The sequence below is a fragment of the Asparagus officinalis genome, chromosome 5, assembly GCF_001876935.1.
Source record: "Asparagus officinalis chromosome 5, Aspof.V1, whole genome shotgun sequence".
Lineage (NCBI taxonomy): Eukaryota > Viridiplantae > Streptophyta > Magnoliopsida > Asparagales > Asparagaceae > Asparagus > Asparagus officinalis.
In genome coordinates this window covers 65,570,176-65,642,264 of record NC_033798.1, presented here as the reverse complement: position 1 = coordinate 65,642,264, position 72,089 = coordinate 65,570,176, and the positions used below count along the sequence as shown (strand labels likewise).

General features: G+C 41.1%; 1 protein-coding gene across 1 annotated transcript; it reads right to left on the bottom strand.

Moving 5' to 3' along the window:
• Positions 16,240-32,301, bottom strand: LOC109841945 (diacylglycerol O-acyltransferase 2D-like). Its single transcript, XM_020410867.1, has 10 exons — positions 31,915-32,301; positions 29,091-29,266; positions 28,931-29,005; positions 28,748-28,833; positions 28,003-28,109; positions 27,743-27,898; positions 18,315-18,401; positions 17,546-17,666; positions 17,335-17,417; positions 16,240-16,632 (listed from the first exon to the last, which is right to left on the bottom strand). The coding sequence occupies exons 1-10, from the start codon at positions 32,299-32,301 to the stop codon at positions 16,531-16,533; spliced, it is 1,380 nt and encodes a 459-aa protein (XP_020266456.1). The 3' UTR covers positions 16,240-16,530.

Here is a 72,089-nt window from a genome sequence, read left to right as displayed (position 1 = left end):
GGGCCTACGCAGGAGAGATTGATGAAGCTGAAAAATAAAGCTGCGAAGATCTTGAGCAATTCTGAAGAATCCATCCAAGCTGACCTGCAAGCAGAACTTGAGCAGAGTTATACAGATAGGCTTTCTAAGTTAGAATCTTGTATTCTTAATCGCCGACTGACTTCGGGCTGATGAGCTTCTTTTTTCTTTGTATGCTCTGACTTAATCTATTGATAGAGACACAGTATTTGATTTTATTATGATATTTCTTTTTTTTTTCTTTTTTTTTTTTTGATTGTGAACTTAATTGACATAATGCTTACAGGATTTTTGGCAAACCCTCAGCCTTCAACGGATTTGATATGCCTTTACCGATTACCGTTTGAATCGGGCTAGCATGTGAATTTTAAACCCGTCTCACATGTAACGTTGTGCTAAGAGGATTACTTCTCTCAGACTTTATGCTATGATTTTGAATACATAGACTTCACCATTTCTTATGGGAAAAGGTACCCAGCAACACGTGTTAGGCGATGACTTATCTTTTCTTAGGTTTCAGGATAAAATTCTCAGACTTAAACTCTGGTATCTTTTTCAATCGGTAAAAGACTAAACCGGCAATGTGTGTTAGACATAGACTTTAGGATTTTTGGCAAACCCCCAGCCTTCAACGGGTTTGGTGTGCCTTTACCAATTACCGTTTGAATCGGGCTAGCATGCGGATTATTTTAGTCCGTTCTGCATGTAACATTGTGCTAAGAGAATTACTTCTCTTAGACTTAATGCTATGATTTTGAATACATAGACTTTACCATTTCTTATGGGGAAAGGTACCCAGCAACGCGTGTTAGGCGTTGACTCATCCCTACTTAGGATTCGGGATAAAAGTCCCTAGAATTATACTCTGGTGTCTTTTTCAATCGGTGAAAGACTAAACCGGTAACGCGTGTTAGGCGTAGGCTTATCTCTATTTAGGAGTTTGAGATAAAATTCCCCGTGCACAAAGTGCACGGATTGGAAGTTGGGAATTGTGTCTTTTCTCAGAGTAAAGACGGACTGGAAACATGGAAGAGGAAAAATTTTATATTCTATCTCCCAGTACCTGAAGAGAGAGAATTTTATATTCTATCTTCAGTAGGAAAGGAAAGTCAAGGTGGGATTGCCACCCCCAGAATCCGAAGAGATGAAACTAAGAGTGGGATCTCCACTCCGAGAATCGGAAAGATTCAAACGACCGTAACTTTTATAGGATTGGCCATTTGATCCAAAAAGAATCTCTCATTTATTGAGGAGAAAGCCCAATTTCGACCCTAACTTTTATAGGTTTGGTGGAAAAAGGAACAAAGGCAGATTTTCGTTTATCAAAAAGGAATGACTCGGTCTTAGTCCTAACTATTTATAAGCTTGACTAAGTGAGATTGGGAACAATCCTAACTTTCATAGGTTTGATTGTTCGAGTTGAAAGTGGACCTCTCGTTCATGGAAGGAATCGAGAGAGGAATTTGGCTTTGGCCCTAACTTTTATAGGTTTGACCTGAAAGCAAAGAGAGTGGAATACAGGTAGCAATGAAAATGCCAACTCGCATTATCACTCAAAGGAGGACTTTAATGCTAGGTGATTAGGACCTAACATGTTGAGTCTGAGAATTGCCAATAACTGGCGGATAGAAATTTTGGTGGATCCTCCGTCGATTAACTTGATCAGCGGATGGTTTGGTGAGGAAAGATTAACCTGTCAAAGGATTGAATCTCGTCTCACAAAAATAACTCATGAGAGTTAGAGAATTTGACAATAATAAGAAGAAACATTCCAACATTCAAAGTTCGAACGTGGATTTCTTATTCATCACTTCTACAGTGACTGGGTTATCCCTAAGAATACCACATGTAGTATTCTTCCGGGAACTTCCCGATACATTAGTTATCCTGAAGATACTAAGGATAGTATTTTTTCAGAAACTTGTCGTTTATCGGTATCATAAACCGGTCGCCGTCCTTAGTGACTAGGCGATATGCGCCACTCGAGTAGACTGTCTCTACTACGAATGGTCCCTCCCATTTGGGTTCAAATTTGTATTTCTTCTTGGAGTTAAGGATCATAGGTCACCTCTCAGCTAAAACTAAATCCCCTTCTTTGAAACTCCGTTGTCGAACCTTTTTGTCGAATGCTCGAGAGATTCTGGCTTGGTAGAATTCGATATGCTGTTGAACTTCTAAACGCTTCTCATCTAGCCTTTCAAGTTCTTCAAGGCGCTTCTGATGTTGCTCTTCGGTCGTCATTTGAGTCGCGAGGGCGATTCGAAGTGACGGGATTTGAATCTCCAATGGAAGAACGGCTTCACATCTGTATACCAGTGAATATGGGGTCGCTCCCGTTGGTATGCGCACCGTAGTACGGTAGGCCCATAGAGCCGCGCCAAGCTTGTCATCCCAGTCTCGTTTATTAGTTTTTATGAGTTTTGACAAAAGCTTTATGATAGTCTTATTGAAGGCTTTAGCCAATCCATTCGCTGTGGGATTGTAAGCTGTCGACGAGATATCTTGAATTTTAAACTTTTCGCAAAACCTGATGAATGCATTGCTGACGAATTGAGGACCGTTGTCATGTATGATTCGTCTTGGGACACTATGCCGGTAGATGATATGGTGTTTGATGAATGCAATGACATTGCTCGTTTTAACTTCCCTGAGCGGAACCGCTTCAACCCATTTGGAGAAGTAGTCGGTAATTGCTAGGATGAACCGGTCACCTTTGACTGACGGGGGATTTATAGGACCAACTATATCCATTCCCCAGGTCTCAAACGGCCATGACGTAACTGAAGGATGCAGATGCTCCAGAGGTTGGTGCATATAATTCACATGTATTTGACATGCATTACACTTTCGGGCATACGCCACTGCATCACTCATCATAAAAGACCAAAAGTATCTCATTCTTCTGATGCGGTCATAAAACTTGGGGCCGGGTTGGTGCGTGCCACACTCTCCTTCGTGTGCCTCTTTAAGGACTTCTTCAGCTTCTTTAGTCGATAAGCAACGTGCTAGCAATCCATCATACCCCCTGCGGTATAGCGTTCGATTCTTCGTATTATAGTAGAATCTCGGCGCTCTTCGTCGGATTGAATCTCTTTCTTTCACATCTTCTGGAAGGATTCCATGCAAGATGTAATCGATGATGGGGAAACGCCAATCTCGGGGCTCAAACTCGACTTGAGTTGAATGTGTTTCCTTAATATCTTCTTCTTCGCTATCTTCATCATAGATCGGCACTAAGAGTTGGTGAGTCCTTACTGTAACAAACTGTTCTATTTCAGGAGGCTGCGCCAGGGATACGGCTAATGCCGCTAACGCGTCTGCATAGGTATTCTGCAACCGTGGAATATGTTCGATAAAGAATCCTTTGAATGATTCCGCCATCTCCACTGCCATCTTATGGTATGGTATTAAATCCTAACTTCGGACCTCGTACTCTCCCTGAACTTGTTTAACTATCAGTTGAGAATCACCGAAGGCTTCAAGATACTCAACCTCCAGTTCTTTGGCAAAACTGAGTCCTATGAGTAATGCATTATATTCGGCTATGTTATTTGAGCACGGTTCGGTCAACGAGTAAGCTCGAGGCATCACGTGTTTTCCTGGGGAAACTAAGACGACTCCAACTCCGGAAGAAATCTTAGAACCTCCAGGAGCACTCGCTACATTTGTTGCTCGTGAAGCGCCGTCGAAGTACAAACGCCATACTTGCTGGTGCGAAGTTACGTTGACTTCGTGGGTTTCATCGGGTAAGTCGTCATATATCTCGGTGGTATCCGTAGTTGGATTAGCTGCCAGGAGATCGCAGATGGCATGTCCTTTTACTGACTTCTGTTGTTTAAAATGTAAGTCGTATTGGGACAAGAGTAAGGCCCATTTTGCTAATCGCCAATTCATGAAGGCTGGTTGAGTCATGAATACTCGGACTGGATTAACTTTAGAGATGACATAAATGGTCTGCCCGACCAGATAATGCATCATGGGATATCGACATTCAGCTCCTATCATGGTTCGGCTTAAATAATATACCGCCTGCTCATGACCGTTATCATCATCTTGTGCAAGTAATGCACTTAATGAGTGGCTCGTCGCCTTGACATAAATCAAGAACGGTTTGCCTGATTTTGGTGCGACGAGTACGGGAGGTTTTGAGAGATATTCTTTAATACTCTCGAATGCCTTTTGACACGCGTCGTCCCATACGAATGACACACCTTTCTTTGTGAGCTTGGAGAATAGTTGGTATTTTCCTGAGAGGTTCGAGATGAACCGACGGATATAAGCTAACCGCCCTTGCAATCCTCTGAGCTCCTTGAGGTTTCTCGGAGGTTGCAATTCATTAATTGCATTTACTTTATCAGGGTCAATGTGAATACCTTTGGTGGTGATGACAAATCCCAAGAATTTACCACTGGACATTCCGAGGAAAGACTTGGTAGGATTCATTTTCAACTGATGGGTTCGCATCAAGTCGAACATGGTCTTCAAGTCTTTAATATGATCTTTCTTATCACGACTTTTCACGACCAAATCGTCCACGTAGCATTCGACAGTCTTTCGGAGATGCTCCTGAAAAATCTTCGACATGGTTCTCTGATACGTGGCACCTGCATTCTTTAAGCCGAAGGGCATGACCGTGTAGCAGAAAATGCCGAGGGGTATTCTAAATGCGGTATGCTTTTTATCATCTGGATGCATCTTTATTTGATTATAACCAGAGAAACCATCCATGAAAAACATCCTCTCGAACCCGCACGTATTGTCGATGATGACATCCGTGATGGGAAGGGGGAAAATCATCTTTTGGGCAGGCAGCGTTGAGGTCTCTAAAGTCGATACAAACCCTGATTTTTCCGTTCTTCTTAAGTACCGGGATAATATTGGCAAGCCACTCTGGATGTTGCTCTTCCCTAATGAAGCCCGAGTCAATAAGCTTTTTAACTTCGGCCTCGATTGCCTCCATCATCTGTGGACGAAACTGTCTTTGTTGTTGTTTAATAGGTTTGACATCCGGCTTAATATTAAGACGATGCACCGCTACATTCGGGTCGAGTCCTGGCATATCTTCATAATTCCAGGCGAACACGTCGATGTACTCCCTGATAAAAGAGATTAACTCTTCTTTCTCTTCTGGTGGGAGGTTGTCACTAATGAATATCGGCTTCGGATTTTCCTCGCTTCCCATATTCACTTGGACCACTTGATCCTCGGTAGGAGGTTCTCTTTGTTCAAACCTATCGCCGTACTGCATGTTTAGGTGATGAACCCAAGGATCTTCCCAAGTCGGCATCTGATCGTCTTCCTCTATTGTGGCAGGATCGACCGTAGCCATGTTTGACATCAACTTTTTGAACATTTCACCGATACTAGTGTCGGAATCCCAAGCTGAAGACTCAGAAGAATACCCGTTTTTAGCTTTGTTAGCAATTTGATCAATGACCTGCCAGCAACATTCATCATCGGATGAGGAGACATAACCTAAACCTCTTTTATGGTGATAATAATCATCGGGTTTTCCTTTTGGTACATAGGCCATTCGAGGCGAAACTCGCGGACCTCGACCAAAGCAAAGACCTTCTCCGAGTGTGAAGTCATATCCATACTTCTCCATTAGATCGCGCGCTTTTGTGTTATACCTGAATAGGTGAGGAGCAGGTTTATCATCATCATCTTCCTCTTCCAAGAAGTGGTCGAGTATCGGAGATTCTCTTCCTTTACCATAGACGACTTCCTTTCCACCCCCTGTCCCTGCGGGGATGACAAGTGTCATTCCGCATGGATCTTGTACCTACTTTTTCATCATGCAAAATGATTGAAGTGGCATATACAAGTCAGGGTTGTCATACAATTCTTTGGTGATATTATCAAGACACATCGAGTACTCTAAATCATCGTTTATTGATAGTTCTTCAGCAAGCTGCCAATTACAACTACTTTCCGATGATTCTTCATCGTCAAGATTGATTACAATGGGTACAATGTCATTAAGTACAAAACCACCATCATAATCAAACCCAGCTTCGGTATCAGCTTCATCTCCGCTGTCCGTTCCTTGGGCCGATGGTTCAGTATCGGATTCGGCGCCGTATAGAAGGGAATCGGTGAAATAGTTCTCCAATCCCTTAAACAGTTGCTTATCCGCGACCACCGTCTTGACCTCATTATTTGTGTCCACATACTTAAGGCACTGATGAAGAGTTGACGGGACTATAAGATTACCGTGGATCCAAGGTCGACCCAACAGTAAGTTATAGGATGTTTCTGCGTCAATCACGTAACAAGTGACTTCTGACTTTAAATCCCCGATCTGGCATTTTACCCGAATCTTCCCTAAGGGTTTGGACCCGCTGGTGTTGAATCCGTAGATTGTGGTGCCTGTGGATGCTAGCTTGCTAGCTGGTATTCCGAGATTATGCATCAATCGGAATAGCATGATACTCACAACGGAACCTGGATCAACTTAGATCCGGTTGACAACACTGGAGCCAATGTACCCTGTGAAGTACAAGGGCCGATCATGTTTCGAGTTCTTTGTCTACATGTCTTCTTTGGTGAAGGAAATGCAGGGGAAATGGTGCGCCGTGAGATTGCAGTGTTGAACTGACGGCTCCGGTTCTTCAGAAGACGGCTTGATTCGAGTTAAGAAAGCTTCAGAGTTGCTCAAGGCTTCCTGCAACGCTTTCCTTGTGTCCTTTGAAAGACGCAATAATTCGTATAGGGTTATCCTAGCTGGTATATTAGCTAACTGCGCCATGATGTCAAAATGGGGCTGAGAGCTTGAATTTCTCGGTTTGTCTTTCCCAATCGGATGATTGAATCAAGACTGCCTCGGGTTTTGGACTTCCTGATGTAGAGGCTCTTTCCCTTTCTCCTTTTGCTGGACTTTCTCCGTAGCTACAGGTGTTGGGGGAGTTGCGACAATTCCCAGTTCTGCTAATGTCTTGGAGGGAACGGTTTTGGTTACCCCCTGCTTAGCCAGTTGCTCAGAAACATCCGGATATTTGTAGTGATATTCATTCCCGCTCCGGGTTACAAAGGCCTCCTGTTCATCTTCAGAAAGCGGGAAGGCTGGAATTTCATCGTCGTCTTCTCCTGGAATAGCAAAAGCTCCATAACAAGACTTACCTTTTCCTTTTGACCTTTTCTTGGAAGAGGCTCCAGTCCATTGTTCATCTCCAATCAAATCTGGATGAACCCAAAGAATCTCACCATTCGGGGCTGTGTGTGGTACAAGTCCTTTTTGGCGCTGTTTGTGAGGATCATCGTTCATGGTCTTCACTGCTGCGTTTATTAACGGCTCATACTAGAACCAGTTCAAGGGAACAGAACCGAAGCTAATCGATACTGCATTTGCACCCACCTTCTTCTCCTTAGGTTGCTTCATAGTAATGACCCCGACGTCGATTAGGGCTTGGATCTTATCTTTAAGGGCATAGCACGCCTTGGTAGGATGGTGCACCGCTCTATGAAATGCGTAGTATTTTGGATCGCTAATTCTTTTAGCATCTTCTTGATCCTGGACCGGAGGCAATTTGATTTTGTTGTTCTCTATAAGGTATTTGAAAATACCGAGAACTTCATCCTCTTTGAACGAATAGACCTTTGGGAATTTCAGCTCCGAGGCCTTTTGCTTCTGGGGTTGTTGTTGCCACCTTGACTGTTGAGGCGCCTTCTGCTGCTACTGTTGTGGTTGTGCTTGTACTTCGAACGTTTGGTTCGCGTCCACCGTATTCGCCTGTGCTTTTCCTTTACCTTTAGGGGCAAAGTTCTGTTGTGGAGCGTTATTTGCCGTCTGACCTCTTTCTGCCTTCTTCCTTTTAAGGAATCGCTCGGCTCGTTGTCCTCGCACTTTTAAGTCCTTCCAGGTCTTTGGTGGTGCCATTCCCATAGCTTCGAGGATGTCCAATGAAAGATTATTGTGACAAGTCTCAAGGATGAAGTCTTCATTGACCGGATCCCTGCAATTCATCGCTTTGTTCCGGAATCTCTTCACGAAGTTTTCGACCGTCTCACCATTTTTCTGCTTCTCGTCAAATAGTGTGCCGATTGAAATCTCGGTGTCGTCGTCGAAGAAGTTTGTCAGAAACATGTCCTCCATGTCATCCCAACTGCTGATACTCCCCGGCTTGAGGCGACGATACCAATCGAAGACTGCTTCGCGAAGAGTGCCAACGAATGACCGCACCATTAAGGGTTTATTCCCGGAGATTATCCCTAAATGGGACTTAAAGTATATCAAGTGTTGGGTTGGGGAACCCTTCCCATCAAATGGCATAAAATTGATCAAGTTGAATTTCGCCGGGTATGGAATTGATTCTCATTCCCTTGGATATGGACATGGTATCCCAGACCTTTTCACTTCTTGAGCACTCATCAATGCTTTAATCTTGCTCTCCAAGTCCCTCATTTTCTCATCTTCACTCGTATCGGTCTTCGAGTGATTTTGGGGAGAAGTAACGTGATCTTCCTTCGCATTATTATCATCCGAGGAGCCACCCCCGTTATTGTTGTTGACGGGAGGGGTGTTCATGTTGACATTATCCTCTTCCCGTTCATTATCATCTTGATTCGGATTATTGCGACGACTAGACTCCCCTTGGTGAGTTGTTAGCGCCGCGATTTGTTGGTCATGCATTTCTCTCATCTGCTGCATGGCCATCTCTATTTCAAACTTGAAATTTTCCTTCTGCTTAGTCAGAGCATCTTCGAGCAACTTACCCACCTGTTCGGTGCTAATCATAAGCGACTCGTAGGGTTGTCCTGCACTCGATGCGGTGTCATCGGAAGCCATTGCTGAGCATGCATCCAAGTCGGCATCCGAGCAAACCTCCAAAGTTTCATCTTCTGAAGGAAGTCCCTTCTGTATTCTTTGGTAGTTCTTTCGTCTACTGGTCCCTGATCGCAATCGAGTCATACGTTGGGATACCTCGGTGAACTGATCCGGACTAAAGCGTCACGTCGATTTACCTCTCCCAGTCATATTAACTGACACTTCTAGAAATTCATCATCTTGGCGAACAGGTTTCCTCCTACGGAAACGCCTTGACTTGGTCTCGGACATTCTGGTAGAAATTCTTTCGAACACCGAAACTCTCCTTGGGGTTTTAGAACAGCAGCATTCTGATAATACCGCCTTGATTATGTTGGCACACGGACAACGAGAATCCGTGTCTTGAATGTTTCTCTTTCGAGACTTATCTGTACCCCCGGCCCTATAGTACAACTCATCAGTTTGGTAACTGGAGCAACCCATAGAGTATTGGCACGACTTCCCAGGTATAACACTATCGTCATCAGACGAATATGTTTCCCTCTAGGGATATGACGCTTTATTGGCGTCTTCAAAAGTTGCTCGTCCAAGTTTACGCTTTTGCAAGCGTGAAAGCCTAACGGGCTCTTGAACTTCAACCCGCAATCCAATGCGGTCGGTAACAGGGGCTTTCCCTTCGTTATCTTTCTTAGGGGGATTGGTACGACCCCCAGTCTGGTTTGTTGCTTGGGGACCTTTCAATGGTCCCAATCGCTCCTTGACAGGTGCTTTACCTCGATCTTCTGGTAAAGGACCGAGGCGACCTTTCAAAGGAACTCTGGATCTTGCGGGATCCACGTTCTTACCTGGCTCCGTAGGAGGTGCGGGGGCAGGGGAAACAGGATCTGGATTTGAAGTAGGCTGGACGGTAACTCCGTCCACTTTTGTCTTAGGTGCTGGTTTTGTCTTTGGCACCCAAACCTGCTTATGTCTAGGCGGCTTTTTGACCGTCTCTTCTTTCTGCATCTCTTCCGCTTTCTATAGAAGGACTCGGGCATGCGCGAGCAATGCGCGTCGTTTCTTGATTCGCTCCTCGAGAGTGGAGCGATTCTTCTTGACGCAGACCCATTCGTTTGCCTCCGCCTTAGAGGAGAGACTGGCGGTTCGCCGTTGCTGTTCTTGGCGCTGCCTTGATTTCAGGTCCTCAGTATAGCGGACTCCATCCATCGACTCCGCAGCCTTGGCCAATTGTCGAGCAAGGCGTTGACGACATCTTTGGTGCGCCCTCTTTGATAAAGCTGGAGCACTTCAACAGCTACCTTCACGGCGGAGGGGAGGTCTGGATCTGCAGCTTTGACCTCTTTGGATGCTGTAGGGACGCCACGGGGCACGGGTGCAGCAGCGGCGAGGGGATCTTGGGTCTTCAATCCTGAGGTCCCGCGAGCGTTCTTGGAAGAGGAGGTCTTCCTGCGCCTGTTTGGAGAGGCGGATCTGGAGGAGGAGGAAGAGAGGTACTCTTTAAACTTTTGTTGATCGAATTCGTATTCGATCTCTTCATTCACCCGGATCTTGAATGTCGGTTGCGTCACTTGTTGATCGAATTCGTATTCGATCTCTTCATTCACCCGGATCTTGAATGTCGGTTGCGTCACGACAGCTTCGGCAGCGAGGCTGTTGGCTCCCACTGTGGTCGCCAGTTTGTTTTCGGTAAAAGTTGCCTTCGTTGTTGAATTCATTATAATCTGGATTGCTTACAAAGAATTCAAAATATTCAATAAAAAAGAATAACAAAAATTAAAGATTACAACTTTTCAAAAATAACGCAAGATCCGTTCGTCGTTTCTTGCTTGCGTGTTTCTTTAGCCGGTGACGGGGACGTAGATATCCGTGGACTACCTGGCAATCAGATCAGGTCCAGAACTTCGTCGATCCGCGAAAGAATCTAGAAGCAGAAGCGCTTATCTCGACAACAGCGAGATAATTGCTCTTCTTAGAATTACCACAACGGGATAATACTAAGGATCGGATGCGGGTGATGCAGATCTGATGACTCTCGATCTCTTGCGTTGAAGAACTCGATCACTCTTCAATTCGGTAGGGCTTCGCCAATTCTCTAAAACTTCAGATCTGAAAAGGTGAGGATCCGGGGCTGTATTTATAGGCTCCAGGAGGTTTCGGGCGGTTAAAACCGCATAACGGACTTTTTCTACGTTGGAAACACTTCAGGGTGTCTCAACCTGAGCCAAGACACCCTAGGGTGTCTCGGCTTTGGCCGAGACACCCAAGGGTGTCTCGGCCATCAGCCGGACACCTTAGGGTGTCTCGTTGGTCGCAGACACACCGTAGTGCCTATTTGTCTGTTTCACTGTAGATTCTTCGTCTGAACTCGGATTTGAGTGGTTCGAAATGCGTTGGAAAGCGACGAGGATTTCTATCAGCTCCGATGGTTGATCATCTTCGTTATTCCGAAATTCTGTTAGTTCACGTAGTTCGTCGATTCACTTTAAGCGTTCACCGACAATCAACGAACTCCTGTGAACCGGATAGTGACGTTCATCGTCGTTCCTTAACACTGAGCTGTTCGTGGAGACCTATAGGCAATTTCGATGCCTACAACTACCAAGTTGCTTGAAGCAACTTGGTACCAAGTTTCTCCCATCTTTCTCTCTGCTTCTCTCTCTCTCTATATATATATATATATATATATATATATATATATATATTATATATATATATATATAATATATATATATATAATCCTAGATTCAAGAGTGGGTTACAATATGATCATTCATTGAAAGGTAGAAAAAAGTAACAACAATATTATTTTATTATTGAACGTGCATGGCGTGCGTCATATATATCACTACAGTTTCTCTCTTTTGATTGGAAAGTTCTCTTTCAGTTGACAGCAAGACTACATGTCCCTCTGAGGAGTGACCTATAGATTCAACTTTATTTATTTTTTGAATGGGAACGTATAAAGAATCACCCACGTTTGGGATTTTGATGAAATCGTTTCTCTTTTGTATCTTATTAGTACAGTACACGTGCTTTTGAACTAGTATATATTTATTTTATTTTATGTTTTACAATTTTTTTGTTGGCTGTAAAATGATGATAAAATCATGTATAAAGTTTGAATGATTAACTATTATAGTTTGGATAATTATTATAATTTATTCATAATTTATTCAAATAATTATCATATATTAAATAATTTCTTCTCTTTTAAATATAATAATATTATACTTGGCATACTTATAATATTATTAGTAACTATATTTTAATTTAATAATTAGTTTATTATACTATCAGTGTATAATTTACGAAATCACATAATTATTAAATTATAGTAAAATATATTAATTTAAAAAATACTATTAAAATTATTATACTATTAAATAATATTAAAATTATAATAAATACAAATTATTTTTTATACTATTATCATACTTTTAAAAGACTAATAAGATGAAAGGTAATATGTAGTCCTCCACAAGAGATGAAACCGAAAGGTACAAGGCATAAACCTAATGAATTTTTCTTATTTTTAATTTTTTCTAGATTTTTAAATATTATGTGAAGATAAATTTTAAATTTTCTATGGAAACAACATACTTAAATAATAAAATAATAATGTGACAAAATGTTTCAAAAAAGTGAGGAAATGCATAATTAATAAGAGGTTATATATAATTAGTGAATGATTAATTACAACTAACGACATATATTTGAGATTTTTCAAACCTAAAATGGTAAAAATAGAAATCAAAAGTTTTGACAAGGCAATCCTCTTTTGTATGTAGTATAGATTGTATGTATTAATTTGTATTGATGCATTAAATTGTTGGGCTATTGTCACGAACGGAAAGAATTTGGATACTCTTTCCGGATTTGGATCCTCGCCAATAAATAAATAATAGAAAATTTGTTACTTTTAATTCCAATCATTTATTGTCTAATAATAATTGTGATACATTATAAATCTAATACTCGATCGCTATATTATTATGTATTGCACTCAGTCATAATTTACACTTCAAAAAAATCATATCCACCTACTAGATAACCAATGGTTATGATTAAATAGTTCCTCTACTAATTTTTTGATAGTGGAAAGGATCAAAAATAGTAATGGAGAGACTATTGTTAATTTTTATCATAGCCAGCGTATAATTTTCTTTAGGGTTTTTTTCCATTCATGATTATGAACTAGTTTTATGCCCGTGCGATGCACGGATTTGTTTAATATACAAAAATTGATATAGCAAACAAATACAAATAGTTCAAACGAAGCGTTCAAACAGTTTACGAAGCATCTTGTTTGGAAAATTGAAAAGGCAGGGAGAGTTAGTTCAAGTTCAAACAGTTTACGAAGCATCTTGTTTGGAAAATTGAAAAGGCAGGGAGAGTTAGTTCAAATCTCAAGGAGAACTTTTTATTTTTTATTTGCAGGGAGAGTTAGTTCAAATCTCAAGGAGAACTTTTTATTTTTTATTTTTTATTTCAAATTTAATATGGTGAACTTTTGTAGAAACTTGACAAGTGGCACTTGCAAGAAGATAGCAATTGATATGTTTGCCAAGTGTTTTTTAAAATGGTATGAGCTATTTTTGCCAAGTGGCATTTTTGCCAAGTGGCGAATTGAAAGGTAACAACTTTTAGTAATAGTATATAGATATTAAAAAGAAAATAAAGAATAAAGGAGACGTACCTGACTAATTAGAAACCAACACAAATAAAACAAAAGGCTGCAGGACCTGCAGATAGAAATTAATAGGAGACTAGTAAGATAAGAATTTTTGGAAAAAAAATCATTCTAGTAGTTGCACAGACATTCATCAATTTTAGGTTATGAACTTTAGTAGGTCAATGCACTAAATGAGGACATAGAGTGAAGAGAATTTATTCCTCCCTATTTTATGTATAAATCCCTATATGTTGATGTAGACTTTGCGCGAGCTACTACTCCTAAAAGAAGACAAAAACAACAGGAGCAATCACAACTTCCTCTTGCTCAAATAAAGTTCAAGAAACTCCATACTTTACTGGGCCTGATTGGTTCTTTTTGTAAAACACCTAGATGTTGGTTTATCTAGAAAACTAACGACCCAACTAGGACATTATATCTACAGTAAATACCCACAAAAATCAGCCGTTTTGAAGGTAATTGGACAGAGCTTGTCAACTAGGACTTTAGTGGTTGCATCACCATCCTACTTGCCCAAACAAACAAGGTAATTGCCTCGGAAGCTTGATGCAGTCTGACAGCTACAGTGACTTTCAAGCGAAAAATGACCAAGGGGCCGTTTGGTTCCTGTTTTTTGAGTGGTAAAAGTGGGGAAAGCTGTCAAAAATGTCAGCTTTTTGGCAGCTTTCCCCCAAAATCACCTCTTAAAAAGTTGATTTTGGGGGAAAGCTGTCAAAAAGCTGACATTTTTGACAGCTTTCTCCTTTTTCACCACACAAAAAAACATATCCAAATAGCCCCCAACCGTATCAAATCTTGTTTCTAAAGGTCACCACAGCCAGCTAAGAGGGTTGATACGTAAGAATAGACTTCCATTCATAGAGCATCATGCCATGGAGAGAGAACTTTTAATCCTCAACCTTATGATCTCTTTATACGGTTATACCCCCCCAAAAGTATCAAACAATTATACCAAGACCCAGAACAGCTAGCTCATATTTATTTTACTTATCCGAACGTTCACTTTTTCGTTGATCTCTACGTCTATCTACCCAAGTCCGTGTCCCTTTTGGTGGAACTCTCCAGGGGGTCAAAATAAGTCGACGGCCGTCATCGTGTAAAAACGCGTGGAAAGGGTAAATTTCACAAAACCCCTTTAGGATAATCCCTTTAAGTTTTCCGTATAACCCCTTGGAACTTTTTCTATTGAACCACGCTCTATGGAATTTATTCACTTTAGTTTACCGAAGTAGGTTTCACATGTCAACCACGTGACTGAAAAGGAAGAAGACTACTTTTAGCACTCAAAATAATCACCAATGGGCTTAGGGGGGTAGAACAAATTCAAGGGGGCTTATGTGAAAACCACTCAAAGTTATGGCCATGTACCTAAGTTATCTCAGAACAACCAAATTTGAAGGGGGTTTTGTGAAAAGTGCTCCGTAAGAATTACCGGCATCCTCCAATGCATAACGGGATATGCACTATAAATAAGTAATCAGTATAAATCTCAAATGAAAAGCCAATACTAGAAAAAAGATACTTGATAATTGATGTGAAAGAGTAGTCGACCATCTGGTCCCGAAAAACAAATAAACTCCCTTTTATCTTTTTACCCCGTCTCCTCCTATTTACTTCTCTCTTTTATCTAGTTTATCACACTTCCTTTAAAAGTATAAATTCGAAAAAAAATCTTTCTATGATCAATATTATCCTTAGTTTTTTTTAAATATTATATTGTTATTATAATCTATTTGAGTTAGTAACTAAATGATTTTTTCTATTCGTAATGAGAGTTAACGTGTTATTGAATAAAAGAGGCGTTTCATATAATTCAAATCTTTTACTTATTTCAGTTCGTAAAGAAATCTAAAAAACATATGCTAGTCAGCACCTAAAAGTTTATGGACTTTGTAAAAAATATTCTCCAAATTTTCTAAATTGCAAAAACACCCCTATAAATTCAAAATTTTATTAAAACATCTTCAAAATTATAAATTTTACTTATTTCAATTCAGTGAGAAGTGTAAAAAACATATGCTAGCTAGAAACTAAAAGTTTTTTTATTTTGAAGAAAATATCTTGTAAATTTTAAAAATTACAAAAATACCCCTAAAATTCAAAATTTATAAAAAAAAAGTTAAAAATTTCAAACCATGAACACACTAAAAACCTACAAATAACACAAACCACCCTAAAAAATTTATGAAATTTGTAATACACACTGAACTTTTTACAAATTACAAAATAAAACCCTCAAAATTGTTCAATTTACAAAAATCCTAATAATTTCCAACCTATTTACTTCTCTCTCTTCTATCTAGCTTATTATAGTAATAAATCTCCCGGACATCTTGCCCTGTTTCACAAAATTATTACGTAAATAAATAAAAATTGTTGTCGATCGATTTCTATTAATCTATTTTGGAAGATTAATTAGAATCCAGTACCCATGTTCTCTATATATTTGCAGGACTACTTACATTACGGCACCAGGAGAGTCCACGAATCTTCTCTGTGAAAAAGGAGTATATGTCATAGGCCTCAATAGGCACATATGCATTGCTTGACCGAGCAGCCAACAGTGATGGTGAGCTCTGCTGTCTTGCTTGTTGCCTGCATATGAAGACGGGCGGTTCTGAACCTTACAATGAACAAACTGGGGGGGTAAAGTAGGAATTTCACCCCCACGCCCCACCTAGTGGCCTGAGAGCCGGTTCTGATAGGGCACGCAGTGCTACCAGCCCATGGAAAATGCTAATTTGAGTTACGAAAGTGAAAATAAGGGAACTAAAAGAGTATGCCTGTGACAAACAATTTTTTTTTGATATATACACTTCGACATCTGCTCTGCTAATGAGACATATACTATAATCTTCAAGTTCTTGGAGTTACCAATACAACCACAACAAATAAACACTGGCTATGTTGAATTGGAGAGGATACAGAAACTAACAATGATTTGGTAAGAACATCAATTTTCTTCCAATGCTGCTTTGGCTGTTCTGTTCCTATTTGGATAGGTTACGAATTCGGTACTAGCAAGACGAACAAATTTAATGTTTGATGGGGATCATAGAACTCTTAGCTGAAGATCAGGATATCCAACTCTGCCTTTGTACTTGTCAAAGAGATCTTGCAGTGCCATAACAAATTGTGCATGGACTTCATTGATCTGATCAAATCAGGAAGAACCACATATTAAGATACAAATCAGATGGATAGATGTAGGTGCTTCAGCTTTATAGTATTATTATTATTATTAGATTTCCTGTTAAATGCATGTGGTACCACGAAAAGACTCAGCTAAGCAACTCGACCATTAGGTCCGTGGTTCAAAACTCCAAGAATGGAAGCATCAGGGAAAACTTGACTATCTGTAATGTCTCCTCAAACCTGAGACTCGACCCGATTCTAGAGTACATCCTACAAAACTGTTGAATTATGCATAATTTTCTCCTCTGTGAATTTTAAAAATTAAAGGATGTTGGTTATATTCTAACCTTTATTTAAGTGAATAAGTTGGTTCCTTGTTTGCTCAATGATACAAGAAAAACTTGATATTATCCCTTTTATTGTCTTCGTTATGATTACAATTAAAAGAAGTCATAGATACCCCCACTTAAGCTGCAATGTTCCCCTCAATCTAAATTTTCAATTTTGACATCATGTAGGACAATCGAGTATGCATCACAAGTCCACACAGCAGCATAAGCATAATATCACTAACTATATGGAACAATATTCACCAGAGACAAACTTTCAGTGTGTGTTATTGCAGAGGTAACATGGTATAATGATTTCAGACCAACTAGAAAGGTTTAAATTTTCAAAAACATTTTGCTAAACAAACAAAAATAACGCAGAGGTTATGTACCTCATCCATTGTGGGCAGAGGATTTTTCTTGAGCTCAATAGGTCTTCCAATCACAACGTGCATCGGTTGTCGAAAACCCATATCTTAAATCGAGCAATTCAATTATACGAAAAAATGGGGGGTGGGGGGAGGGGGGGAGAAAGAAAAGGAAAAACAATATGCAACACTAAATGAAACAATATGCAACAAAAAATGATAAAAAAAAAAGAACAGAACCAGGTTTCATCAATATACCCATATCTTCCCCAAAAGATTATAGGTGTGAACTTGAGTGATCTAGCAATCTGAAAAAATAATTTTCCACCAGGCTTCCACCACTTGTAAACACAACTCTGCAGGACAACCATAGGAAGATATAAATGAAGCAGTATATCCAGTATTATCCCTGATTTGAGAGTGCAATGGTAGCCATTAATTTATTTCTCTCTGAGAAGATTAATTGAAGAGGCGTAACTTTATGAACCATGAACCAAAGAAGATTTGCAATAGTATTAACTGTATTTGTTTTCCCCCCTTTTCTTTTTCTTTTTCTTTTTCTTTTCTTATTTTTTCCTTTTTATCTATGGTGTTTCCAGATATGGTCACTTAGATCTTTAATATTTGTTAAGTTAGTCCTTCAAATCATTGAAATTGCTATGTAGTCCCCCAATTCATAAACATTAGTCTAAAGTAGTCCCTTTGTTGGTTTTTCCATCCAACTCTGGGTGGGTTAGTGATTAACCCAACATGATAGGTTACCATTTCATGTCAACCCTCCCTCCCTCTCAAAATGGGGTTAGGGGAACTATCTCTTACGAAAAAAGTTGACTGTTGTAGGGGATAAGAAGAGGGTTTCAGTTTGGATTACAAACAGGTTAGGGTTAAGTTATTTACATAAGAGGACTAAACAGCAATTATATATTTGGAGGACTAATTTGAAATATGAAAGATTTTAAGGGACCGATATCAGAAAAACCAAACATACAAACATAATACATCACCTGACCAAAGCAAAAGGCTGGAACAAGAGGTGCCCCCATCTCTATGGCTATCCGTATAAAGCCCTTTCTTGATTTGAGGAATGCAACCTAAGCGCAAACAAAACCCACAAATTTCAGAACTTAAAGTGTTTGCAGATGGAGAAATAAGTGTCTTCTGTTGCAGTGTCACTTTAGCATATACTAAGGCTCGAACAAGAAGAATCTTCAGAAAGCTAGTAAAGCCAGAATACAAGGTGTCGACAAACCAACCCCCATTTACTCATCTATGTGTCTGTGTATTTAAATATGTATACGACTTTATATTTTTACGCCCAATGTTAAATTTTATTACTTCTGCATGAGTTTCCTCATATATAATCTATATTAGAATGCTCACAATTCCTTTGCAGATATTCAAAGATATCTATATCCATTTCTGAGAAATTTCTTGAGAAAGAATAATTGTGTCCTATAAGTTCCCCAAACATCTTGTAGCCATGCTAAGTAATTAAAATTTCCCACTTCACTCAGGAGAGTAGATGTAAGTTATTTGCTCATGTCGCCCCTCTGATGCATAAGTCTCTTGTAATGGTGGTTAGTTTGGCATGTTTCGCTGTGATTAGGTTAAAGACCGATAATAATGCTTCCCAATCCAATTTCACTCTACCAGCCATCTTTGAATGTGTGCTCTCACAATATCAAGTTTATGAAGAAACTATGATTGTCTGATTTGCACAGCTGCGGTTCTTGCCTTTATTGTTTTGCTGGCGTTCTTCATGTGTCCTATATCAACTTAGCATGCTCTGATCTCCTTCAAGATTACACCTTGAGGGAGTCATATCCAGGCTTCTTTGTGACTATGACCTCAGGTTAGTTTTTTCACCTCTTAATGGTGCTTCTCACCCAAGAGATCACTCGGAAATTCCCAATTTATGTGGGACCTAGTATATTAGGGTCATCAGCGATTGACCAACCATAAAAAACTCTTGGGGTCTAAATATTGTACTTAAGTGAAGCCACATTCTCAGACCCAGTGTCAATAGTTTCTCCACAGTATTAACATTGTGGCAAACATAAGAAAATCCCATCCAGAGTAGAATTTCAAACATTTTATTTTTCTAGCTTACGAGGTGACATTAAGTTGCCATTCGGATATTCTATTAGTTATGAGTTTATTGCTAAACATTTTTTTAGGTGTAAATTGGAATAGAGCAAATTTAGTCGTGTTTAAGATGGTAACAGTGTATCCATTCTATACAAGAGAATAGCCAGCAAAACATCATGCGAAAGAACATCATATCTATACATGATGTTTTTGTCACCTTACCAGACGAAAAATATGCAAAAGAACCTCATAAATAATTCTAAAATTACTTCACTCCCTATTGACTATTAGACCCATAAATTAAATACGAGTTTTTATCGAAGATAAAGGTGCAACCTTTAGGGTTTACTGCGAAAACCTTTCAGCGAAGAACAAACAAAAGCAAAACAAACTAGCATGTAGTCACAAAACGATGAGATTTTTGTGGTTCCAAAAAGTGCTTACATCCACAGGAGGGGAGGAGAGTTCGTTTAACTTTATCAAAGAATATTACAAGATCACACAAACCCTCTCTTGCAAATCCTCGCAGGACATTGATTTTTCTTCTTCTCTCTACCTTAGCCTCTCTCAAAAACATAAATGTGACGGCATTTCTTTTAGCATGAAACCCATATCTCAGAAAACACCCTTCAAATAGGGTAGAACTCACGGGCGTAACAAAGACTTCGAAAGCCAATCAGAATAGGACAAACTATACAGGCATTCACCCAAGTAGTCCGACTGGTAGTCGGACTATCGAACCTCACTGATGATGGACTGACCTGTCCAATTGTCGTGGGTTCACTAGCAATGGATCGGCCAGTCCGGCCACCAGAACTTTCGGATCGGTTGATCCGACCGCTCTCCCACACTATCGCTGGCAGCTTTTGTTTCCGCCAATGCTTCCACTCAATTACAAAGCCACTTCAACAATCTCCACCACCATAAGTACCTGTATACCTTCACAATCTCCACTTCAAGCTGTGTACCTTCCTGAAATCCATGAGTATCTACATATCCGTCACGTTCTGCACTTGAAGTCTCATACTATCGTGATCACCCGAGTCCGCGTGCTGCTCTTACGAGTGAGTACCTAAATGAAGTCTAAGAATGTCTTGAACTTGTTCGTAGAGACAGGATTCATCATGATGTCCACTAGATCTTCCATTACATCAATTTTCACCATCTTGGTATATTTCCTTGCCTCCCATTTCCTGATTTTGCGATACATTATCTCAATGTGCTTCGACTTTCGACAAAACCCTTGATCCTTCAGTAAGTGCACTGTGCATGATGTTTTGCCTATCACAAAGTAACTCCATGATAACATGCTTGAACCAAAAATCCAAACCACTCCCTTCAATTATAAGGCCTCCTTAGATGCTTTAACGGACACCATGTATTCCGCTTCCGTCGTTGAAAGTGCAATATGTATCTATAGCTGTGACTTTTAACTACCTGACCCATCTCCAACTATGAATACAAAGCCCATAGTCAACTTCTGATGATTGAGTCACCTACATAGAAATCCAAAACACTCCCTTCAACCATAGGGCCTCCTTAGATGCTTTATCAGTCGCCATCTATTCTGCTTTCGTCGTTGAAAGTGCAATAGGTGCCTATAGTTATGACTTCTAACTAGCTGACCCATCTCCAACTATGAATACAAAGCATATAGTCAACTTCTGATGATTGAGGTCACCTACATAGTCTGAATCTAAGGAAACCTTCAACTCATAGCTTCCCTTACACCTTCTGGAGTAATAGCCCATGCAATGTTATACCTTTTGGATACTGTAGTGTGCACTTCACCACCTTCTAATGAAGCTTGTCTAGATTCGACATATATCTACTCACGAAATTAACCGCATATATTGAGTCTAGCCTTATGCACACTATAACTTAGATGAGTGATCCTACTATGATTGCATATGGCACCCGGGTCATCTGTTCCTTTTCCTCATCTATATTTGGGCACATCTGTGAAGACAATCTAAATTGACCTGCAATAGGGATGCTCACCTGTTTCGCCTTCTCTCTATTGAATCGTTTATTCACCTTTCAACATATCTCCATTATGATAACCATAGTTTTCATGTCTCAGTAGATCTCCATTTTGATGATCTTCTTGGCTTTGCCGAAGTCTTTCTTGTTGAACTCCTTGCTCACTGAGTCTTCAACTTTCGTATCTCTTGCTTACTCCTTGCCGCAATCAACATGTCGTCCACATTTAACACCAAATATATAAATTCTACCTCACCATATTGTATAAAGAATATACAGCTACCACACTCACACCTGGTGTATTCTGTCACTATCATGGACGAATCAAACCGCTAGTATCACTATCTCAGAGACTACTTCAACCTGTAGAGTGACTTCTTAAAAACACACATAGTCCTCTTTTTCTTCCTCTATAAATCCTTCAGGCTTTCATGTAGATGACCTCAAATTCTCCATGTAAAAATATTGTTTTCACATCAAGCTACTCCAACTCTATCTTATGCTATGCTATCGTCACCAACACCCTAATTGACGTATATTTGATCACCAGAGAAAACATCTCATTGTAGTCAATCTCCTTCTTCTGACCATATCCTTTTGCCATGAGGTGAACCTTGTACTTCTCATTCTCTTTCCTTTAGAACACGCACTTGCATCCCATAGCTTGCCTTTTCATCAATAGCTTGACTAGATCGCACGTCCATTCTTTGAACTAACTCCATCTCCTCTATCATGACAATCAACCACCGTGCTTCTTTATAAGTGCCCAAATCATCGCTCTTCACAGAGAAAATGCTATCTAACCATCTTCAAAACCATACCTGACCAATGCTTTGTGGATCCCTCTACGTTAGCCCTGTGCTATAGAATGCTCCTGCTAGAGTTAAGTCTCCTCATCACCATCTATGATTATTTTCTCATCCACATCCGCATCTTCCTCCTAAGGTGCATCTCCTATGTAAATGTCCTTTCACATGTATGTAGCCTTCCTTTTGTGGTTCCCATCCATTATCACCTAACATGGACTCTGTACTAAAAGTAATATCCCTATTAACAAATATAGTGTTGCTTTTGAAATCTCATAGCTTGAATGCCTTGACACCCTTTTGCAACCCGCTAAAGAAGCATTTTCTTGACTTTGTACCCAATTTGTTTCTTATGTCTCTATCTACTAGAGCGTAGCCAAAGCACCCAAACACTCCCGAGGAATCATATCTAACTGGATCTTTCATCCAAACTTTTGAAATTTGAAGATCGATGGCGATCGATGGTGAACGACTGGCCAAATAGCATGCATGATTCACCACTTCTGCCCAAAAGCCATTCAACAATATAGATTGCAGTCTCATGCTTTTGGCTCTCTCTCATAATGTCTAATTTATGCACTTTGCTACTCCATTCTTATCTAGATGCCCTAGCACTGTTAGCTAATTGTATGCCTTGCTCAAAGCAAAATTGTTTGAAAATCCTTAAGGTGTATTCACTTCTATTATCTGTTCTCGAGTACTTGATATGTTGTCCCATTTTTTTCTCTATGGCCGCTTTCAACTTCTTAAACTTTTGGAATACCTAAGACTTATGGGTTAGAAAATAAACTCATACATTTTGTTAGAAGTCGTCGATTAACATGAAGAAATATTCTACGTTACCTTTAAACTTTGTTTATGAAGCTCGCCATTCATCTGAATGAATGTAGTCCAAAACACCTTTTGTCGTGTGCACTGTTGTAGTGAAGCTCACTTTATGTTGCTTTCCCACTGCACGAAACTTGCAGAAGCAAAGCTTGCACTCCTTAACACCTTTTTACCTTCTTCTCACTCAACACTTGAAAATCCCTTTCACTCATATGTCCTAAACGTATGTACCAAAGCTTTAAGGTATTCTCCACCTGTTTCTTTGTTGTCATGATTGAAGCAACACTGGTCACCGTGCTTTTGATCAGCCAGCGCAAGTGCACCCTTCTCTTGCCTATGAGATAAATTAGTATGCCCTCATCGCCTTAAGAGTTGTGCGCTCACCTACGAACTTGCATACCGCACTCAGCATCCCATCATCCATCTTCAACTTGATGATACTAACACCAAATGTCTTGCATGTGAGTTGTTACACATAACAACTGTCACACCATTGTAATCTTCATGTGTCGAACCAATCTCTTTGTGGATACATAGGATATGGGCGTGCCAAATCAAGAATCAATGCATCTGAGTAAGAGTCCTTCCAAGTAGATGTAATCAATACATCACAATCTTTATTGTTTTCCTTCACTTCTGAAGCAACACTAGCTTGATCTGCTTGCTTTCACCATTGCTCGACGATTTTTACTTTCTTTCTAACCATTGCTTGTAGTTACTACAACCTTTCTTTATATATCCCATCGTTTTACAAAAGAAACAACTTCTGTCATCCTGATTGGAAGCACTTACTTTGGATTTGGATCTGTTTCTGCCTCGAGTATTGCCTCCATTATTCCTTAGCGATCAACTTGGGAGAAGTGCTTAGAAGAGTGACCATCACCTTCTTTATATTGAGTGTCTCTTCCATACATGATCGTTACTACCAAGCAATGATGGAGCTACATAGTATCCAATGGTGTCGTAGGACACCGCCGTATTTTATACTTTATGAGTATTTTTATTTACTTTTACTTGTAAACATTACATATGACATCACTGAAATTAGGGTAGGACACCACTAAAGAGGATAAAAATATAAAATAAATAATATGGATCTCAAACTAACCATGATATGTTACATGAGGATACCACCAAGACAATACTGGCTCCATTGCCACCAACTGCTCATACAAATCCATGAACGATGCGAGAAGGATAAGTGTTTTATCCTCTTTCTCTACATTTATTTCCAGGAATAAAATATCCCCTACAAGCTTGTCAAAAGTGTGCAACTGACTTAGAAGTGGTGTACCTTCCTTCAGCCAAAGTTTGCAGAATTGCTTCTTGATATCAACGAACTTTTTGTTATATAAATACTTTGATGCTTTCTCAATACTTCTTCTGCTGTCATCTCTGACATCACGTTGTGCATTATCTGATCCACCAAGTTCATCTTGATGGTGCCCAAAGTCTGGGGATTGAGATCATCCCATTCGTCATCATCCATGTCTATAGTCTTCTTTGCCTCTCCTTGCAATGCCTTCAAGACTCAAGGTGTTTTCTTTTGTCAAAAGCGCATTAACCCTCCTTTACCAAAAAGAGAAATTTCTCTTGCCGTTAAACTTCTCCACGTGGTACTTCCTTTGCGTTGCTATGGTTGTCATAATCTTCAACCTTTCTTCTAACTCTTCTTGAAACAATTTTTGAGCTCTCTACGGTTGAGGATGAGATGTAGAGATCAAACTTTCATCACTGATATTAATTATTGGAGATAAACATCCAACCTTTAGTGTTTACAAAAACATTTTAGCAAACAACAACAAAAAACAAAAGAAACTAGCATGCAACACAGCAAGAAGATGAGAAACGTGGTTTAGAAGAGTGCCTACATCCACGGGAAAAAGGGAGGGGAGTTTCTTTAAGTTTATCGAAGAAGATTATAAGATCACATAAACCCTCACTCAGAAATCTTCACACTAAACTGATCCCTCTTCTTCTCTCTACCTTAGCCCTTCTCAAAAGCACAAACTTGGGTATTTCTTGCAATATGAAACCCTAGATCTCATAAAACACCCTTTAAATAGAATAGAATTCGTTGGCCCAACAAACATTGTGAAAACCAATCAAAATGGGACTCAGATTGTGCAGGAAATCACCCGAGTAGTCTAACTAGTGGTCGACCACTCAAATCTGGCTGATGATAGATTGACCGGTCAAACTGTCATGGGTTCAATACAGCTAGACAATTGGTCCAACCATCAGGCGGCGCTCTCCTACACCGTCATTACTTGCTTCTATTACAATTTTCGCTTCCGCTCCAAAGCCACTTATACAGTTTTTGCCAATATACCCACCAAATCTGGCAAATTTGCATATTTACTGCTCAAATCCACATATTTGCTAATTTACCTTCCGAATCTCCTACATTGAATTTTTATACCCCTCAAATTTTCTTTTTGTGCCCAGAATATTGCCACCATTTTTGTTAAGCTAATTAAAAATTTTCAATATGACTAATATACTCCTAATTAAGTTAATTACTTTTTTAATTATAATTAGTTAGAGATGAAGAGAGAGGAGAGGAGATAGGGGAGGGATGCGGCAAGAGCATCCATTGTCTAGGGATGGGTAGGTGTCTGCCACATGGGATGGGACATATCTTGGGTTATGGTTAGGGTTAGGGGGGAGGGAGGGAGAGATTAGGGGAGAGGCTGGCACTGTCGCCGCAACAGGAGGGGTTGGGTTAGGGTTTGGGTTATGGTTTTGGATCTGGGGGGAGAGATGGTGGGGGGAGCGACTGTGGTTGCAGGGCAAGAGGTTTGATAGCTAAGGGAGGGAGGAGGGGTAGGGAGGGAGAGATTAGTGACAAGGGGGAGCATCGACATGGCTAGCGACGGCTTCTTTTCTTTTGTCATGAGAGGAGGTTATTGTTGACATTTTTTACCTTTACTAGAAATTTAATGACGTTAAATTTGACAAGATAGAAAAAGTCAACGTGGTCGATTTTGAGGGTAAATTTGGAAAAATCTAGATTTGGAGTAAACCTACAAATACTATAGAATTGTACATATTTAGGCAAAAACCGAATACAACCAACATTAAAGTGTTGGCTTTCCTGTCTTCATGTTCACTGAATGATAAACAGCAGCACATCAAGAAATCTCTAATTTAAACCATACACAATATGCAAGTGTGGAAAAATCACTCTAGATGTCTGTATCTTTAAGAAAGAAAAGCCTCCATGCAACTCAAACCTAACACAAATCAAACCTAGTTTGCTTGAATCAAGAAGAACTGCAATGCTAAATGCATGGATAGAATCCACAGGAAACCAAGGAATTCTAATTTTCTAAAGCCAAAAGCTGGAATCATGTGCTTCGGAACAGATAAATTCAGATCTTAACTCATTTCTTTGAACCTTTGCATCAGTTTCAAAGTTAACTGCCTAAAATTCCTATACTAACTCGATTAATCCTCAACAGAAATCTCTAAGTGGAAAATGTATATCCTTCCAATGTTAGTAATTTTTGCGCAACACTTGTTTACTACAAACTAAAATAGTAAATACTCCAAATACATTGTCAATGAGGAGGTTCAGGTGAATTGTACAGTTACTTTACGTATTTTTTTGCACAACCATTGCATAACAAACTTTAGTTAAGAATGAACATCTTATACCTAAACATTCAGATATCCCTCGCCAAATTTATCTGACTAAACCATATCATAATTGATAAGAAATAAGTGAAATATTCTACACTTTAAATGGAGAAGAGGTACCAAAAGAAATGTTTAAAATAATCAAATAATAAACACATAATGGATCTATAAGAATTAATGGAATGCATGAGCACTTCTCCTACATAGATAACAATAATATTTAAGGCAAATTTACAATCAACCAGTGGCGGAGCCAGGAATTTTTTTTGCCCTGGACGAAAAATAAAGGGTTTCGGAGATGATGCAGTCGGGGAATCGGAGATACCGTTCTCCTTCTCGATCTCTTGGTCCGGCATGACGGTGTCGGTAGAGACGAACTGGACGGGCTTCGTGAGGTCGGGCTTGCCGATGAGATCGCGACGGCGGCGGAGCAGAATCTCAATCAGAAAAGATCACCGTTAGTTGGAGGTTTGAACTAATGGGCGGTGGAGCCTTTTGGATTTTTATTAGGAAGGCTGGGATTTGAGTTGGGGCAGAATCTCAATTAGAAGAAGAAGGCTAGGATCATATATAGGAGAAAGCAACTGGTCGGCGCTCAGAGGACTCGATTGATTAATTTGGGGTTTTCGGTCCTGTCTAAATTGAAATAGGGGCTAACATGGAAGTAGGGTTCTTGCTCTTCATGGTTTCTTATATGCATCTTAGTGTGAATTCTTGCCCTGGGCAGCTGCCCAGGGCAAGTCTTCACTGGCTACGCCTCTGCAATCAACATGGACAAAATATACTGTCGAAGGTGAAATGTCTCCTTCACTGCAAAATTCAAATTGTGGGGAGGTTTGAGTTTTATAATTTTATATTCTTAGCAAGTCCCGAAGGTTCAGCGCCCTTTCATGGGACGAAATTAGATCCATGCAAGGGTATACTTGGTGGGATTTAAACCAAGGCTGCATTGATACCACGCAAAGGTTCCTTCAATGAAGTTGTGGTGAGAGCTTAGAGTTATAAATTCTACTCTTAACATATGCTCAGAAGAACAGTTTAAACTACTTAATTGCAAAGCAATAATCCTTGGGTTCAAAGCACACCTCAGAGTTATGGTCCATATGGAGACACTCCTGAACACCACCCGGGACTACTACACAGCTATAACCAGCTTTCAAATGCGAGTAAAAAGTCTTTCTTGACGCGGGCACCAGCCCTAACCATGTCCATATATGCCTCAAGAACGGTGTGTAGAATACCTACATTATTGTGATCAGCAGAAAAAAAAAATTTAAGCTAAATAAAATTTAGTGTCAACACCCAATTTTCCCAACAAAAAAAGAGGTTATAGCAAGAACCTTACAGCACTACTCGCAAGGACCTTGATCTTTGGCAATGGCATGAAACCAGTGTGGTCAGCAAGAGCACAGACAGCAATCGGTAAAACCGAGTGCGGCTCGTATCCAAATACTGTAATTTACCAATTCGTAAACTTCTTAGGATAAAAAACAAAAAATATTGTAATAAACCAATCTCTGAACTACTCGGAATCAAAGTAACCTAATAGCACTGCTGTTAATCAATCTCTGAAGTACTTCAAAAGAAGACTATTAGCACGGTAATTAATTAATCTCTGAAGCACTTCAAAAGAAGCTAATAGCACTACCATTAATCAATCTCTGAAATACTTCAAAACAAAATATAATAGCACCGCCGTTAACCAATCCTTAAGACTACTTAGAATCAGAAGAATGTGAATAATACTGCGACTGACCAATCTTTGAACCACTCAGACTTGAAACAATCTGAATAATAATGAGACTGACCAATCCATTACCTACTTCAAATCAAATAAGCTGCAGGTACATTTTGCACCTCACCAACAAATATCATTAGAATCCAACTGAAAGAAAAAACTTATGGTTACTGGAAAGTAATAGACTGTGATCTAGCCTCCTAAAAGGAGGAATTATCTCCAATTATGCAATGATCACCAAATTTCACTGAAACAAAATCAACTCAACAAATGTAGATCTACCAGCATCTCACTTGAGCTTCAATAGTTACCAAAAATTAATCCAAAAAAAAAAACAAAATCAGTATCTCACCATAAGCTTTGTTTGGATCAAATGCCTTGATGTCCTCCACATGAAGACTCACTGGGAAATACCCACACGCATATTTACAAATAAACCTGCATTTTCTCCAATCGACAAGAAAAAAAAAATAATCGCCAATAAATTCCCCAAAAAAAGTAGTAAAATTTTATGGGTTTCTTTAACCATTTACACCTCGACAATTTCCTGCCCCATCTGCTCTCATCATTCAAGGGAATCACCATAAAAAACAGCAGCAATCCAGATACCCTGCAAAAAGAAATGGCAGAAAAAGTAAGCAACCACAAATCCCGGGGGGCGGAACGGGAAAAAAACCAAATCATGAGCAGCGCACGTGACGGAGAGGCGAAGGGGGAGAACGAGGGCGGCGATGAGGACGAGGGCGGCGTTGAAGTGGATGGCGCCGAGCCAGATTAGGAGGGCTACGGTGGTGCGGATAACAGAATATTCCGTTCCCGTGAAGACGGAAGGCGCGCCCATGTTGGACTTGCTCGCTCGCTCGCTCGCTTTCTTCAATGCGAGAATAATAAATTCAAGTTTGTTGGGGATCGTAACGATTGTTATTATTATTGTATATATAAGCGGTGCGTATGTGGCGAGCGCCCATGCAGCTTTCTAGTTCGGTGCTTTTTGGTAGGACTGGCCGTATTCGGTTCGGTTCGGTTTTAAGCCCAATCCGTATCCAATCCGAATTTTTCGGATTCTCAAAACTCTTATTCAGATCCAGATTTTTTCTCCTTCATCCGAATATTTGGCCCAACCAAAATTCGGTTCGGTTCGGTTCGGTTTGGTTTCGGTTTTGAACCGAATTAACTCCATTTCACAAAAATCTGGGTAAGTTTTAGTTATATCCAAAACTGAAAAGAAGCAATCAAAACTGAAAAGAAACAATCAAAACTGTACTAAGCCACTTAATCAAATTGTATGATCTGAATATAACTAGCTTAATACACTAGGAGGACCATGTAATTATGTAGCCTTTTTTAGAGAAAGAACAATGTTTGGCAGGCACACACACATTTTGATGATTTTTGTTAATTTTTAGCAGCCTTTTTCTCATCAAGAATTATCTTATATCCTTGACAGCCTATACTATAGGTTAATTTGATATCCAGCACCAGCAAGCTGTATTCATGTTATCACTGAAATTTGACCAAAACACTAAATTTATCCTTCAACCTCAACATCTTGTATTGATTTACGGAAATCTCACTTAACTATATCAGCGTACTCAAATATATGTTAGTATAAACTCCACCCCATAATTCTTAAATGCTAAACATTCAGCCATAAATTTTCTTCACACCCAAGGCTCGCAGCTACTTTTTGTTTAAGAATTCGGTTCAGTTTTTTTTGGGCGGTTCAGGGGTTCAAACCGGATCCAGACCGGTTTAATTCGGTTCGAGCGGTTTAGAGACTTCTTCTCATCCATTTAATTCGGTTCGGTTAACCGATCCGTTTTTTCGGGCGGTTTTTTCGGTTGAACTGGTTTGTTTCGGTTTTTGCCCACCCCTACTTTTTGGTGAATGATGACAGCTGCAAACTCCTAACCATAACCCTAATCACACCCTCCTCTCTGTTTTGCTACAGTGCACCGGGCTTCACAATGGATTTTAATTTTTAAAATCCCTTGTGAGGCCTGGTGCACTGTAGCAAATAAGAGAGGGAGTATGGTTGTGGTTGTGAGTGTGCCCCTAGTGTCACCCGGAAAGGAAAACGGAGTGCCCCTAGTGTCACCCGGAAAGGAAAACGGACTCACTGTTGGAAATTGGTTTTACTTTTTAATCTTTTAATCATCTAATTGCTGGGAAGGAGGAGTATTGGATACAATAGAGTTTATTAACATGTTTGTTATATCTAAAAAGCTAACATTAGATCCCTTAGATCATCAAAATAGACCTCAAATCCATGGATCTAAGGGTTAAAATTGCAAATGTAGGACCAATATATATATTAGAATATTTCATATACGGATCCAAATATTTTACTACAAATGTGTATTCAATAACCATATATTTAGTAATTGTATATGCATCCTATCAGATATGAATATATCTCCCAATACAAATAATTTTTAGTATTCCTATTGGAAAGTAATTCAGAAGTGAAGAATGCCATTTTTCTTTCTTAAAACTTTTAAAAGTCGATGAAAAGTGAATGACCAGAGAAATTAACTCTATACTAAATCCTTTTATAAATTTTAATTTTAAATATTCAGTATGCCAAGGAAACATGTTATCAAGAATATTGATAAAATATCTGTTATGGTGTTTTTAGTCGCCAAATTACGACCATTTGCCAGCAACAGACATGTGTCCCCCTACATGCACCGCTCAAATCAGATCAACAGTCAGGACCAAGAATCCCGACTCGGCCGACTCGCCGAGTCAACATCTTATTAGGACGACTCGAATGGTGGTACTTGTAGGTTCTCTCGTCGAAGACGACTCACTACGAGCCCACTCGACCAGTTATTCGACGCCTTACGGGGTCGACTCGAAAGGTGCTACTTCTCGGCCAAGCCAAAGGACGACTTCAACCTCGAAGTTCCCCCGATGACAACGTGTCGACATTACATTTAATGCTTGGCAGGCGCCATCATGCTTCTAGCCTCGATAGTCTTCATGACTCATCAAACCATGTCGGCACTGCCATGCCTCCGGTCACTTCACATTAAATGCTGAGGTGACCTCTCCTCCACTCATCGATCGACACCTGTAAAGTAGGTGCTTATGTAGCCCCCAGGCCATACTCGTTTGTCGTCATCCTATACTCGGCAGAGATTATCATTCTACCCTTTTTCCACCGCTATAAATAAAGATACTATCCTAAGCTATTTCCAGGCAATCTCGGAGAATTCCACTAACACTGCACTTTAGAACTCACACGGTTCTTCATTTTCTCACTCAAGTCCATCAACTGACTTGATTGTCGGAGGAACAACGAGAGAACTAGTCATTGTCCTCTCACGACTTGTTATTTGTGCAGACTGAAGCTTCTCAACTCAAAATCAGATATTCGAAGAAGTTAGCGGCCCCCTAATCAACCTCCCCCTCCTTATATTACCTGTTTGATTATTAACATCAACAGTTTGGCGCCCATCATGGGGTCTCTTTCTTGTTCAAGCAAGTATGTCTGGTTCTAAGTATAGGGCTGACCAGTCTCACCCTAGAGGACCACACAAGAGCTACGTTACTCAAGCTCAACTTGAAGAAACGGTTCAACAGATCTCTCAATCCCTCCAATAGTAACTCGCTACCTTCACTAGCGAGCTTCTCAGCCAGCTTCCATAGCCGCAGCAAGCTACTTTCGCTGTCCCCCCGCCTTCTGAAGACCAACGATTGGAGACTCACCCTTCTTCTAGAGCATAGCAAATAGTCCTGCCTCAGACTCCTCATGCTGCTGCCAAACAGGTGAGGGATTGGGTCGAGTACGCGACCCCGCCGCCACATTGGTCGACTCGCCCCGAGGAACCTCGCCGACGTCTCCTCCCACATCCTGAAGTCACCGGCGAGAGTCCCGGCCTTGATCACCCTGGGAACCATACTAAGGGAGCAATCTCTAAGACTCTCCCCCACCACCGTGCCTCTCCAGCCCCCTTTGCCACCGTGGCGGCTTTCAGATACGATCGGGTGTACATACCAGTCGCAGAACCCATCAGGGGGAACACCCCCCTTTCTGATGATCTCATGAATGCCTCATGTGAGAAGTTCAAGATGCATCATGTGGAGAAGTATAAGGGCGAGAGAGACCCCTCCAAGCATGTCCAGAACTATTATGATGTGATGAGCATGCTCCAAGCATCAGAAGCGGTTATCTGCCGATGCTTACCCATCACTCTGTCGGGGAACGCCAAGCTCTGGTGGAACACCCTCGAGAAGAAGTCCATCAGCAGCTTCCAGCAACTCAGCCGGAAGTTTATACCACTTCCTAGCTGACACTAAACAGAAGATACCCCCTCATGTATTAATCCAGATGAGTCAAGAGCCTGGAGAGAGCCTTCGAGCCTACTTCAAGAGGTTTCAGGTGAAGAGGCTGGATGTTAATGACCTAGGGAGTGTGGTTTCTATGTCTGCCCTTGTGGCCGGCTTGCAGATCAATGAGTTGGCCAACTCGCTTGCCAAGAAGCCGGTCGCCAATTATGAACAGCTGATGTCCAAAGCTCATGGGTACATGGACATGGAGGATGCCCGATCTTATAAGGCGGCAGTCAGGGTCGCAGAGACCTCCATGGCCACAACTTCAGTAGCAGCAGCCACAAACAGCAGTAGCACCAGCACTACTTGCATCGCCAACACCTGCAGCAACATCAACGGTGGCGCCGACACCAGAGTCTGCTACAGCCCCCCTACGAGGCAAGAATGGCCGAGAGACTCCCGAGAGTCGACTCCTACTCAATTCGGTCTGACAAGAGGGACCCACGGAGGGACTCGACGCTGAGGCTCACTCTCACTGTCCTCAACACCTTCCTCGTAGAAGCTCTCACTAGGGTCCAAAAGTAGGGGGCACCTCAAAGATCATGCTCCCAAGATGAGGTCGGATCCCTAAAGCCGAGGCACTAGGTAGTATTTCTACTACCACAAAGATCATGGCCACCTCACCAACAACTGTCGTATCTTGAAGAAGGGACATTGAGAACCTGATCGAGAGAGGATACCTAAAGAAGCTTGTCTCGCAAAGAGAACGGAGGGAAGCTCCCCCAGTAAAGGCAGATAGGCGATCCCACTTGTGGTCACCTCATCCTTGATCAGTGGTAGCCCCACCGCTGGAGGGTCATCCAACAACGCCCGAAAGAGGTATGCTAAGAGGATGTTGCGGGTCGACCAGTGTGACAAGAGGTCAAGAGAGAAGGAACCCATTCCTGTTAGGTTCTTTTGTTTTGATGATGATTTACAAACAATTTATATATAATGTTGTTTGTCTAGTATTTGTGTTTTGTATCTATTCTAGGCAAACAATAAGTTAGAGGTTGGATGGAATTGCGTCATAACGATCATATCAAATGGAGGTTAGCGGAAATAGTAGAGTGAAGCAATGCAATTCAAGTTAAAGATTCAAGTTCAAGCTTCATCCGCAAGTTTACCAAGTCGGGCTATATTGAAGACCTTCAAGCCTGGGTATAGTTTATAGTATTTGTAGTATAGGTTTATACTTTTGTGTTAATACTTTAAGCTCATATTATTCACACACACGTATTTGTTGATTTTATCAAAATATAGGTGTTTTTAATAAAATATTGTTTTATTAGTTTATAGACTTCAATATCACTATATATATAGTTTATTAAGTCTATAAAATTATTTTATAAAGTTTTAAAACATGGTTTATGTCAAAACATTACATATCAAGTATATTAAGTTTGCATGTTTTGAACATTTTCGTAAAATGATAAGTTTTCATATTAAGAAGTGTAATTCCAAAAATTCTTTTTGTAACATGTTCATTTACATGTTTATAATGATTTTCTAAAGTTTTACATTTTTGAAATTTATTTGCTATTTTTTAAGACACTTCAAAGTTGGTTTTTACTATTCAAATCAGGCTGATACAGTGTTAACAGTCGACTGATACATGTGTTCAGTCGACTGATAAAAATATCTAGAATCATCAAAAAGCCTCTGTTTCTTTTCAGCCGACTGATCAGTTGACTAATGAGGTCATCGGTCGACTGATCAGTCGACTGATAAGCTCATAACGGCTAGTTTTGTACTATTTCCAGATTTTTAGTTTTTAACTAGTTTACTTAATAATTTATTTCTCTCAAATGAGAAGTGATATTCATGAAATTATTTCTCTAACATGTTCATCTACATGTTTAGAAACATCCTTCAAAATTTCATAATTTTTGAAGTTGATTTACTATTTTTAATTAATTTTATAAAATCAGATACGTAAAATTCCAGAATCTGCCAAATCTGGAACTGTCGACTTCATCAGTCGACCGACGCACTGTAGTCAATCGACTGATGACCTCTTTTTAGCCTATAATGGCTAGTTTTAGAGATTTTTTCTTTTTGTAATTTTTCTTGGGTTTTTATTGGTTTTTGGGGTTGTTTCATGAGCCTATATATACCCCATGCCCTCATACTTCTGAGGTAACAAAAAAGAAATGTTTTAAACAAGATTAAGAATGTTTTAACAAGGGTTTAAGTTTTGGTTTGAGTTTGTTTAAGAAGCTTTTAAGCATTTTTAAGTTTCGGTTTGTGAAGATAATTTCACAAGAGCTAGAGGAGATCATCCATTGGTGTTTGAGCATTCAACTCTTCTCCCTCTCTCTTGTCATCATATAGAGAAGTTTTTCTAAACTCAATATAGCTATTTTATATGTTTGATTTTCATTTCCATAAGCTAGAATTTATTTGAGTTTAGTTTTGATTTATTAAATCTCATTGTTACACACACTTACTTGAGCTTTTAGTATTTTCATATATAGTATAATTGGGGTTGTGAGAGATTGTAACTTTGAGTTGTGCTTAATTGAGTTCTCACCTTATTTAGAGAACAATCATTTGTTGTTAGTATGCTTAATTGTGAGGATTCACTTTGTAATACACTAGTACACCAAGAGGAGTGTATGGTGAGAAACGGGGTCATCCCAAGAGAAGTGGGGTAGGTGGTAATGCCTAGAGAGAGGTTATAATTCCTAAGACTTGAAGGAGACATGGGCTAGAGACCAACACTTGAGGTGGTAGTTAGTGTAGTTTTATTGTGAGATTGTGAATGTTGATCGGTGAGCGTTGAAAACCAATATTGTGTGGTGTAAATGTTTTCGGGTGATCATTGAAAACCCGGTGTGATAGTGGATTTCTCTCCGGGAGTGGGGAGCGGAGACGTAGGACGGAAGGTCCGAACTTCGTGATCATATTGTGTGTTTACATTGTTTATTGTGCACTATCACTCTGGTTTGTTTATTGTTTATTTTACTCTTATGTTAATTTATATATCCTTGCACATATATTGTTCATGTCTCATTTGCTAGGATATTTGTTAATAAGTTTTTAATTTGGCGTAAATCGGATTAGATTAGCATAAACCCTATTAACCCCCCTCTAGGGTTCTTTCCTAGTGGCATTAGAGTACTTTCAATCCCTTTTGGAGATGCAGACCTGAAGGGCGTCGAGACGCCTCATGATGATCTTATTGTCATAACAAACGGGATTGATGGCTTCCAAGTGAAGAGGATCATGGTCGACACTGGAAGCTCAGTGGATATCCTATATGTCGACGCCTTCAACCAGATGGGCATCGATAAATCTCGACTGCTCCCCAATAGAGGCCCCCTCCTTAGATTCACTAGCCACTCTCTTTTGCCGAAAGGGATGATTTCTCTCCCCCTAATGGTCAGAGAGTACCCCAGACAATCCACCTTCCAAGTCTAATTCCTGGTGATGAATCCTAAGTCGGCCCATAATATCATCTTGGGCCGAACCGCCCTCCACCTTTTGTGGGCCATCCCTTGGACCTACCACCAGATGTTGAAGTTCCCAAATCCTACTGGAGTCGGGTTCACTAGGAGCAATCGGCGAGAGGCCAGGTCATGTTACCTGCTCTTGACCAAGGGTAAGGGTGTGCAAGATGCCTTGCCTATTGAGAAAGCTTGCCTCCAGTTGGAGAAAGCAACAGAACGGCAGAGGACAATGTCGGTGGAAGAGTTCCAGGAGATACCAATCAACCGGGAAGGGTAGAAGATGGTCAAGATTGGATCCAGCTTAGTGGAGCCTTTACGGGGAGCACTGACAAAATTCTTGCGGGCAAATGCTGATATATTCACCTAGGGAGCAGAAGATATGCCGAGGGTTCCCCCCGAGGTGATAAGCCATGAGATGGCTGTCGACAGGCACACTAAGCCTGTGTGATATAAGAAGAGATATATTGGTCTCGAATGACAGAAGGCGGCTGCCAATGAAGTCGAACGGCTACTTGCTACTTAGAGTTGGTTTCATTTGGGAAGTCCCATACCCAGATTGGTTGGCTAATGTGGTGTTGGTGAAGAAGGTGATAAACAAATGTAGGATGTACATGGACTTCACTGACCTCAACAAAGCTTGCCCTATGGATAGCTACCCCCTACCTCAAATCAATCAGCTGGTTGATGAAAGTGCGGGGCACGAGCTACTTAGTTTTATGGACGCCTTCTCCGACTACAATCCAATTTTCATGGTAGAATATCATCAGGAGAAGACCTCCTTTATCACCAACGACAAAACCTATTGCTACAAGATGATGCCATTCAGACTGAAGAACATCGGGGCTACTTACCAGAGACTTGTCAACAAGGTCTTCAAACACCAGATCGGTCACAATCTGGAAGCTTATATGGACGACTTGCTGGTGAAGTCAAAACAAGCGTCGAACCACATATTAAATCTGGACGAGACCTTCTCCACCCTCCTACGCTACCGTATGAAGCTCAATCCTGCCAAGTGTGCCTTTGGGGTGCAATTGGGAAAATTCCTGGGGTTTATGATCATACAAAGAGGCATAGAGATCAACTCCGAGAAGATAGCCGCCAATTCCTGGGGTTTATGATCATACAAAGAGGCATAGAGATCAACTCCGAGAAGATAGCCGCCATAGAGAGACTGCCCGAGCTACGCACCTTGAAGGATATTCAGAAGCTGAACGGGAAGATAGCGGTGCTGAGTCGATTCCTCTCCAAATCTACCGAGAGGTGCCTCCCATTCTTCAAAACTTTGAGGGGAAGCAAAAGCTTGAAGGAGAGCATGATTTGGATGGATGAATGCAATGCAGCTTTCCAGGATCTCAAGGCCTATTTGAGCACCAAACCATTACTGAGCCAACGCAGGGGTGGGGGGACTCTGTACCTATATATAGCCATCTCCTTCGAAGATGTCAACTCCATCATTGTTCGAGAAGAGGAGAACGTCCAAAAGCCCGTAAACTACATGAGCCGAATTCTGAAAGCGGGCGAGCTCTACTACCCCTTCATAGAAAAGGCTACCTTCACCCTCATCACCACCGTGAGGAGATTATGCCCTTACTTCCAGGTCCATACAGTAATTATACGGACAAGTTTGCCTCTGAAGAAAGCGCTAGGTAGACCCACAACCTCCGGGAGAATGGTCACCTGGGCAGTCGAACTCAATGAGTATGACATATAGTTCAAGGCAAGAACGACGATCAAAGCTCAAGCATTGGCCGACTTCCTCATCGAGTCGACCTCACCAGGCGACAAATCGGACGCACCCTTGCCATCAATTTAGCAAGAGTCTCCCACACTTCCAACAGTCCAAGCATCTATCCCATAGATCTATCACACTCCAGAATATGCTTCACCCGAGTTTGCCTCATGGTGGTTATTGAAGGTGGACGGGTTCTCCGGAGAAGCCGGTAGTGGAGCGGGAGTGGTCTTGCGAAGCCCAGATGGTTTAACGCACGAGCACTCCATCTCCTTTGATTTATTGGCCTCAAATAATAAAGCCAAATATGAGGCTCTTCTTGCTGGCCTTCGATTGACACAAGCGGTTAAGGCAGAACACCTCTATATATTGGCTGACTCGTAGTTGGTCGTGCATCAGGTGAATGGACGATATGCGGCTAAAGACCGGAGGATGGCATTATACCTCAAAGCGGTTATGGAGCCATTGGTCGGCTTTATAGACTTCAAGATAGCCCAAGTCCCCCTGCTCTCAATGCCCGGGCAAATACCCTCTCTAAGCTTGGGTCAACAAGCTCACGAAATAGCTCAGGGCCCGTTTACACCGACACTCTTGAGTGACCCAACATTTCTAAGCTGCTAGAGACCGTCATGGAAACCGAGGCACTTGTGATGTTATATTGGTTGGATCCCATTACCCTCTTCCTGACACAGGCCACCTTACCTGAAGATTCTGCTGAAGCTAGGCGTATTCAAAGGAATTTTGGTTGCTATCTCATGATCGATGGACAGCTTTATCGGATGTCATACTCGGGCAGCGGTGTAGGACCTTATCTACGGTGCCTTCGGCCACCAGAGGCCAGCTACTTTCTCAGGGGGATCCATGAGGGAACATGTGTGAACCATCCTGGGGCTCGTACCCTCAGGCAGAAAGTCATCCGCCAAAGGTACTACTGGCCCACCACATTGGCTGAGTCAAGGTGACTCGTCTTTCAATGTAAGAAGTGCCAGTTTTCTCATCCATCCCTCAAGCAATGGTCATCGAACTAATGTCCATTTTGAGTCTCATACCATTTTCTCAATAGGGGCTGGATTTGCTGGGTCCTCTCCCCTAGCTTCAGGATAGAGGAAGTTTCTCATTGTAGAGATCAACTAATTTACCAAATGGATTAAAGCTTAATCCCTAGCCAATATCGGTGAAAGTAACATCACAAATTTTGTATGGAAGTCCATCATCAGCCGCTTTGGTGTGCCCCTTTCTTTCATAACTGACAATAGCACTCAGTTCGACAGCGGAGGCTTCCAAAGCTTTTGTGAGGAGTACAACATTTGCCTTAAGTTCTCCTCAGTCGCTTAGCCCAAATCCAACAGACTTGCAGAGGCCACTAATAAGTGTATTCTCCAAGCATTAAAGAAGAAGGTAGACGCGATGGTAGTGAACTAGATTGAAGAATTACCTGGTATCCTTTGGTTCGACCGCACAACCCATAAGGACTGAACCGGGGAGACTCTATTCAAGCTAGCCTATGGTACCGAGGCGGTTACTCTAGTCGAAGTAGACATGCCAACCATCCAACTACAACACTTCGATGAGGACTTAAATTCAGAAGGGCTTCGGGTCGAACTTGACCTCGTGGATGAAGTCCGAGAGAAAGAGCTTCGGTCCCAGGTCATTAATCAGCAACGAGTCACCCGGTACTGCAACAGCAAAGTCCGACCTAGGAGATTCAATGCCGGTGACCATGTCCTCTGCAAAGCCACTTTCAACAAAGATACCTGGAGAGGAAAGCTATCTCTTAACTAGGAAGGCTCGTAAATAGTCCTTGAGGAGTTGTGAGTAGGCACTTATCGGCTAAGAGCCCCGGATGGAAGAATCCTGCAACACCCTTGGAATGTTGAACATCTTAAAAGATATTTTCAATAATCATGTACAAAGTTTCATTCATTATAAATGAATTCCTTTTGAAACTAACTCTTGTGTCGCACTCTCATGGTGCCAAATCTATATAGGAATCCTAAGCCTTTGGTGCCTTCTCAGGGTAAGCCCAATGCACACTTGTCATTCGACCGTCTCCAGTATTCACAACTCGACCACCATAGTAGGGCGAAAAGACCTAAGCATCCTTATTAATACCTAGGCATCCAACCTTCGGGTTTTCATTTACCAAAAAGACCTAGGTGTCCTCATTAAGACCTAGGCACCCAACCTCTGGGTTGTCATTTTACCGAAAAGACCTAGGCGTCCTCATTAAGACCTAAGCACTCATTAAGACCTAGGAACCCAATCTCTAGGTTGTCATTTTGCCGAAAAGAGCTAGGCGTCCTCATTAAGACCTAAGCACCCAACCTCCGTGTTGTCATTTTGTTGAAAAGACCTAGGTGTTCTCATTAAGACCTAGGCACCCAACCTCTAGGTTGTCATTTGCCGAAAAGACCTATGCGTCCTCATTAAGTCCTAGGCACTTCAACTTGTCGGTCTTCCTTGACAAAAAGATCTGGACAACTCACTAACAAAAGGCGTAAAACGAGCCAGTCGTCCGGACCCCTCAACACTCAAGTCGTCACAACACGACCGAATCACAACAGCCAACACTTGTTCTCTCAATTGGAACAAAGCTACAAGCAAACAAAGAAAAAATAAGGAATAATTGAAGGAAAATTCTATAATGACAACGAAGTCCAAATCTTCATTCTAACATTAAATTTTATTACAAAGTATATTACATTATCCATGTAAACATTTACAAAAAGAAAAGAAAAGATACAAACCCTTAGGCCTCTCGGCCAGATCTGGGAGTAGGGCTTAGGAGATCCTCAGCGGAGACCATAGGGGCAGGAGTAGCTGAAGAGGAAGCGAGAGGGATTTCTCCGGGATCATCCCCTGAATCGTCGTCATCCTCGCCTAATGCTAATTCCACCCCCGAGAGGATAAAGGTGGTCAAGCGTGGGGCGAGATCCTGGAGGAAGCAATGAGGCCAGGTAGTCGACACCAACCTTGCAAACCAAGGCCACCTCAGTTTTCCCTAAGGGGCCCTGGTGCCAGTCATCGATCACCTTCGCCTTGTACTACTCTGAGTCCAAGTGAGCGAGCCGATCCTCAAGGTCCTTGACCATTTTCACGGATGTCTGATGAGCCAACCGCTCCTCCTCGAGGTCTCACTTCAGTTGCTTGGCCGAGAGACAACTCTATCGAGCATCCTCCTCGGTCATCAACTTGAGGTGCCTCTCGAACTTTACCTCCCCCTCCAGAGAAGCTAGCGGTCATCCCGCTCAGAAATTCCTTGCTGGAGGTGGCCAACCTCCTCCCTCAGCTGGGCTACCTCGCCTTGGAGCTTCTCAATTGAAGTCGCATGCTTGGCACTATGAGATCTATACCACTTAAGGATTTTATCTTTTGCGTCTAGCTCATGATGCTAGCTGGCTTCGTTATAATTCAGTTCAGCCTCCAAGGCAGCGACCATCTTATCCGTTTCCTCCCTGATCGACTTCTCCTTGGCCAAGTCCACCTGCAACTCAGAAGGGGAATTGTACATATGGGAGAGCCGGCTAATTAGCTCTAACTCCACCAGTGCCCCTCGAACCAAATAGATCTTGAGGGCTAGGTGCAAGCTGATGCTTGGCATCTCCTCCAAGAACACCTCATCCTTTGGGAGGGCGAACTATTGGACAGCTCAAACTTGGGTAGTTGTTGACCCAAGACCAAGCTCTCTTTGTCGAGTGGCTCCTTCGCGACAAACTGGCCTCCCTCTGGCAACTCCCTCCTAGGTGAATAGGGGCATGGCGACACTCCAACCAGCATTCTTTTAGACTTTACCTAGAATTAGGGGTCAAGCTCCACAACCCAATGGCGGAAAGGCTAGTAGGAGCTGTCCTCTGAGCCAGCGGAATGGTTTGGGCCTAGGGCTCGACCCAGATACCTCCTCAGTAGGAGCCCTTTCAAAAGCCACGACCTCTTGGGCCACCCCGCTAACCTAGGGGGAAGCATCGTCGATAACGACCTCATCCGACCGACAAGCTGGGACGGCCGACTGCTGCTCTTCACTCGAGTCAACCTGAACCTGCTCAGTTGGCCCACTAGGCCCTTGGTCCATATCCAGCCTCCTATTCTTTGCAATGGGCTTCTTCTTCTTGTCCATCACCCTCTAGCCCACAAGTTAGGCAGCAATCTCAGCCACCCGTGACCTCAAGCCGCCTACCTCCTTGGGGTCTAGATTACCCCTCAACCTCTTCTGGGGTCTCATGGCCGAGCCTGACTCTTCCCCCCTTGAATTCCTCTTAGGACTTTTTTCCAAGGTGAGGGCCAATAGGCTCGCCCTCACCTTATCGGCCTCAGTGGGGAGACCATCAATATACTCACCACCCGGAGAGATGCCGCCTTTAAGAGATATCCTCTCTCCTGAGACCCAGCATAAGAGTGTTTGGTCATAAAAGTTGATGTTTTTATTGGCCTTGAATCTATTACAACTTTAATCGTTAATAATAAACTCAATGAACGAATAAAATTTTGATGCTTTTTAAGATCTCTTTTTACAAATAAAAATGAAAGATTATAACCTTGTCAAACTCATGCAACATTGTTATCACTTATTGGCTGCGTGGGGTCTTCGTCTGTGCTGGGTTTAATATCTTGGACCTACCAAATTAGATCCGGTTAGCAAACGAAATTGATAAAGGCTCCTACTTCCAGCGAAGGAAGGTATTCGGTTGAAGCACCTGAATCGACCAACGAAAATCAGTAGCGTCTTCTCGAGATTAAAGACCAAGGCCTAATCTCAAGGAAGCGGACGGAGGGATACGGTTTAATTATCTCAAAAGCCTTCCTCTTTTGCTGAAGTTCGCCGGATCTGGGTTATCCTCGCTAAAATTTCGTGCTCGCTATGACTCTTCACTCCAGTACACCCTCGCCCATCTTGATAATAATTCGCTCCCTATAAAAATAAGCCCCTAGCTGTATTTATAGGCTTTGGTTGGGGAGTTTCGGATAGAACGATGGAATTTACCTTATCCTCAGTTGACCAAGACCGTGGTAACTACGCTTTAGAGAATGATATTCTAGGTAGTTAGGAACCTCCTGTAACAGAAGAAATCCCGGTGAAACAATAAAAAGCATTTTGGATGTTATGAATGTTCTGGGGCATGGGACAGGTCATGGTGACCCCGCGCGTACGTGGTCATGCCAAGAGGTGACCGGCGCGCTTACTGTAGCACGCGGGGGTGGGGGGGGGGGGTTACTGTAGACGCAGTCAACCAAATTGGTGACAGCCATAGTTACTATAGCAAGGGTGACCTAATGTTACTGTATCACGGGCTACCAATTGGTGACCGTGGTTACTGTAGCACGGGCCACTAATTGGTGACCCGCGGTTACTGTAGCGCGGGTACGTGGTTATTGTAGCGCGGTATTATAGCGGCCTTAACTCACTCATCCGACCTCAGAATGAGGTGATTCAAGATGTGTTAGAAAGATGACGAAGAGACCTTCAACGTTTATCCTTTGAATTTTTCCAGATTCTAATTTTATCATGGTCAAAATGTTAATTCTTTGTGCGAGCAACTTTGAGGTGTTTAACACTTTCTGACTTCTCCGGACTTGTATTGCGTATTTCGTCATTTCGTTGACTTGTACACTCTAATAACTCACTTTGTATATTCGTTAGCTTCCATAGGGCCAGATAATCCTTTCCTGACTTGAATGATGATGCTTATCATCTGCATTTTGCCTCGAGCTGCGTACGGGAACCCATAGGTAATTTTTAATGCCTACAGAAATCCCCTGCAAATTATTTCAGACTCATTCTTTTATAGAAAAGTCTGGAATACTTTGGATAAGACAAGCCCTGCCTTCAATCTTTTTAGTATTTCGTTGAGGAGATGGCATAAAAGGACCTGTGAATTGTCTCAATTCTTGACTTCTTCAGCCTTCAGTCTATTCAGTATTTTGTCGAATAGATAAAGTTATTCCGGTACTGTGTTTATCATGTGACCGTTGTCGAAATCTTGAACTGAAGTTGATACATAAGTTTCTGAACTTAGCTCGTGTCATTGAGTTGACGTTGACCTGATCATCTTTGTCGGGAATTGGTATCTGAATGTGATTGAACTGCCTGGAATCATCCTTTGACCTGGAATTTTTCCTTAGCCTTATTTTGGCAAAATTATCGATGCCTTGACCGACATCGACCTTTATTGTAACACGTTGTCCGGTATTAGCCTTTGTTGTAACGCGTTGACCGGCGTTAACACAGTTTATACTCATACGTTTGCTGGAGTCTACACAGTTTAAACTCTTAAGGCATTAGAGCATGGCGGTCCCAAATGTCGAGACTGCAGGACTAACTATTTAAGCCGATTCATCTGTAGGTATGGATCTCATCCTGAGGTTGTCGGATCTTTGAGTCACGAGACTAATTAATGAAGCTGGTGCGTCAACGACTCTTGCATTTATAGGATTTTTGGCAAACCCTCAGCCATCAGCGAGTTTGATGAGCCTTTACCGACTACCGTTTGACTCGAGCTAGCATGCAGATTGTTTAAATTCGATCTGTACGTAACGTTGTGCTAAAAGAATTAACTCTTTTAGAGTTATGATATTGAATACGTAGACTTCGTCTTTCTCCTGTCAAAAGACTAAACAACAATACGTATTAGACGTAGACTTAGGATTTTTGGCAAATCCTCAGCCTTCAACGGATTTGACGTGCCTTTACCGATTACCGTTTGAATCGGGCTTACATACAGATTGTTTAAGTTTATTCCACAGGCGACGTTGTGCTAAGAGAGTCATCTCTCTTAGTGCTATGATATTGAATACGTAGACTTCGTCTATCTTACGGGAATAGACTACCCAGCAACGTGTGTTAGGCGCTGACTTATCCCTACTTAGGTTTTGGGATAAAAGTCCCCAGACTCGGATTCTGGTGTCTTCTTTAATCGGTGAAAGACTAAACCAGCAACGCAAGTTAGGCGTTGACTTATCTCTACTTAGGATTCGGGATAAAATTCCCCGTACGTGTAAGGCATGAATTATGGTGTTATTAATAACAACCTGCCATAATGTTGAATATGTAGGCTTTTGTCCTTTTTATGGTCAAAGACTAACCGACAACACGTGTTAAGCGCTGACTTATCCCTACTTAGGCTTCGGGATAAAAGTCCCCAGACTTAGATTCTGATGTCTTCTTCAATCAGTGAAAGACTAAACCGGCAATGCTTGTTAGGCGTTGACTTATCCCTACTTAGGATTCGGGATAAAATTCCACATACGTATAAGGCACGGATTATGGTGTTATTAATAACAACATGCCACAATGTTGAATATGTGGACTTTTATTCTTTTATGGTCAAAGACTAACCGGCAATGCGTGTTAGGTGCTGACTTATCCCTACTTAGGCTTCGGGATAAAAGTCCCCAGACTTGGATTCTGGTGTCTTCTTCAATCGGTGAAAGACTAAACCGACAATGCGTATTAGGCGTTAACTTATCCCTACTTAGGATTCAGGATAAAATTCCCCGTACGTGTAAGGTACGGATGATGGTGTTATTAATAACAACCTACCACAATGTTAAATATGTGAGCTTTTGTCCTTTTTATGGTCAAAGACTAACCGGCAATACGTGTTAGGCACTGACTTATCCCTACTTAGGCTTTGGGATAAAAGTTCCCAGACTTGAATTCTGGTGTCTTCTTCAATCGGTGAAAGACTAAACCGGCAACGTGTGTTAGGCGCTGACTTATTCCTACTTAGGATTCGGGATAAAATTCCCCATGCTTGTAAAGCACGGATTTTAAGAGTTATAATATTGAAAGATTGTGTCTTCTCTTGGGGAAAAGACAAACCCGATGCAGGAGAGAAAGAATTTTATATTCTATCTCCCAAAGCTGAAGAGAAAAAATTTTATATTCTGTCTTTAGTTACCAAAGGAAACTCAAAGTGGGATCTCCACTTCAAGAATCCGGGAAGGTGAAACTAAGAGTGGGATCTCCACTCTGAGAATTGAAAATATTTGGATAATCCTAACTGTCAGAAGGTTTGATTACTAAACTAAAGGTGTATTTCTCGTTTATCGAGAGTGAATTGCGGTTTTGGCTCTAACTGTAGGAAGGTTTAACCAAGTAGGAGGTTTGAGACGACCCTAACTATAGGAAGGTTTGATTGCTCGGTTTGAAAGTAGACCTCTCGTTCATGGAAGGAATCGAGAGCAGATTTTGGTTGTGGTCCTAACTGTAGGAAGGTTTGACCAAGTGGGAGGTTTGAGACGATCCTAACTGTAGGAAGGTTTGATTGCTCGATTTGTAGACTTCTCATTCATTGGAGGAATTGAGAGGAGATTTTGGTTTTGTGGTCCTAACTGTAGGAAGATTTGACCAAGAGAATAGTGAGAGTGGGAGTACAAACTATAGCGGGAGTGTTGAATCGTAGGAATCACTCAAAGGAGGTTCCTAGTGTTAAGTAACAAATACTTAACACGGAGAGGTTTGACAATTATCAATAACCAGGAAATTAAAATTCTAAATATTATGTCCAGACTCTAACAATAAGAGTGTTGAGTGCACAGACGTAGCGGGAGTTTGAATGGATTAAACCAAAAAGAATTTTAGTGGACCCACTGTCAATTAATTTGATCAGTGTTGGACTTTGTGGTGGAGAACTATGAATCGTCAACACCAGTGGGAGTTTTTTATGAGGGAAGATTGGTCCAACGATGTGATCAACTCTCATCTCAGCAAAAGGGTGCTCGGAAGTTGGTGGAATTGCTCCTAGAATTTAGAGTCCAAGTGGGAGTTTCTTATTCATCCCATTTTTGTAGCGATTGGGTTATCCCTAAGAACACAACATATAGCATTCTTTTGGGAACTTCCCGTTACATCCACCCCCAGATTTCTTTGTGAAACTGGGTCTAACATTGTACTCAGCTGAATGATCGGGTTATCCTTAAGAATATCACATACGATATTCTTCCAGAAACTTCCCGTTAAAATTAGGAAATAGTTTAGACTCGTATACTTGTTGGAGTATTGAGAAGTAGTTTATACTCGTATACTCTTCAGAGTGTTCATTCGGCTTAATTTAGCGCTATGACACCAGCTTCAACCAATGTTTGGATGCTATTCTTGAGAGCGAAGCAAACTTTGGTAGGATGAAGGATCCTCCTGTGATACACACAGTACTTCGGATCCGAAGTATTGTCAGCTTCCTCCTGATTTGTGATAGGTGGTAGCTTGATCTTGTTGTTTTCGAGGAGGGACTCGAAGATGGCTGAAACGTCTTCATCCTTGAAGGAGTACTCTTTTTGGGGTCTCGGATCTGAAGTCTATTGCTATCTTCGGGATTGCTGCTGTGACGTCTGATTAGTATCTACCATAGTTGCAGGGGCCTTCCCTTTACCGCGGGAGGCGAGGTTTGAGCTCGGAGGGTTAGCTGTCGGTTGGCTTCTCTCGGCTTGCTTCCTTTTGAGGAAGCATTCGGTCCGCTCTCCGTGCATCTTCAACTCTTTCTAGGTGTTGGACGGTGCTACTTCCATAACTTCCAATATGTCCAAAGAGAGATTGTTGTGACAGGTTTAGAGGATGAAGTCCTCCGTGATCGGATCTCGGCAGTTCATTACCTTATTCCGGAAGCGCTTGATGAAGTCATCGACCATCTCATCGTCTTCTTGTTTCTCATTGAAGAGTGTCTTGATTGACACCTCAGCGTCATCGTCAAAGAAGTGAACGAGGAACAGGCTCTCCAGGTCTTCCCAGCTGCTAATGCTTCCAGGCTTGAGTTGGCGGTACCAATCAAAGGCGGGCCCGTGAAGGGTGCCAACGAATGACCGGGCCATCAATGCCTCAATGCCAGAGATCATGCCCAAGTGAGAGTTGAAGTAGATCAGATACTGAGTGGGTGAACCCTTCTCATCAAACGGCGTGAAGTTGATCAGGTTGAACTTCGCTAGGTATGCTATTGAGTCCCACTCTCTTTGGTAAGGACACGGAATACCGATTTTTTTCACCTCTCGAGCAGACATCAGAGTGTTGATTTTGCTCTAGAGATCTTTCATCTTCTCGTCCTCGTCTGTATCATACTTTGGATGATTTCTGAGAGGAACAACATGGCCACCCCCAGTATTATCATCTTCGGTGGGACCACCCCCAGCGTCGTTATCTTTAGTGGGGCCACCCCCAGCATTCTAGCCAACGAGAGGGTTATTAGCATTAAGGTGTTCATCCACATCTGAATCGCTAGCTGTTTGATTAATATTGTTGCGACGACTGGATTCACCTATCTGATTCGAAAAGGCTAGGATCTGTTGGTCATGCTCTTCCCTCATCCGCAGCATAGCCATTTTAATTTTGAACTTGAAGTTCTCTTTTTGCTTAACCAAGGCATCCTCGATGATTTTGGCCACTTGATCGGTGTTAATCATAAACACTTCGTGGGATTATCCCGGACTGGATACCGTTTTGTCGGAAGTGACTATAGAGTTGGCATCTGATGCTTCATCATCCGAAGATAATCCCCTCTACATTCTCTGTTAATCCCTTTGTCTAATGGTTCCTGATAGTAACTGGGTTAGACGATGCGATATGAGCGGGTTAGAACTAGAAGGTCGAGCCGACTTTCCCTTATCAGCCATGTTAATTGTGACTTCTGAAAGTTCGTCACCTTGAACGGCTGATCGTATCTTACGGAGATGCTTTGGTTTGGACTTTGACGCTTCAGAGGAAAGCCTTCGGAATACCGAGACCCTCTATGGAGCGGTCTTGGGGCAGCTACACACTGATAATACTACCCTGATAATTTTGGCACACGGACAGTGAGAGTCTAATAATCACATTTTATTATAGTTTTATACCCCCATTATCTATTTTATATGAATAAATATACTACTAATAATTATTTTTATCTTTAATTGCAGGTTAATGAAGAATAAATCTCAAAACTCTCATCTCTCAACAAAAAAGCCCTTGATTTATTGAAGAAATGAAGCCCATGGAAGCAAATAATTTCTTTCACTATTCAATGAAGTGTTAAAGCCCAAATGAAGAAAAAATGCCAAAGTCCAAAAGAAGCCCATTGGAAAATCAATTTTCAAATTATCCAAAAGCCCAGAATCAAGCCGAGTAGCCTGTAGAAGCCGGAGAAAATCAAAAATCCAATATGAAAAGAAATCATATTCAAAATGGTTGGCCACAAAGAAACGATGATATCTCCTAATCCGGAAGGCGGAATTTAACATATAATACATAAAAATCGCCTATCTCGACGAGACGAAGCTATTCGTGAAAGCAGAATTTAAATATAGTGGGTATCGATGTTAGCATCAATGTCAGCATCGATGCTGGTATCGATACCAGCATCGATGCCTGCATCGATGCCAGTTTACTGTAGCGCGAGTCAATGGCTGATTTTGCTTTTTCTTGGGGCTCAAGTTTGATCCAATGGCTCTCATTCACTGATGTTTACTATAAATAGGGGTAGAGAGTGAGGGGTTAAAGGTGTGAAAATTTTTGTAACTTCTTTTGGAGAGGATGGCTACTCTTAATTAAGAAGGCCTTCCAAATTTGTAACTTTTTGTTACAATTAATAAAATAATTTTTTTGCCACTTTAAAATTTTCTTTTCTTTTCTTTGTTGGATGATGAAGATGAAGATGAAGATGGAGATTAATTTGAAGGTTTGTTTTTCTTATTCCTCTTTTATTGCTTATTAGTTTAGATTTATTTTCATGATTATAATTAGATTTATTTTTTTGTTTAAATAGTCAAGAGGCTAGAACCCTCTTGCCTTAGATTTATTTCATGCTCATAGATTAGATTTATTTCATGTTTATAGAGTAGATTTATTTTCTTGCATTTAATTCTTGTAATTTATTTTATAGTTTAGATTTTACAATTATTTTGTAGTTAGATTTTAATTTCTTGCACTATTCACCTTGAGGTTAAAACCCTCTTGGGTTTAGTTTTTCTCTTTGTTTATTTTCACTTTCTTTGATTCGCCTTTAGGCTAGAACCCTCTAGGGAATCACCTTTTTCTAAGAAGTTGATTCAATTCTAGATTACCCATATCTTTAATTGAATCCGCTATCTTTACATTCTTGATTTTTTATTTGTTTCTCGATTTTATTCATTCTTCCTTCTTGCCTTGTTGATCACATTTATTTTTTTACTCACATCCACTCTCAAAAACATTGATTTACACACTATCACTTTCACTCTCATTATCTCTCCATAATCACATTCACTCATCACTCCTATTTGTCACGCACACAACATAAGAACCGATTTTATATTTTCTCCTCCAAAACACCTTCCTCGTGGGATTGATATCTTTATACTATAACTTGACATGGTTGTACACTTGCAACATATTTTGGTACATAATTATGCCGCATCAGAGTCCGCTTCTCGGTTACTCCTTCTCCGAGGCTTGTTCGTACCCCCAGCCCGATAGTATAACTCATCAGTCTGATGATCGGAGCAACCCATCGTGTGTTGACGTGACTTCCCAGGTATAACGTCATCACCGTCAGACGAAAATGTTTCCTTCTCGGGGTTTGCTGCCTTGTTGGCGTTCTCAAGAGTCACATGTTTGGAGCCATACTATCGGGAGCATGAGACCTCAACAGGCTCTTAGACAATGGCTCGCAGTCCGAGGCGGTCAGTTACAGGAGTTTTCCCATTATAGAAAGTCTCCGACTTGTTGCGAGGGCGCGTACAACCACCAGCTCGAGTAGTTGCTCGGGATTCAGTCACTGGACCCAAGCATTCTTCGATCAAAACTTTGCCTCGATCCTCATGCAAAGGACCCCGACGATCTACCATCCTCATCTTGAATCGGGACAAATCCACGTTGTCGCGGGGCTCCACCGGAGGTTCGGGATCAATTGAAGTAGGGGTAGAACTCGATAGAATCGAAAAAACAGGTGCAGAATATTTCCTGTCTTGGCCCTAGCGCGGGTCAGACCTTGGTGACCCGTGGTTGGGAGGGTCAGACTTGAGTGATCCGTGGTTTGGAGGGTCAGACTTGAGTGACCCGCGGCTTGGAGGGTCAGACTTGAGTGACCCATGGCTGGGAGGGTCAGACTTGAGTGACCCACGTTTTTTGATCTTTTCGGCCGCCGTCTTGGACTTTGGCCTCCATGTTTGATGCACTCTTGGTTATTTCTTAGCTATGTCCTTTTGCATCTTTTGTGCCTTTTGCACAAGAATTCGTGCGTGCGCAAGTAGTGCATGACACTTCTGGATTCGCTCCTCAAGAGTTGAACGGATCCTTTTGACTTGGATCCATTCACTTGTTGATGATTTGGAGGAGGGGGCATTTGCTCGCTGTTGGGGCGCTTGTTGTTCCCTGAATTTTAGATTTGTTCGGTAACAGATCCTGTCTACTGGCTCCAAAGCCTTAGCAAATTGGTGCGCGAGGCGTTAGCGCTGCCTTTGGCGAGCTCTTTTCGATAAAGTGGGCGTACCTCCAGCGGCTATCTCCTTGATTGAAGAGGAGTCCGGATCTGTAGATCCGGCCTCGTTGGAGGCCAGAGGGGCATTGTAAGGCGTGATTATAGCAGCAATGGGGTCGTTAATCTTCCTGCGCTTGCGAGAGGCGGAGGATCTAGAGAAGGAGAATGACAGATATTCCTCGAACTTGGCCTGGTCGAACTCGTACTCGACCTCTACGTTAACCGGGATCCGGATTCGAGATCAGATTCGGTTAGCAGAAGAATTGATAGAGTTCCTACTTCACGGATGAAGTATTCGCTTGAAGCACTGAAATCGACCAAGCAAAATTAGTAGCTCTTCTCAAGATTAAGACCAAGCCTAAACTCAAGGAACGGACAGGGGATACGAGTTTAGATCCTTCAAAAGCCTTCCTCTTTATGCTGAAGTTCGCCGGGATCTGATCAACCTTCACTGAAATTTCGTACTCCTTGACTCTTCACTCCAGCAGCACATCGCCCTCTTAATAATAATTCGTCCCCTATGAAATGAGCCCCTAGGCCTGTATTTATAGGCTTCGGTTGGGGAGTTTTCGGATAAGAACGATGGATTTAGCCTTATTCTCAGTTGGCAACCGTGTAACTATGTTTGGAGATGATATCTAGGCAGTTAGGAACCTCTGGAATAGAAAAAATCCCATGAAAACAGCAAAAATCATGTTTTGGATGTTATGGATTGTTCTAAGCATGGGACAGATCATGGCGACCCACGCAGCCGCGGGTCACCAAGACGTGACCCACGGTTACTGTAGCACCAAGGGGGAGGATGACCTGCGGTTACTGTAGCGTGGTTCACCAATTGGTGACCCGTGATTACTGTAGCGTGGGGTGACCCACGGTTACTGTAACACGGGTCACCAATTGGTGACCCGCGGTTACTGTAGCGCGGATGACCCGTGGTTACTGTAGCGCGGGACACCAATAGGTGACCCATGGTTACTGTTGTGCGAGTACGTGGTTACTGCAGCGCGGTATTATAGCGGCCCTAACTCACTCATCCGACATCGGAATGAGGTATTCAGGATGCGTTAGAAAGCTGACGAAGAGAACTTCAATGTTTATCCTTTGAATTTTTCCAGTTTCGAATTGTATCATGGTAAAAATATCAATTCTTTGTGCGAGCCACTTTGAGGTGTTTGACACTTTCTGACTTCTCCGGACTTGTATTGCACATTTCGTCATTCCGTTAACTTGTACACTCTAATGACTCACTTTGTATATTCGTTAGCTTTCACTGGGCTGGATAATCCTTTCCTGACTTGAATGATGACGCTTATCGTCTGCATTTCGCCTCGAGCTGTGTACGAGAACCCATAGGTAATTTTTGACGCCTACAAAGAGCAGATCTTCTCCAGCTGCCGCCTCTCCTCAGTCGTGAGGACAAACGACCTTAGTGCATCCTTGTTGATCTCAGGCCAGTTGGTGAAGGATAGGACATCGTCGACCCCGAAGACCCACACAAACCGCTCCTTCCAGTCTTTATTCGACTCTGAAGCGTTTGATACAAATTTACAACCCCCAGTGTAGTGGAGGAAGTAATGGGGGTCCTTCTTTGTTGACTTGACACTGACTAGATTCCCCAACAAGCGCATGCTTGACAGGATGCCGACCCAGTGGCAGATCACCATGAAGCCCACAAAAACCCCGATTGTATATAGGGTGAACTGAGAGGGGGATACCCCCAGGGCAACACACACATCCCTAATGAAGGGATGAAGCAACAACTGGAGCCCATAGTCGAGATGGGTGATGTGCAATGGTGACTTGTTTTGGCCATGGTGGTACACCGACTTATCCCCGCTTGGCACTAAGAGTGTAAAGGCCTTGGGGAGATCGTAGAGCTCGTAGTACATCTCAAGCTCCTGGGTGTAGATCTTTGATCGGATTGGCCGGAGAAGATCAATTCTCTCCTTATTACGGCCAACAGTGGAAGTTTGAGCAGCCATGGGAGATAGTTATTATAAGGAGATTTGGGAAAGTTTGAGAGACAAGCGTCAGAAATTTAGAGCAAAAAGTTGTGAAAAAGACCTACCTTCGCTACCAGTGGGTTATAAATAGCACTCAAGGGGGCACATGGAATAATTTGGACGGCCAACTCGTTTCAAAATGAATAGACGAGATACACCTCGAAATCCCAAATGGTTCATATGAAACTCGAAGCACCACCCCCCTTTACTCCATGCTTCTGTTAGACCCTAATGCCACTAGGATAGAACCCTAGAGGGGGGTGAATAAGATTTATGCTAATCTAATCCGATTTAATGACAATTAAAACTAATTAATAAGTTATCCTAGCAAGTAAGATATGCAACAATGATATGTAAGGATAATCAATATAAACAAAGGGTAAAATAAACAAACTACAAATATGATAAAGTAATATACACAAAGAGTAATAGACAATGGCGATATAAGATAAACACAAAAGTAAATACGCCAATGACAAACTCAAACACAAGCAAATGATCACAGAGTTCAGACCTTTAATCCTACGTCTCCACTCCCCACTCCTGGAGAGAAATTCACTACCACATCGGGTTTTCGATGCTCACCCGAAAACGTTTACACCTCACACTCGGTTTTCTAGCTCACCAAAAACTTTACAATCAACACTCTTGCAATCCCACTCTACACCCTCTAAGTGTTAATCTCTAGCTCGTGTCTCGCTCAAGTGCTCGGATTTACTGTTAGCCCTTATGTTTTGATGATGATTTACAACCACCATTATCGGTACTAATTGCTTGTTGAGTGATATTATAGATAATATAAATATCAAGCTTGTTAGTACCATAGAATGGAGGATTGGATGGAATATGAGCTACAACGATGATATCTAAAGGAGGCAGAGGCAAAGTGATGAAGCAATGTTTATCAAGAATACTATATGCAATGAGAAGCTTCGTTAACTCAAAAGCAATATCAAGACTCAAGAAATGTATTTCTATGTGAGAGTTATTTGCTATTTATATTTTCTCTCTAGTGCTAAAATGTAGGCAAGTAGTTGTATATTTCATTTGAAGTTATTGGGATATCGCACACACATTTTTATATTCATATCTTTGATGATTTTGTCAAAACATGTATTTTCACAAATATGAGGATCTATTTGCAAATTCCATATTCATATCTTTGATGATTTTGTCAAAACATGTATTTTCACAAATATGAGGATCTATTTGCAAATTCCTTTTCAAAACTGTATTTTCACAAATATGAGGATCTATTTGCAAATTCCTTTTCAAAACACTTTGGTTCTATGATTAAAAATATTTTAAAAAGTTCTACAAATCTTAGAAATCTTTTGAGAGTTTTTTATAAATTTTACAAAGTGTTAAAATCTTTTTTTACCATATATCAGTATAAATCAGTTCGCGATCGACCGCGCTAGGGTTTTAGTTCTAGAGCTAGCAGATATATAGTACGGTCGACCGTGGTGATCGACCGACTCAATTACAGAGAGCTTTGGACTTCCTGCGGTCGACCGCCACGGTCGATCAAACTGATTACAGAAACTTCTGAGTTGCCCACGGTCGACCATCGCGGTCGACCGTAGACAAAACAAAAACTTTTCACCTGTTTTGAAAACCTGCGCTGTCGACCGTGAAATTCTCACGGTCGACCGCCAATCGCCCAACGACTCTTTTTTGTACAGAATCAGAAAATCTGATTCACTAGATTTTGGGAGATTTGGTTGGGGTTTTGGCTGTTGTTTCCTTTCCCTATATAAACCCTCATATCCCAACCACCAGAATTATCCAAGCTTATTGCAAAATCCCTTGTGTTTAGTTTTGTGTTTTCTAAAGAGCTTAAAACTTTCATTCTTATTTCTTACTGTTTCTAAGTTCACACCCCAAGCTTCAAGTGTAATCTTTCTCCTGGCCGTAGAGTTACTGTACAAAGAGAGATTTTATATCATTTACTACTGTTGTGAGCTTGATCTTGTGGAGATCAATTGTGTGGTTGTGAGATCTCATGGAGATCGTTGTGTAGAAGAAGTTCCGGCTTCCAAACCAGGTTGTGTAGTGAATTCTCCTCGATAGTAGGGAGCGGGGACGTAAGTCGGAGGACCGAACCTCGTAAAAACATCGCACGTCACTTGGATAACGATTTCTAAACTTTTCTCTTTTACTTTGGCTTTTCATTTTGTGGTGTATTACTTTGTCTTAATTTTAATGCACAATTATTGCCTTAAGACCCTAATCACCCCTCCTCCCCTCTAGGGTCCAACAATTGGTATCAGAGCTTGGTTTCTATAGTTGTTTTTGGTCTAACCACCTTAGAGGAAAGATCAAATGGAGGCTTCATTAATTATGCATATGCTTGAGAGACAATCCACCACTAGAGCCCCGCTTTTCACTGGTAGAAATTTTGCCTATTGGAAAGCTAGAATGAGGATTTACCTTCGTTGCATTGATCTTGACATCTTAAATATCATAGAGAAGAAATATGTAGAAAATCCCAAGAGTAGTACCATGATCGATGGAGAAAGACTCCAAGCTAATCTCAATGTGAAGGCCATGAATGCCTTAATTTGTGGTCTTACCCCTAATGAGCACAATAGGGTCTCCACGTGTGCAACCACACACAAAATTTGGGAAAAATTATGTATTACACATGAAGGAACCCCCAAGTTAAGGAGTCCAAAATTAGTGGGCTTATGCATGACACCCCCAAGTTAAGGAGTCCAAAATTAGTGGGCTTATGCATGACTATGAGTTATTTAAAATGTTTCCTAATGAATCCATTGATACTATGTTTTCTTAGTGGGCTTATGCATGACTATGAGTTATTTAAAATGTTTCCTAATGAATCCATTGATACTATGTTTTCTCGCTTTACTAATATTATCAATGAATTACATCGTCTTGATAAGAAATTGACTACCCAAGAGATGAACTACAAGATCATTTGCTCATTGACTCCGGTGTGGGAGCCCAAAGCTATGGCCATAGAGGAAGCTCACAATCTTACTACTCTACCTATCGGTGGCCTCATCGGCAAGCTTAAAGTTCATGAGAAGAAGCTTAAAGGGAAGGAGAAGGAGAAAGAGCCCCATGGGAAATTGAGGAGCCATCCCAAAAGATGAAGACTATTGCTCTCAAAGGAGCTATTGATGACTCCTCCTGTTTGGATAGTGAAGTGGACATTTCTAGAAAAGTGGCTCACCTCTCTAGAAGAATATAAAGACTAATAAAAATAAATAAGAATTTTAATAACCGATCTAACAACAAGTTTTCTTCACGTATAGGAAAATGCTTTGAATGCAATGAACCGGGTCTTCTTACCAAAGATTGCCCTAAGCTCAAAGAGAAATATTTGAAATACAAGAAGAAGAAAGTCATGTATGTCGGATAAGAGGAATCCGAACCAAGCGATTCGGATAGCGATGAAGAAGGGGCAAAGATTGCTCTTCATGATCCTAATATTTGCTTTATGGCTCATGAAGATAAGGTAATATCCGATACCGAAAGTGAGTCTTTCTATATGCAATGTGATCTAGCAACCGCATTAGAAGAGTTAAACTTTGAGTTTAAAAGAATGACAAAAGAATACTCTTCCTTTAAAAAATTGCATGCTTATTGTGATTCCAAACTTGAGCAACTACAATCCTCACTTGCTCTAAAAGATGAATTGTTAGGGGATATCGATTTTGAAAACAAATAATTGAGATCTAAAATTGAAAGGCTAGAAATTAAAAATGGTAGAATTAAACCCACTCATGCATATTCTAGTCATCATCGTTTTAAAAGAAATAGGTTTCATAGATCTTATGCTTCTACACACAAGAAAAATTTTGTGTGTACATATTGCATGAAACATGGTTATATCTTCACTCATTGTAGGATTAAAAATAACAATAATTATTATGGAATGATATGGGTACCCAAAGGTACCCAGTATACTAACACCTAAGGACCCAAGATTTGGGTACCTAAAGTTTCTACGTCTTCATCTTATGTAGGGAACATCACGAACACGACATAAAGAGATGTGGTATCTTGATAGTGGTTGCTCACATCATATGACGGGCAACAAAGAGCTATTCGTAACCCTATCAAGGATTGAAGGAGGTAACGTCTCCTTCGGTGGCGGTGAGAAAGGTAAAATTATAGGTATGGGAAGTATTGGTAAGACACCTTCTCCCATAATAGAGGATGTTTATTTGGTTAGAGGCTTAAATCACAACCTTCTTAGTACTAACCAATTAAGTAATAAAGGCTTTGATATTTCTTTTAAACCGGATAAGTGCATTGCTAGCATAAATGACAAAATTATTTTTGTTGCTAATAGAAAATCTAATGTATATATTTTTGAGATGAATAAACTAGTAGATCAAGATGTTAAATGCCTTGCGGTGGTTGATGAAAATCCTTGGATTTGGCATAAGAGGCTTGGTCACGCCAACATGGAGTTGATATCCAAGCTATCCAAAAAGAATCTTGTAAAAGGGTTACCAAACTTACATTTTATCAAAGATATCGTTTGTGAAGATTATGCTAAAGGTAAACAAACCAAATCCATCTTCAAATCCATTAATGAGGTATCAACTTATAAACCCTTGCAATTACTACATCTTGATCTCTTTGGTCCTATACGTGTTACCTCTTTAGGAGGTAAACACTATGTTTTTGTTATCATTGATGATTTCTCTCGTTTTATGTGGATAATCTTTCTTGCTAGTAAAGATGAATATTTTGAAGAATTTTCTAATTTTGTCAAAAGAATTGAAAATAAAAAGAGTTAAAAGTTGTTAAAATTAGAAGTGATCATGGTGATGAATTTCAAAATAAAATTTTTAATGATTTTTGTGCACATCGTGGTATAACTCATGTATTTTTCGCTCCAAGAACATCACAACAAAATGATGTTGTTGAACGGAAAAATTACACCATACAATAGATGACACGAACAATGATAAATGCTTTTGATCTACCAAAATATTTTTAGGCGAAAGCCGTCAATACGACTTGCCATATTTTGAATCGTGTTTTGAATAGACCAAAGCTTAAGAAAACTTCTTATGAACTATTTTATGACAAAACCCCATTTATTGGATACTTTCGTATTTTTTATTGTAAATGTTTTATCTTGAACACCAAAGATCACCATGATAAATTTGATTCAAAAATTAATATTGGTATTTTCTTAGGATATGCACCTAGAAGTAAGGCTTATAGGATCTTCCAAAAATGAATACTTATTGTTGAAGAGTCTATAGATGTTACTTTTGATGAAACTAATATTGTTTATCATATAGTTTGCCTAGGAATGATGATGATGATATTGAGGGAGGATTGAAACGCTTGCAACTAAATAAAATACCCTCAGTATATGCACAAAAGGATGGGGAAAGCAACAACATAGAAAGTCAAGAAGAACTCACTAAAGTATGGAAATTCACACCAAATCATCCAAAGAAGCAAATTATACGGAGTCCTTCACAAGGAGTTCTAACTCGCTCAAAAACTTTGAGTGGGTGTGGTAATGTAGCTTTCTTATCCCAAATAGAACCTAAAAAGATTAATGATGCTTTAAAGGATGAGTTTTGGGTTTTAGCAATGCATGATGAACTAAACAATTTTTAAAGAAATAATGTTTAGAAATTAGTTCCTAGACCTAACAATGTTCATGTTATTGAAACAAAATGGGTTTTAGAAACAAACTTGATGAACATGGTATTGTGATGAGAAATAAAGCTCGTTTAGTTACCTAAGGATACAATCAAGAGGAGGGCATAGACTATAATGAAACATTTGCACCGGTTGTAAGGTTAGAATCTATTAGAATGTTCTTAGCCTTTGCAAGTTTTAAAGACTTTGAATTGTTTCAAATGGATGTGAAAAGTACTTTTTTAAATGGTTTTATAGAAGAGGAAGTATATGTTGAGCAACCCCCCGGTTTTATGTATCATTCATTTCCTAATCATGTTTACCGGGTTCAAAAAGCTTTATATGGGTTAAAACAAGCTCCTAGAGCTTGGTATGCTCGCCTATCTAGTTTTCTTCTTGAAAATAGTTTTTCTAAAGGAAAAAATTGATAATACACTTTTTGTTAGAAAAAGAAAAAATCATTTTATCTTAGTTCAAATATATGTTGATGATATTATTTTTGGTGCTACTAATGAAACTTTATGCAAGGAATTTTCTAAAGTCATGCAAGATCATTTTGAGATGAGCATGATGGAAGAGCTCACTTTCTTTCTCGGTCTCCAAGTCAAGCAAACTAAGGATGGGATATTCGTTTCACAAAACAAGTATGCTAGAGAATTAGTAAAGAAGTTCAGATTGGAGAACTCTAAGCATGCACTAACTCCTATGAGTACAAGTATCAAGCTTGATGTGGATGATGGTGATGAGGAGGTAGACCAAAAACTATACTGATATATGATAGGTAGTCTTCTTTACCTTATCGCTAGTAGACCCGATATCATGTTTAGTGTGTGTACATGTGCACGTTTTCAAGCTTCTCCAAAAACATCCCATTTAATTGCGGTTAAAAGAATTATTAAATATGTCAATGGTATATTTGATCTTGGTTTATTTTATCCAAAAAGCACCTCTTTTGATCTTTATGGTTTTGTGATGCCGACTTTGCCGGATGTAAGGTAGATCGCAAGAGTATGAGTGGTACATGTTAATTTTTGGATAACTCTCTTGTCTCTTGGGCTTCCAAGAAATAAAATTGTGTTGCCTTGTCCACTACGGAAGTAGAATACATTGCCGTCGGCTTATTTTATGCCCAACTTTTATGGATAAAACAAAGTTTAGTTGACTACGATTTGTATTTTCAAAACACAAAAATTTCTTGTGATAAAACTAGTGCCATTAATATTTCAAAAAATTCTGTTTTGCACTCTAGAACCAAACATATTAATGTACGCCATTATTTCTTACGAGATCATGTAGAGAGGCAAGATGTATCCCTTGTTTATATTGACACTAAATCTTTATTAGTGGACATCTTTACCAAGCATCTTAGTGAAGAAGATTTTTATCGCATAAGAAATGGTTTGGTTTATACATTATGTAAAAAGTTTTGCTTGTTTGTTTGGTAAGTTGAACATCATATTCATTCTTTTTCACAACATGCCTAAACACATAAAATTACCAAGAGGAGTGTGTGGGAGGACCGGGGTCAATTCCAAGAGGAGTGGGTTGGTAGTAATACCTAGGAAGGGTCATAATTCCAAACACTTGAGGAAGGTGACACGGGGAGGCCAACACTTGAGGTACATTTTGTGTATTTTTGCATGTTTCTTATTTTATATACCCCATTTTGATGGTGACAATGGGGGAGAGAAATCTCCTCATTTGTGCACATAGTTAGGGGGAGCTCATAGATAGGGGAGCAACTATCTATAAGCTATATATATTTCACTCCAATATAATGGTTGGTTGTCATCATCAAAAAGGGGGAGATTGTTAGCCCTTATGTTTTGATAATGATTTACAACCACCATTATCGGTACTAATTGTTTGTTGAGTGATATTGTAGATAATATAAATATCAAGCTTGTTAGTACCATAGAATGGAGGATTGGATGGAATATGAGCTACAACGACGATATCTAAAGGAGACGGAGGTAAGGTGATGAAGCAATGTTTATCAAGAACACTATATGCAATGAGAAGCTTCATCAACTCAAAAGCAATATCAAGACTCAAGAAATGTATTTCTATGTGAAAGATATTTGCTATTTTTATTTTCTCTCTAGTGCTAAATGTAGGCGTATAAAACTGCCTATGGGTCCCTTAACACAGCTCGGCACGATGATTCAACAAACCAACGAACCATCGGGCGACATATCCAAACACGATCGTTAGTCCACAACACCGAAGCCAAGTGACACGCGACGAAGCGGATTAACGAGGCGACGAGGCTAACGAACCGCACGCAAACGACGGAATAAATCCACTCGCGTGCGGAATCAAGCTAACGGTTCGGTGAATCAACGAGTCATTCAACTGTAGAACGGATTCGAACTCGAACACCGAAGCGGATTTACTACCATATCGGGATCCAGACTGCCAAATCAGAGTTCAGATCAACAATAAAACTCAGATGAACTGCGAAACCATAAAACCGGACAACGGACAACACGGCACAACACCTGGAGGACTCGGCCCCCAAGGGTGGCTCGGTGGTCGAGCCACCCAAGGGTGGCTCGGTGGCCGAGCCACGCTCAGATCTGGGCCCAGATCTGGGCCCAGATCCGATCTGTTTTGCCTATAAATAGAGGGGCATGGCTCATTTGTCAAAGGTGGGAACTTTTGGAGGCGAAGCTCTGCTGAATTGAGATCTCAACTTTGAAAGTTTGAAGCTTTGAAGACTTGGATTTTCAGATCTGGTTCTTGGCAAGCGTCCACGTCAAACAAGGCAGGAGTTCGAGAGAGATTGGATCTGAGATTTGCACGGTCACCCTCCGGATCAAAACTTGGTTTTTGATCCCGAGAAGGCTATTATTTCCTTGGTGAAATAGTACCCTCGTCTGTTATTTCCTTCGTGAGATAACACCCGCTATACCGTGTAGATCCGACCAGATCTAGATCATGTGGTAGTCCACGGATTAACCCCGGCACAGGCAAAGAACCCACAAAAGCGAGTGACCACAAAACAGATGCTCGTGATTCGTTCGACAAATAAGGAAAGTTGTAATTTTCATTTTCTTTTGATTTTATTGTAATCGGATCTTATAAAAAGACCGGATCTTTGTAACCGATAAACTGTTAACAAAGGAATCAATGGAATCAGCAAAGAAAGCTACGATTTTTCCCGCGAACAATCTGGCGACCACAGTGGGAGCCACCGATCTCGCTGCCGAGATCGTTACGTCGCAGCTGCGGATCTCGATCCCGATCGAGGAGGAGGTCTAATATGAATTCGACCAACAAAAGTTCGAGGAGTATCTGTCATCCTCGTCCGGATCGACCTCCCCCCTTAAGTCCAAGAAGTTCTCCTCCAGGAGAAAAATCCGTTGGTATGAAGAAGTTGAGAATACCAATGAAGATCTCACCCCGATTGATGCCATGGTTGCATCAGGTGAGGCTCCACCAACCTCCAACCAGGTTACCGTCAATTCCTCCGTCACTCTTTCAAGAGAGCCATCAGAGGCGACGCCAATGTTTGGCCAAAGGAACTCGAGAAGGCGATGGAAGGAATCCGCTATAACACGGATCTGAAGAACAGGAGAGGCAAACAGCCTAAACAACCAATGAATGGCAGCTCCTCCAAGCCGCCAACGAACGAATGGATCCGTGTCACACGGAATCGTTCGACACTCGAAGAGCGCATTCACAAGCGCCGCGCAATGTCAGCGCAGGCACGGGCTCGAGTCCAAGAAGCCCGTAGAAGACTGCAGAAGGAAGTGGCCAAGAAGCCGCCACCAACCCGCCAAGTATGGAAGCCGAAGTCTGAAGCGGCGATTCAGGCTAAGGCACAATCATTGCAGCCTTTGAAGCAAGTTCAACCTCCGGCGAACCAACCAAAATCGCCGGCAATTCCAATAACTACTCCGGGAGATCCCGCGGAATCATCCCGAAGAAGGAAGTCCGTTTTGGAGCGCCTCGGTCCACTTCCCGATGACCGATGCAAAGCTCCAGTTCAAGAACGTTTGAGCCCGATGAAGAAGCCCCGAACGACTCAACATGCTGGGGGTCACCGTCACCTTCAACATGACAACAAGTTCAAGGCAGCTGCGCGCGCCACTTTGCGCATTGAAGTCCGGGAGCCCGCTGACAATTCACGCCCAAAAAGGCATGTTTCGAGGCGCGTAACTCTTGAAAGCCCAAAGAAGGCAGTTCGTCCTCAGAGGGAAACGTTGTCGTCTGAAGATGACAACGTTATACCTGAGAAGTCGTGCCAACACACGATAAGTTACTCCGACCTTCAAGCCGACGAGTTGTACTATCGTGATGGGAGTACGAGAAAAACCAGGAAAAGGAGTTCCCGAGGGCTAGAAACTCAATGCCCCTGTTCCAAACTCATTCGGGCAGTATTGTCTGAGTGCAACTGCATCAAGACGGTCCCCGAAAGAAATTTGGTTTTCGAAAGTCTCAATACCGAAACGCCAAGACCAAGGTCTAGGCGTTTCTGACAAAGAAGAAGGGTAGTCAAAGATGAAGAATTTCCGAGGGTCACCACTAATATGACCAGCAAAGGGACGTCGACACAGGATAATCCCGAGTCGATTCCGGAAGTACCCCGGCGGATGACCCGTCTGCAGTCCGGAGCCATCATACGAGGAACTTATGGTAGGCTCCGCGGTTGCATCAGATAATACGGTATCCAGTGAGGGACAACCCCGCGAGGCACTTATGATAAGTGCGGAACAAGTGGCCAAGATGCTTGAAGAAGCCATGGCTAAACAACAGGAGAGCTTCAGGTTCGAAATGCAGATGGCCATGCAGAACATGAGAGAAATGCATGACCAACAAATCCAAGCATTAACGAACCAGCAAGGCGAGCCAAGTCGTCATAACCAGGTTAATCTGAAAGATGAGGACACAGGTGCGAATGAAACCCATAACGCCAATAATCCTCCCGTCAATGCAGGGGGTGGTAACGAGAATGCTAACGAAGACTCAGGTGAAAGCTTGAAGATTAAAAACCTCGAGAGCAAAATCAATACGTTGATTTCCGCTCAAGAGATGAAGAAGACGAGCATTCCTTGTCCATACCCAAGAGAATGGGAATCAATCCCCTACCCGGCGAAGTTTAGTCTAATTAACTTCACACCATTTGATGGGAATGGTTTACCCACTCAGCATTTGATTTACTTCAAATCACACCTAGGGGTCATCTCTGGTAATGAGCCTCTGATGGTACGGTCCTTCGTTGGTACTCTTCATGGAGCCACCTTCGATTGGTATCGCCGCCTCAAGCCAGGAAGTGTGAATAGCTGGGACGACATGGAGACTAAATTCCTCACCAACTTCTTCGATGACGACAGCGAGATATCCATCGGGTCGTTGCTTGACGAGAAACAAAAAGATGGGGAATTAGTTGATACCTTCGTCAAAAGGTTCCGGAACAAGGTGATGAACTGTCGGGACCCGATCACTGAGGAGTTCATTCTCCAGACTTGCCACAACAACCTCACATTAGACGTGTTGGAAGCAATGGGGACAGCACCGTCCAAAACATGGAAGGATTTGAAGGTCCGAGGAGAACAAGCCGAACGCTTCCTCCGAAGGAAGAAAGCCGAGAGGAGCCAACCGACGGCGAATCTTCTGAACTCTAACTTCGCCTCCTGTGGGAAGGGCAAAACGCCTGCAACTACTGGTGGTGCTAATCAAATGTCACAACAGTAATCCCGAAGGCAGCAAAAAACTTCGGACCCGAAACTCCAAAAAGAGTATTCCTTTAAGGACGAAGACGTTCCAGCCATCTTCGAATCCCTCCTTGAAAACAACAAGATCAAGCTACCACCTATCGCAAATCAGGAGGAAGCTGACAATACTGCGGATCCGAAGTACTGTGCGTACCACAGGAGGGTCCTTCATCCCACCAAGGATTGCTTCGCTCTCAAGAATAGCATCCAAACCTTGGTTGAAGCTGGCGTCATAACGCTGGGATAAGCCAAATGAGAACAGCAAGACTCCGACAAGTATAAGAGTATAAACTGCTTCTCAATCCTCCGACCGGTATAAGAGGTTAAACTGCTCCCTGATACTCCAACATGTATATGAGTCTAAACTGTTTCATTTCTTTCACGGGAAGTTCCTGGAGAATTTTTATATGTAATATTCTTAAGGATAACCCGGTCATGTAACTGAGTACAATGTCGGATCCAGTTCCACAAGGGAAGCTGGGGGTGGATTATTCAAGTATCAGGAAGTTCCTGAAAGAATACCACGAGTGATATTCTTAGGGATAACCCAATCACTATAAAAGTGATAAGTAAAACATCCACATTTAAACTCTAAAGGTTGGAATGTTTTCCATTATTGTTATCAAATTCACTAATTCTCATGAGTTATCTTGTTGAGACGAGATTCGATCCTTTTGACAGATTAATCTTTCCTCACAAAAATCCCCCACTGATCAAGTCAATTGACGGTGGGTCCACTAAATTTTCTGTCCGCCAATTCATGGCAATTTCCAAAGCTTGACGTGTTAAGTCCTGATTACTTAACGTCAAAACCCTTCATCGAGTGGCCAGTACAAACCAGTATTTCTACTGCTACTTGTATTCCACTCCCTTTGCTTTCAGGTCAAACCTATAAAAGTTAGGGCCACAACCAAAATCCCCTCTCGATTCCTTCAATGAACGAGAGGCCCATAAATTGAGTGATCAAACCTTTCTACAATTAGGATCGTCTTAAACCTCCCATTCGGTCAAACCTTCCTACAGTTAGGACCAAAACCAAAATCCCCTCTCGATTCCTCCAATGAACGAGAGGTCCACTTTCAAATCGAGTGATCAAACCTTCCTATAGTTAGGATCACCTCAAACTCCCACTTGGTCAAACCTTCCTACAGTTAGGACCAAAACCAAAATCCCCTCTCGATTCCTCCAATGAACAAGAGGTCCACTTTCAAATCGAGTGATCAAACCTTCCTATAGTTAGGATCACCTCAAACTCCCACTTGGTCAAACCTTCCTACAGTTAGGACCAAAACCAAAATCCCCTCTCGATTCCTCCAATGAACGAGAGGTCCACAAATCGAGCGATCAAACCTTCCTACAGGTAGGATCGTCTTAAACCTTCCAGGCTGGGGGTTTGCCAAAAATCCCAAAGCCTATGTCTAACACGCGTTGCCGGTTAGTCTTTGACCGTAAAAAGGACAAAAGCCCACATATTCAACATTGTGGCAGGTTGTTATTAATAACATCAAAATCCATGCCTTACACGCGTGGGGAATTTCATCCTGAATCCTAAGAAAGGATATGCCGACGCCTAACACGCGTCACCGGTTTAGTCTTTTTCCGTAGAAAAAAGACACCAGAGTTTGATTCTGGGGACTTTGATCCCAAAGCCTAAGTGGGGATAAGTCAGCGTCTAATACACGTTGTCGGGTAGCCTATTCCCGTAACAAGGGCGAAGTCTACGTATTCGAAGTCGTAGCACCGAGTCTAAGAGAATTCACTCTCTTAGCACAACGTTACATGCGGAACGGATCTAGACAATCCACATGCTAGCCCGATTCAAACGGTAGTCGGTAAAGGCTAATCAAAACACACGTTGCTGTTTAGTCTTTTCACAGGAGAAAGACGAAGTCTACGTATTCAGTATCGTAGCATTAAGAGCGTTAACTCTCTTAGCACAACGTCACATGCGGAACGAATTTAATAATCCGCATGCTAGCCCGACTCAAACGGTAGTCGGTAAAGGCTCATCAAACCCGTTGATGGCTGGGGGTTTGCCAAAAATCCTATAAATGCGAGAGTCACTGACGCATCAGCTTCATTAATTGGTCTCGTTACTTGAGCATCCTACGACGTTCGAAACCCTAGGGTCAACGTTGGTCAACGCGTAACCCTAGGTCAACGCCAGGGTTAACGCCGGTCAACGCGTACCCCTAGGCCAACGCCAGTCAACACGTTACGACCAAAAGTCAATGTCAGGCGATCCAAAACCCTAGGTCAAAGCCGGTCAACGCGTAACCCTAGGTCAACGCCAGTCAGCGTACGACGTTCAAAACCCTAAGGTCGACACCGGTCAACGCGTAACCCTAGGTCAATGCCAGTCAACGCGTTATAATCAAAAAGTCAACATACGACGTTCAAAACCCTAAGGTCAACGCCGGTCAACGCGTAACCCTAGGTCAATGCCAATTAATGCGTTGCAATGAAAGAATCAATACTCCGAAAAGTATACGAGTATAAACTGCTTCTTACTACTCCAATAAGGTATACGAGTATAAACTATTCCCTATTTTTGGTTGAGAAGTTTCTGGAGAATATTTTTCTAAAAATATTCTTAAGGATAACTCAACAACACTACGCCGGACAACGCGTCGCAAATAAAAACTCAATGCCAACAATCGAGGGTCAGTTCTATGTTGAACCAGCAAACACGAGCTAAAGATCAGAAAATCAGGAATCGACTTCAAGTTCAAAATTCCGACAACGGTCAGACAATAAATGCAGCACCGGAACCTTTACAGACATTCGACAAAGCACCGAATAGCCTGAAGGATTGAAGGAATCAAGAACAGAAGCCATTCCAAGGTCCCGTTACACCGACTGAAGGTTGGGACAATCATATCCAAAGTATTCCAGACTCTTCTATAAAAAACGAGACTGAAATACTTTGGAGGGGGTATCTGTAGGCGTATAAAACTGCCTATGGGTCCCTTAACACAGCTCGGCACGATGATTCAACAAACCAACGAACCATCGGGCAACATATCCAAACACGATCGTTAGTCCACAACACCGAAGCCAAGTGACACGTGACGAAGCGGATTAACGAGGCGACGAGGCTAACGAACCGCACGCAAACGACGGAATAAATCCACTCGCGTGCGGAATCAAGCTAACGGTTCGGTGAATCAACGAGTCATCCAACTGTAGAACGGATTCGAACTCGAACACCGAAGCGGATTTACGGCCATATCGGGATCCGGACTGCCAAATCAGAGTTCAGATCAACAATAAAACTCAGATGAACTACGAAACCATAAAACCGGACAACGAACAACACGGCACAACACCTGGAGGACTCGGCCAAAACCGAGCCACCTCTAGGTGGCTCGGTGGCCGAGCCACGCTCAGATCTGGGCCCAGATCTGGGCCCAGATCCGATCTGTTTTGCCTATAAATAGAGGGGCATGGCTCATTTGTCAAAGGTGGGAACTTTTGGAGGCGAAGCTCTGCTGGATTGAGATCTCAACTTTGAAAGTTTGAAGCTTTGAAGACTTGGATTTTCAGATCTGGTTCTTGGCGAGCGTCCACGTCAAACAAGGCAGGAGTTCGAGAGAGATTGGATCTGAGATTTGCACGGTCACCCTCCGGATCAAAACTTGGTTTTTGATCCCGAGAAGGCTATTATTTCCTTGGTGAAATAGTACCCTCGCCTGTTATTTCCTTCGTGAGATAAGACCCGCTATACCGTGTAGATCCGACCAGATCTAGATCGCGCGGTAGTCCACAGATTAACCCCGGCGCAGGCAAAGAACCAACAAAAGCGAGTGACCGCAAAACAGGAGCTCGTGATTCGTTCGACAAATAAGGAAAGTTGTAATTTTCATTTTCTTTTGATTTTATTGTAACCGGATCTTATAAAAAAACCGGATCTTTGTAACCGATAAACTGTTAACAAAGGAATCAATGGAATCAGCAAAGAAAGCTACGATTTTTCCCGCGAACACTAAAATGTAGGAAAGTAGTTATAGATTTTATTTGAAGCTATTGGGATATCACACACACATTTTCATATTCATATCTTTGATGATTTTGTCAAAACATGTATTTTCACAAATATGAGGATCTATTTGCAAATTCCTTTTCAAAACACTTTAGTTCTATGATTAAAAACATTTTACAAAGTTCTACAAATCTTAGAAATCTTTTGAGAGTTTTTTACAAATTTTCCAAAGTGTCAAAATATTTTTTTTACCATATATCAGCATGTATCACTTCGCGGTCGACCGCCACGGTCGATCGCGCTAGGGTTTCAGTTCTAGACCCAGCAGATATAAAGTGCGGTCGACCGTGATGGTCGACCGTGATGGTCGACCGTGACGGTCGACCGACTCAATTACAGAGAGCTCTGGACTTCCTGCGGTCGACCGTCACCGTCGACCGAACTGATTATAGAAACTTCTGAGTTTCCCACAGTCAACCGCCACCACAGTCAATCATAGACAAAACAGAAAATTTTCACTTGTTTTGAAAACCTACGCGGTCGACCGCGAAATTCTCACGGTCGACTGTCGATCACCTAACGGCTCTTTTTTGTACAGAATCAGAAAATCCGATTCACTGGATTTTGGGAGATTTGGTTGGGGTTTTGGCTGTTGTTTCCTTTCCCTATATAAACCCTCATATGCCAACCACCAGAATTATCCAAGCTTATTGCAAAATCCCTTGTGTTTAGTTTTGTGTTTTCTAAAGAACTTAAACTTTCATTCTCATTTCTTACTGTTTCTAAGTTCACACCCCAAGTTTCAAGTGTAATGTTTCTCCTTGCCATAGGGTTATTGTAAAGAGAGAGATTATACATCATTTACTACTGTTGTGAGCTTGATCTCGTGGAAATCAATTGTGTGGTTGTGAGATCTCGTGGAGATCGTTGTGTAGAAGAAGTCCCGGCTTCCAAACCGGGTTGTGTAGTGAATTCTCCTCGTGAGTGGGGAGTGGGGACGTAGGTCGGAGGACCGAACCTCGTGAACACATCACGCGTTACTTGGATAACGATTTCTAAACTTCTCTCTTTTACTTTGGCTTTTCATTTTGTGGTGTATTGCTTTGTCTTAATTTTATTGCACAATTATTGCCTTAAGACCCTAATCACCCACCCTCTAGGGTCCAACATTTACAACCCCTCCCTAGGCTTTACTATCGACGCCACTCCTCTTGGGATGACCCCGTCTCTCACCACACACTCCTCTCGGTGTACAAGTGTATTCTCACAATGAAAGCTCAAATACAATAATTTGTTCTCTAGTATGGATGAGAACACAATGAAGCTCAACTCAATGTTACAAACTCAAAACCCCAAATATACTATGTATAAAAATACTAAAAGCTCAATGTGGGTGTGTGTAACAAAGAGATAAATCCAAACTAAACTCAATGTAATTCTAGCAAATAGAAATTATAATCAAAACAAATAAATAGCTAGAAATGAGTTTAGAAAACTTCTCCAATGAATGACAAGAGAGAGAGGGAGATGAGTTGAATGCCCAAACACCAAAGGATGATTTCCTCAAGCTCTTGTAAAATTTTCTTCAAAAAAACAAAATTTGAAACAAACTTGAAACCCTTAAACAAACTTGTAAAACTCTTTTAAAACTTTTCTCTTAGATAGTTATAAGAGTTGAGGGATGATGGATATTTATAAGAACTCAAGACAACAATCCAAAGCCAAAGAAAAGCCCAAAAAACGAGACAAATTCCTAAAAAATCAAAACTCGGGAAAACTAGCCTTTATTGCAACGGTACACTGTTTGGTCGACCGTGAACAGTGCACCGGTCGACCGGCACTGTTCACAGAACGTGCACAAACCTGAAAATCTGCGTATCTGGTTTTGTAAAATTAATTAAAAATAGTAAATCAACTCCAAAAAGCATGAAAATTTTAGGAAAGTTTTTAAACGTGTACATAAACATGTTAGAGAAATAATTTCTTGAATATCACTTCCCATTTGAGAGAAATAATTATTTGAACATAGATATTACAGTTTCTAAAAAACTGCTGAAAACTTATTTTTGTAAATTTAATTGAAAATAACAAAACAACTCCAAATTAGTAAAAATTGGGAAAATGTTTGTTTATATGAAGATAAACATGTAAACGAAGAAATTTTTTAAATTACATTTCTCAATTGTAAAAACTCATCTGTTTTATAAAAACACTCAAATACATGTTTGTATAAACACTTGATTTTTTATATTTGACTTAAACAAAAGTTTTGAAACCTTATAAAATGATTTTATAGACTTAGTAAAAGATGTATATAATAATTTTTAAGCCCATAAACTAATAACACAATATTTTTATAAAAACATCTATATTTTGATAAAATCAATAAATATGTGTGTGTTATATTGAGCTTGAAGAATTAACACACAAGTATAAACACCTAAACTAATATACCAAGCAATGATCTTCATGACACCCGATCTTGGTAACATGGATGAAACTTAATCTTGTATATGACTTGAATTGCATTGCTTCACTCCGATATTCTGCCAACCTCCATTGGATATGATCGGTATGATGCAATTCCATCTAACCTCCAACACATTATTTGTCTAGAATAAATAAGAAAACACAAACACTAGACAAACAATATTAGTCATAAATTATTTGTTAAAACATCATCAAAATAAAAGGGCTAATAATCTTCTCCTTTTTTATGATGACAAACAATTTATAAAAAGAGATATGCATGATACGAAATGAATATATGAATTATAATTATCATGCATAAAAAAGCAAGATATATTCACAATATTTTCTCCCCCTTTGGCAACATTAAAATAGGGATAACAATAAAAGAGCGTAAGCTCCCCCTACAAATTAGCATAGGTGAGTATAAAAATATAAATAGGGATTGCTCTCCCTATCAAAAGGCCATATAAAAAATATGCAAAGATGACTAAAGCAAAGATATGTGAGCAAGCATAAATATAAAATATGCTAATCGCAACTCACATATAAAAGGTCATGAGAACACACATTGATATGTTATTATGAGACAAAAAAATTAAAGTCATAAAAATATATTTTCAAAAGAAAGCAAATCATGAAAGTTCTAATGAAAGTCTAAATGAAAATCAAGTGAAAATCAATCATAAATCAAAATTTAAATCATAATAACATAAAAACAAACCAATCTCAATTTTTATCATATTTGACAAGAAAACAAGAGAGGCAACCATATCAAGCTCTAGAGATTGTTCCAACCCATACAAAGCTTTTAGCACCCGATAAACATGATTTAGAAATAAATTACCAATAAATCCGGGGGTTTGCTCAAACATAAACCTCTCATACACAAAGTATATTCCGAAAAATAATGTTTTATCAATAATAACAAATATCTTGGTAGAATTTGATTAATTCATGG

Coding starts and splice junctions, on each gene's coding strand:
- LOC109841945 (XM_020410867.1), bottom strand. CDS start 32,301: ATGGTTCCCAGGGTGATCAAGGCCGGGACTCTCGCCGGTGACTTCAGG. Junction 29,006..29,090: donor CCCCTTCGCCTCTCCGTCAC/GTGCGCTGCTCA, acceptor TTCTTTTTGCAG/GGTATCTGGATTGCTGCTGT. Junction 27,899..28,002: donor AGGTCCTTGCGAGTAGTGCT/GTAAGGTTCTTG, acceptor ACAATAATGTAG/GTATTCTACACACCGTTCTT.